At 38.7% G+C, this 72,089-nt stretch overlaps 3 protein-coding genes across 5 annotated transcripts; 2 read left to right on the top strand and 1 right to left on the bottom strand.

Annotated features, from left to right (window-relative positions):
* Window positions 1-13,737: 13,737 nt before the first annotated feature.
* On the top strand, window positions 13,738-25,123 carry C5H2orf69 (chromosome 5 C2orf69 homolog). Its single transcript, XM_066232807.1, has 2 exons — window positions 13,738-15,166; window positions 23,671-25,123. Exons 1-2 carry the CDS (start codon window positions 14,837-14,839, stop codon window positions 24,496-24,498), a joined length of 1,158 nt encoding a protein of 385 aa, XP_066088904.1. The 5' UTR covers window positions 13,738-14,836; the 3' UTR covers window positions 24,499-25,123.
* Window positions 25,124-28,713: 3,590 nt separating this feature from the next.
* On the bottom strand, window positions 28,714-52,333 carry TYW5 (tRNA-yW synthesizing protein 5). Of its 2 annotated transcripts, XM_066233225.1 has the most exons (8): window positions 52,177-52,333; window positions 46,929-47,083; window positions 42,039-42,108; window positions 40,885-40,929; window positions 39,107-39,244; window positions 35,298-35,385; window positions 34,792-34,908; window positions 28,714-31,622 (listed from the first exon to the last, which is right to left on the bottom strand). In XM_066233225.1, exons 1-8 carry the CDS (start codon window positions 52,252-52,254, stop codon window positions 31,366-31,368), a joined length of 948 nt encoding a protein of 315 aa, XP_066089322.1. In that variant the 5' UTR covers window positions 52,255-52,333; the 3' UTR covers window positions 28,714-31,365. The 2 variants fall into 2 exon arrangements, with proteins under 2 accessions (XP_066089322.1, XP_066089323.1); XM_066233226.1 differs by lacking the exon at window positions 39,107-39,244.
* A 145-nt stretch (window positions 52,334-52,478) lies between these two features.
* MAIP1 (matrix AAA peptidase interacting protein 1) lies at window positions 52,479-66,261 on the top strand. 2 transcript variants are annotated; one of them, XR_010725669.1, is made up of 5 exons: window positions 52,479-53,029; window positions 58,662-58,733; window positions 62,081-62,207; window positions 63,820-63,963; window positions 65,992-66,261. XR_010725669.1 is itself a non-coding variant. In XM_066233227.1 (5 exons), exons 1-5 carry the CDS (start codon window positions 52,580-52,582, stop codon window positions 66,068-66,070), a joined length of 876 nt encoding a protein of 291 aa, XP_066089324.1. In that variant the 5' UTR covers window positions 52,483-52,579; the 3' UTR covers window positions 66,071-66,261. The 2 variants fall into 2 exon arrangements, 1 of the variants encoding a protein (XP_066089324.1); XM_066233227.1 differs by having other exon boundaries at window positions 52,483-53,029; window positions 63,816-63,963.
* Window positions 66,262-72,089: the final 5,828 nt, after the last annotated feature.

Below are 72,089 nucleotides of genomic sequence, written 5' to 3'. Positions count from 1 at the left end.
CAGAATAGAGAGCTCCAAAATAGAAACACTAATATAGTCAAATGATCTTAGTCTTTTCAGCAAATGGTGCTGGAACAAGTGTACATCTATATGCAAAAAATAAATCTAGACAGATTTTATACCCCATAAAAAGTTAACTCAAACTTTATCATAGGCATAATATAAAATGCAAAACTATAAAATGCCTAGAGGATGGCATATGAGAAAATCTAGGTAACCTTGGGTTTGGTGATGACTTTTAAAACAACATGCAAAACATAACCCATAAAGGAAAAAATTCTTAAGTTGGACTTCATTAAAATTAAAAACTGCTTTGTGAAAGACACTGTTAAAAGAAGAAAAAGACAATCCACAGACTGAGAGAAAATTCTGGTAAAGGACTAGTATTCAAAATCTATATAGAACTCTTAAAATTCAGCAATAAGACAAACAACCTAATTTAAAAATGAGCAAAAACAAAACAAGTCTCAATAAATTAAGAAGACTGAAATCATATTAAGCATCTTCTCTGATGATAATGGTATAAAACTAGAAAACAATCACAAGAAAAAAAACACACAAAGACATGAAAGCTAAATAAATGTTAACTAGACAATGAAAGGATTAACAATGAGATCAAGAAACAAATCAAAGGACAGCTTTAAGCAAATGAAAATGAGAACACTCCAACCCAAAATCTATGGGACACAGCAAAAGCAGTCCTAAGAGGGAAATTCATTGCATTATATATAGGCCTACCTCAAGAAACAATAAAAATTTCAAATGCACAATCTAACTTTACACTTAAAAGACCTTGAAAAAGAACAACAAACAAAGCCCAAAGTGAGTAGAAGGAAGGAAATAATAAAGACCAGAGTAGAAAGAAACAAAATAGAGTCTAAAAAAATTACAAAAGAGCAATAAAACCAAGAGCTTGTTCTTTGAAAAGATAAACAAGATTGACAAACCTTTAACCAAACTCATCAAGAAAAAGAGACAGGACCCAAATAAATAATATTAGAGATGAAAGAGGAGAAGTAACAACTGACAAAATAGAAATACAAAGAATTATAAAAAAATATTATGAACAACTATATGCCAACAAATTGGACAATCTGGATGAAATGGATAAATTCCTATAAATGTACAATCTTCCAAAACTAATTCAGGAAAAATCCAAATGGAAAGATTATAGCTAGTGGAATTGAAATAGTAATAAAAAGAATTCCCCCCAAAAAAAGTTCTGGACTGGGTGGCTTCACTGGTAAATTTTACCAAATATTCAAAGAAGAATTAACAGCTATCCTTCTCAAACTATTCCAAAAATTCAAGAGGAGTAAATCCCAAGCTCATTTTATAAAGCCAGCATTATTCTAATTCCAAAACCAGATAAAGACACTACAAAGAAAGAAAATTATAGGCCAATATCCCTGATGAACATAGAGGCTGAAATCCTCAACAAAATATTAGCAAACCAGGCCCTGGCCGGCTGGTTCAGTGGTAGAGCATCGGCCTGGCATGTAGAAGTCCAAGGTTTGATTCCCAGCCAGGGCACACGGGAGAAGTGCCCATCTGCTTCTCCACCCCTCCCCCTCTCTTTCCTCTCTCTCTCTTCCCCTCCCGCAGCCAAGGCTCTGTTGGAGCAAAGTTGGCCTGGGCACTGAGGATGGCTCTGTGGCCTCTGCCTCAGGCACTAGAATGGCTCTGGTCACAACAGAGCAATGCCCCAGATGGGCAGAGCATCGCCCCCTGGTGGGCATGCTGGGTGGATCCTGGTCGGGCGCATGCGGGAGTCTGTCTGACTGCCTCCCCGTTTCCAACTTCAGAAAAATACAATATATATACAATTTTATATATATATTAGCAAACCAGATCCAGCCATACATTACAAAGGTCATACACCATGATGAAGTGGGATTTATTCTGGGGATGCATGGTTGGCATAACAACCATAAATCAATACACATGATACACCACATAAACAAAATGAAGGATAAAATCACATGATCATATCAATAGATGCAGAAAAGGCATTTGATAAAATCCAGCGCCCATTTATATTAAAAACTCTCAACAAAGTATGACAACATAATAAAGGCTATGTACAACAAATCCAAAGCCCATATCATACTCAATGGGCAAAAACTACAAGCATTTCCTTTAATATCAGGAGCAAGACAAGGATTATCCACTATTACCACTCCTTAAATATAGTACTAGAAGTCCTACCCACAACAATCAGACAAGAAGAAAAAACAAAAGCCATCCAAATTGGGGAAAAAAGAAATAAAATTGTCATTATTTGCAGATTACATGGTACTGTATATAGAGACTCTTAAAGATTCCATCAAGAAACTACTAGAACTGATCAATGAATTCAATAAAGTAGCAGGATACAAAATAAATATATAGAAATCAGTTGCATTTTTATACAACAATGTTGATCTAGCAGAAAGAGAAACTAAGAAAACAATATCATTCACAATTGCTTCCAAAAACTAAAATAAAATACTTAGGAATAAATTTAACCAAGGATATAAAAGACCTGTACTCAGAAAACTATAAGACACTGAAGAAAGAAACTGAAGAAGATGCAAATAACTGGAAGCACATACTATGTTCACAGACAGGAAGAATTAACATAATTAAAATGTCCATATTAATAAAAGCAATCTATAGATGCAACACAATTTCTATCAAGATACCAATGATGTATTTCACAGAACTAGAACAAATATTCCAGAAATGTATACAAAACCACAAAAGACATTGAATATCTCCAGCAATCTTGAGAAAGAACAAAGTTGGTTTAATCAAGCAACCTGATATCAAACTATACTACAAAGCCACAGTAGTCAAAACAGCATGTACTGGCATAAAAACAGACCTACAGATTAATGGAACAGAATAGAAAGCCCAGAAATTAATCCATGCCTATACCTGTATGGTCAATTAATATTTGACAATTGAGGCAAGAACATACAATGAGGTAAAGATGGTATCAGCAAAATTGGACAGATACAATAAAAAAATGAAACTAGATAACCTTCTTACAATATACTCAATATACTTTTTACTTCTTTTAAAAACTCAAAATGTATTTAAAAACTTAAATACTAGAGTTAAAATCATAAAAATCCTAGAAGAAAACATAAGCATTAAAATCTCAGACATTTCTTGAAGCAATATTTTATCTTATATATCTCTCCAGCAAGGGAAACAAAAGAAAAATAAATAAATGGGACTATATCAAACTAAGAAGTTTTTGCACAGCAAAGGAAACCATCAACAAAATGAAAAGACAACCTACTGAATGGGAGAACATATTTGCCAATATGTTTGGTAAGGGCTTACTATCCAAAATGTATAAGAATCTTATAAAACTCAACACCACACACACACACACACACACACACACACACACACACACACACACACACAATCCAATTTAAAAACCCACAAAGAACCTGAATAGACACTTCTGCAAAGAGGACATACAGATGGCCAATAAAGATGCTCTACTTCACTAATCATCAGAGAAATGCAAATTAAAACAACAATTAGATATCACCTTATACCTGTCAGAATGGCTATCATCAATAAATCAACAAACAAGTGTTGGTGAAGGTGTGGAGAAAAGGGAATCCTTTTGTGCTATCGGTGGGAATACAGATTGGTACAGCCACTGTGGAAAGCAGTATGGAGTTACCTCAAAAATGGAACCACCTTTTGAACCTAGCAATCAAGTATGATATATATTATACTTTGGGGAATATATCCTATGAATTCCAAAACACTAATTCAAAAGATGATATGCACCCTTATGCTCTTTGCAGCATTATCTACAATAGCCAAGATATGGAAACAGCCCAAATGCCCATCAGTAGATGAGTGAATAAAAAAGCTGTGGTACATTCACACAACAAATACTACACAGCCATAAAAAAGGAAGAAAATATTACTTTTTGCAACAGTGTAGATGGATCTGGACAGCATTAAGCTAAGTGAATTAAACTAGTCAGAGAAAGACAAGTACCATATGATTTCACTCATGTGTGGAATCTAACGAACAAAATGAACTAACAAGCAAAATAGAGAAAAGATTCATACATAGAAATCATGCCGACAGCTGTCAGGAGAAGATCTAGGTAAGGGGGTGGAAGGAGTCAGCAAAAAAAAGAACATGACCAAAATAACTAATGGACATGGTCAAGTGTGGTGACTGCTGGGGCAGGGCTAACAGGGGAGGTGGAAGGGCTATAAGGGGATAAATGGTGATGAATGAAGATCTGACTTGGGGGGTAAATACACAATATGGTGTACAGAGATGTGCTGTAAAATTGGGCATCTAAAGCCTGTGTAATTGTGTTAACCTGTGTCACCCCAATAAATTCAATTAAAAAATTAAAGTTAAAAATTAAAAAAATAAAAATGACGCTATTCTAAATGAGGGGAGATTGTTCATTGCTAGTATATACAAACATAATTGGTTGTCATATATTGCTGAGCTCATTTATTATTTCTAATAGCTTTTAGTGTAATTCCTTAAGATTTTCTATATACAAAATTATGTCATCTGCATGATTAACCTTCTTCCTTTCCAATCTAGATGTCTTTTATTTCTTTTTCTTGACCAATTGCCCTAGCTAGACCCTGCAGTAAAATGTTGATTGGAAGTGTCAAGAGTAGACATCTTCATATCTTTTTCTTTTTCCTGTTCTTAGGGAACATACAGTTTTTCACCATTTTATATGATGTTAGTTGTTATTTTTTTAATGTTTATTTTCTCGATATTCTAAGAGGGAAGGAGAGTGAGACAAAAACAGGAACTTTGATCTGTTCTTGTATGTGCCCTGACCAAGGATTGAACCAGCAACCTCTGTGCTTCTGGACAATACTCGACCAACTAAGCTATCCAGCAAGGGCAATTGTCAATTGTTATAGATGCCCTTTATTAAGTTGAGGAATTCCCTTCTATTCTCAGTTTGTTGATTTTTTTTTTATCATGAAACAGTATTGAATATTGTCAAATGCCTTTTCTATATCTATTAAGATTACCACATTATTTTTGCTTTTTATTCTATTGATATGGTGTTTAATGTTAATTGATCCTCAGATATGAAACAACTTTGTATTCCTAGGATAAATTCTATTTGTCATGGTGTATAATTCTTTTTGTATGTTGCTTGATTTGGCTTCCTACTGTTTTGTTGAACATTTATTAAGATTTTAATCCACTTTTTCCTACCCTTTTAATAACAGGTAAAGTACAATGTATAAAATTACATTGACTGACATCATTGCATTTGAGGATTCATTAAGTGTTAAAGATAACTTACAAGGTTTTGATATACAGTGATTTTTATTTTTCTGAATTATGGATTTTGCTGAAGCATATCTTCTTTATTATATGCAGCTTAAGTGTCTGTTTGTCGCCGATAGCTTATTGGTAGCTTGCGTAACTGTACTAGCCAATGGGGTGAAGTTGCCACGGCTGAACGCAAATTGAGCGGGTCAGGGGGAAGGTGAACATTTGTTTGCATTGGCAATCATCTGCTTTTGAAACAATTTAAGGCTGAACGCAAATTGAGCGTGTCAGGGAGAAGGTGAACATTTGTTTGCATTGTCAATCATCTGTTTTACATAAAAACTACGTCTCACTTATTTCACTTCGTATAATGTTATCAAGATCCCACCATTTTGCTGTAAATGATCCGATGTCATCATTTCTTATGGCTGAGTAGTATATGTGCCACATCTTCTTTATCCAGTCATCTATTGATGGGCTTTTTGGTTGTTTCCATGACCTGGCCACTGTGAACAATGCTGCAATGAACATGGGGCTGCATGTGTCTTTACGTATCAATGTTTCTGAGTTTTGGGGGTATATACCCAGTAGAGGGATTGCTGGGTCATAAGGTAGTTCTATTTTCAGTTTTTTGAGGAACCACCATACTTTCTTCCATAATGGTTGTACTACTTTACATTCCCACCAATAGTGTATGAGGGTTCCTTTTTCTCCACAGCCTCTCCAACATTTGCTATTACCTGTCTTGTTAAGGGGGAGAGGAAAAGGGAAAGGGGGAGGGGAAGGGGCACAAAGAAAACTAGATAGAAGGTGACAGAGGACAATCTGACTTTGGGTGATGGGTATGCAACATAATTGAATGACAAGATAACCTGGACATGTTATCTTTGAATATATGTATCCTGATTTATTGATGTCACCCCATTAAAAAAATAAAATTATTAAAAAAAAACTACGTCTTAATGTAATTTCTTTTAAGAATGCCTCCTAGAAAATACAGCACTGAAGAGGAGAGAAAAGGAGCTAAAGCTGCACAAAAACGGCTTTCTCGACAAAAAGAAACCACTGAGCAGAGAAAGACAAGGCTAGCTTCAGTCACCGAGCAAATGCGTCTTTCTCGGCAAAATGAGACTGACGAGCATAGAGAAACAAGGCTTGCCTCAGATGCAAGACAAAAAAGCCTGTCTTGACAAAATGAGTCCCTTGAACAAAGGCAGGAGAGAAATGCAAAAAAAACGACCGAGTAATGCTGACAGAAACGCAAAAAGGATTAAAACAGTTTCAAATGGAGAAACTTTAATTTTTGAGCATTCCTCTGGTGACATGAATATTAAATGTGAACACTGTCAGTCCTTAAACTTCATTTGGGAGAAGTTTAGAAACTAATCGATTTGACCGTGGCAAGAAAGGATTTTCTCAATGTTGCAAGTACGGAAACATTGTAGTACAACTAATTGAGAATTATCCACCACTCTTGAATAAATTATTGATTAATCAGCATCCAAATAGCAAACAGTACATGGATAGCATTTGATCCATTAATAGTTCGTTTACTTTTGCGTCCATGGGAAACAAACCAATTGACTTGCCTGGACCAGGACTTTATTGCTTTCGACTTCATGGTCAAGGTTACCATCAAACTGGAACTTTGCATCCTTCTGATGGGAGAAGAAAGTTTGCTCAATTATATATACTTGATCCCTCAGAAGCCAGTTTGGCACGTTTAGAATGGAATAAAAGAGTTCCTGAGACCTTACTTAATGGAATGGGGGAATTATTTCAAGACATTAACACATTTGCTACTGCATATAAAATGATGCACAAAGTTGAAAAAAAGTTGGCCTCTAATGCTATAGCAAGCAATGAGCCAGCAATCAGCATTGCCATGGCCATTGTCTGTGATCATAACTTAGATCAAAGGCAGTATAATGTCCAGCAAGCCAAAGGGGCATCCTTGCCGCCTGCCCTGGGTAATTCAATTTGAATTAGCAGACATCTTTGCACAAATCATTTTAATTGCAATTTATAATATCTAGAACAGCGGTCATTTCGTATGACCGCCGGGCTTTCTAGTTTGAATCATATGCTACCTGAGCATTTTAAAAGGTGTCAGTTAGTGAAAGTAGTTAAAAAATAAGTTTTATAATTCCTAAATGTCTTTACACTCTAGTCTTATTTTATCAGGTATTGTGAGGGCAAAATTATGTGCTACCGTTGGAAACCTTATATAAAGCATGCTCTTCTCAATATACAGTTTTAGTATACAGGCTTAATAAAACAGAAAAAAAACTTATCCAAAATCAAGAAAAATGGAAAAGAATTAAAATATTTATTGGCATCTCTCAAAGAATGTAAAATGGAATCCAATTCAAATTCCATGAAAAAGCTTCTTAAAATTATTTCCCCCCATTCCTTTACCATTCAATTGTCAATAGAAACCTACAGTTAAGGTCTTCTTTTTCCCCATTTTCTTCCCTTCTGTATCCATTCATTTTATCTTTTAGGAGAGAAATAGTACCTTTGTGGCTCATAAGCCAAATTTGATCTATGCATGAATTTAATTTAATATATTTTTTTAACATTCATCATTACCTCAGTTTATATTATATGTTCATTTGATATTTGTTAGTTTTTTTTTCTGTTCCTTTCCTCCCACCTCCATCCTCATCACATGCTTTAATTATAAACACATTGCTTGTTTAATTGTAATTTTTAATTTATTATGTTAATATGGTTTCAAGAATCCCACTCAATATAATACCATCTACACAAATTATATATACCGGTAATTTGATATAATATTTTTAAAGCAAATTTCATTAGTTCTCAACACTTGGGTAATGACACATAAATATCTGTGTATCTGATTTTCCTTGAAAAATTTGAAAGTTTGACAAAATGTTGCCTTCATTTTACAACTGGCTTATAGTAAATATGACTGCCTCCTGCAAATATGACATCTTCTACTGGTTTGCTACAGTTTTACCACTTCCTATTGATTACATATGACCAATTTTACTATTTATGATATAGGCCTAGTTTCTATAGATATTGGAGTCTATGAACTTTTTTATGTTGTCCTTTTTAATGCAAACTAGCCTTCTTAGACTCCTAATTTTTCAAGTTTTCCTATTTATTACTCTGAGTAGTATAACAAGAGTTCTGAGAGCCCCCCGGTACCACTTTAGAATTGTCAAGAGTCCAGAGATGAGCTGTAGCCTTAGGGAACTAGAGCTTAGTAAAACCCCAGTGGGGACCTCTATCTGTTAGAAAGGAAGGGTAAACTCAAACAATTGGTTACAGTAACTTTGTATATGTAAGACCTCTGGTGAGGAAGGGAAGTCCAGCTGTCAGAGAGAATAAAGTGCTGGGCAGTCAATGCATGGTTATCAGAAATGTAATAATTTACAAAATTGTTCTTCCTAGAAAAAGGAAGAGGAGATGGAAAGAGAAAAATAGATATCACCATAGTATCAACAGGACCTTTAAGAAGGAATTATAATTTCTCATTTACCATAAGTCAGCTAGATAAATTGAGAGCTGTTAACTTCCCTGGAAGTGGCTCCTGTAGGGTTCCATAAATCCTTGCCTATGGGAAAAACAAAAAATGAGCTTACTTCAGTTTGTTTCTTAACTCTGCCCTTTAAATCTTTATTTGTATTTCTCAAGGACCTCAATATTATTAGAGATACTGAGACAGTTTTGTAGTATTTATCTTTACTACAAGTAATTTTCTTTCTAAAACATAAGAACCCCCCCATCTGTTTCAATAGTGATAGATTCACTTAAAAGGTCATCCTAAAAACAAGACTGTGATAGGGTACCAAAGCATTACAAAAGTTAATATTAATATTTTAGAAGTAAAAGTCAGGCTTCTTGCCCATCCTTTGTCTAAAGACAGGAGGGAGAAGAATGCAGAAGCTTTCTGGCTTGCAAGGATGACTGGGTCATTTAGTTTTAACTATAGAATAAAGGTTATCTGAAGAACTTCCTTTTCTTTTCAGTAAGAGACAAAATTTACATACCCTACACTGATTTGAACTCTTCCTCCCTTCCTGGAATCCTGAGAATAACATATACCTCTAGACCAGTGGTCCCCAACCTTTTTTGGGCCATGGACCAGTTTAATGTCAGAAAATATTTCCACGGACCGGCCTTTAGGGTGGGACAGATAAATGCACAAAATAAAATTATGCAACCGGCATAAAAATTGTGGTATTTTTAAATATAATTGTCAAACTTATGATATTTATTGGGCTAAGTTAAAGGAGGAACGAGCATGTCCTCATTATTCAGGCTATATTTAAATTTGTTATTCTGACGTTTCATGTCTGACATCAATATGTAATATGATAGGTTCAGGCTTGCTACCAATCATGAACCTACAACAATAAAAATAAACATGAATCCACTGTGTACTCGTATGCAACTTTATTAGAAGCGACCTCTTAACATCGCACCAACACATAACATGAGTAACATCCTCTCTGCCTCCAAACACTTTCCAGTTGCTATGATAACATTTAAACATGCCTTAAAAATAAGATACAACACAAAAACAAATATAAAGTGCATAAAAAATACAACTCACCATTGTTATGAATATTATGTTAAGAGTTATTATAATGTTTACATAGAATGAGAGATAGTAGCCTATCTCTCAACAACCATAACACTAAATCAGTGGGAGCCCTGAGCTTGTTTCTCTGCAAGGAGATGGTCCCATCTAGGGGTATTGGGAGACAATGACACTCGAAGTGTGTTGCTTATGTCCAGTCTATTCCATAATTTTGTTTTGGTGCTGTCACTACAGAAAATCCCGCTTCACACAAATAGGATGTCAGAAATGGCAACAGGGTTTTTAGTGCTTTTGTGGTGATCTCGGGTATTCTGCCATGACTTTAATCCAGAACACCGGCAGAGTTGTAGTCTCGAACATATTTTTAAGGCCGCCATCATTTGTGATCACCAGTAGTTGATCCTCTTCTTGCATAGACATGCTGGATTCACCTGGTTTGTTGACAAATGGATCGCAGATCCATTCCTTGGCAATTCGTGGGTCTTTTGTGGTTGAGAAGTAGCGTTCAAACTCTTTTAAAAGCAAATACAGGTGATCATGCACCAGCTGGGACAATGAAGGCTTCGGCTTAGTCTCTTCCCAAATTCCCGTGAATGTTTGAAACATGTCAAATATACCTCTGTTCATGCGTCGTCCCCACAAATTCAGTTTGGCTTTAAATGCAGCTACTTTATCTGCCAACTTGAAGACAGTTGTCATTTTCTCCTGAAGTGACCGATTGAGTTTATTGAGGCGGTTAAATATGTCACACAAGTAAGCAAGTTTTGTGACCCATTCCTCGTCACTGAAATGTGCTGCTAACGGTGACTTTTTTCTGAGAGAAATCTCTACAGCGGCTCTCGTAATTCAAACACTCTGGCCAGGGATCTTCCTCAGGATAACCATCTTATTTCCGTGTATAAGAGAAGGTGTCTGTGCTTCGCATTCATTTCCTCACAAAGCTGCTCGAACAGGCATGAGTGAAGGGCATGTGCTTTGATGTGGTTAATAACTTTAACGACATCATTCAATATGCTGTTAAGTTCCAGTGGTATATTTTGGCTAGCCAGCATTTCCCTGCGAATGACACAATGTGTAGACTCACATTCAGTTGCAACCTCCTTAATCCAAGTAGTTAAACCAGACATCCTTCCTTCCGGTCATGGCAGCAGCTCAATCTGTGCATATGCCAACACAAAAAGACCATTTCAGTTTTCCTGATATATAGTCATCCAGTGATTTAAATAGTTCTGCAGCTGTGGTTTTGGTTGGTAATGATAGTGCACATAACATATCCTCATGCACATCCTCTTGATAAAGATAATGCACATAAACAAGTAGCATTGCCTTGTTGTCAATATCTGTAGATTTGTCAACCTGAAGAGTGTACCACGGTGATTTATTAATCCTTTCCAACAATTGTGATTCAATGTCCTCTGCTATTTCCTCAATACACCATGTGATGGTGCTATCTTTTTAACCACAGCCTCTCCTAGAAGTTCACGACAAATGTCTTTAGTGGCTGGAAGGATTAATTCTTCACCAATGGTGAATGGCTTCTTAGCCTTAGCAATACGATTAGCCACCAAGTATTAAGCTCTCAGTGCACTCGCATTTATTGATGTAGTGGCCACCAGTAATTGTTTCTGTCCTTCTTGTTCATGCTTTTTTCTTTTGAAATACTCAGAAGGTTTGTCTTTTAAAGTAGGGTGCTTGGTCTCCAAGTGGTGAAGCACTTTTGAAGGCTTCATTGTCTCATTACTTAGCCGGTCACCACATATTATGCAGAGCAGTCTTGGTGAGCGAGAATCACCAGTTGCGATAAATCCATACTTCAAGTAGGACTCCTGGTATTGTCTGTTAAATGAAGCCTTCTTTTTCTTCGAGGTCGTAGGTTCTTCTGTCTCCTCACTGGTCTTTTTCCACTTCGCAAAAAAACTTTCGATGGAATTTTGTTTTTCACTCATTTTGCTAGTTTATGGGTTTAATTTTAGCAGCAACGTATCACATGACTGAGACAAGCGTCAAGAGTGAGTCTTAGACAGATGTAACAGAGGGAATCTGATCTTTTTTTTTTTTTTCTGAAGCTGGAAACGGGGAGAGACAGTCAGACAGACTCCCGCATGCGCCCGACCGGGATCCACCCGGCACGCCCACCAGGGGCGACACTCTGCCCACCAGGGGGTGATGCTCTGCCCCTCCAGGGCGTCGCTCTGCTGACCAGAGCCACTCTAGCGCCGGGGGCAGAGGCCAAGGAGCCATCCCCAGCGCCCGGGCCATCCCTGCTCCAATGGAGCCTTGGCTGCAGGAGGGGAAGAGAGAGACAGAGAGGAAGGAGGGGGGGTGGAGAAGCAAATGGGCGCTTCTCCTGTGTGCCCTGGCCAGGAATCGAACCTGGGTCCCCCGCACGCCAGGCTGACGCTCTACCACTGAGCCAACCGGCCAGGGCCGGGAATCTGATCATTTTTAAAAAATAAAACATCGTTCAGACTTAAATATAAATAAAACAGAAATAATGTAAGTTATTTATTCTATCTCTGCGGACCGGTACCAAATGGCCCATGGACTGGTACCGGTTGGTCTGCGGCCCAGGGTTTGGGGACCACTGCTCTAGACAAAGGAATGGGAAGTAGACACTAGATTTGTGAATGTCTTTGATATGTAAAGCAACATCACTATTGTTACCTTATAGGTTTTAATATGTAAGAATTTTTTATAAATCCTATAGACAAATGTGATAAGCTTATTAATGAATTGATTATTATGTCATGCTCCCCTTTGTTTTCCCTTCCCCCAAAACAATACGTGATCAAGTTTATATAACAAGCTGCAAGGCTATTTCATGACATGCACGATTTGGGTCAACTATACCCCATGTTAGTCATATGCAGCCAGCTTAATCAATAAAACCCCTCAAAAATTCATTTGAACTTAGTGTCTCTACATAAACCTGTGAAAATAAGGAACGCTACTTTACAACAAAGACCACAAAAATCAAAAGCTGTGTTTGAAGTACATGTACATGTATGGGCTTTTGGATTACATTTCAGTAATCCTCTACGTAATGAGAGAAGGTAAAATGTATGTGACTGGCAAAATAGAATGAAGGCTGGTTGCCTGAATGTGGTTCTTTATTTGTTAACATATAATTAAATTTAATTATATAATTAAATTTTATCATTTGCTCATTTGTGTTCTTACTTCAAAAGCTACTATTAATATTTGGTATGTGGAGCTAAGAAAACAGTATGTGTGCTTAAACACATATACATACATACAGAATGTAAAGCCAGTAGCCACAGCCACCATCACAGCCGCTTGGCCCATGCAGGTTTGCATTCAATACGGACAGACAGTAATGAAACAACTGAGCCAAGAACTGATGGGCCATTAGCTTTAATCCTAGCTTGAAACCGGCAGGCAAGTAAAAACACACACTGGGCTCCAAAACCCACTCATTCAGTGCTTACAAAGCTACTGACATCTAAGTTTCCTAGAATCAAAGGTGTCTACCTCACCAGCCTTATTCACTTCTGTTCCCCATCTCCTTCTCTCTGCACAAACTGCACAAACTGGCTTCTCCTTCAGCACTCTGCCATCTTGGCTGCCTCTCCTCTCCTTCACGTGGCCTTTCTCTGCTCTCCTCTCTAATGCTAATCTCAGGAACCAAGAGAGAGCAAGCTCCCGATCTGCCCCTATTTTATAGTGTAGAAATCAAAACCTTTAATCCAATATACAAATAAGGAAGTTTCTGATACAAAGTCACTTATCTGAGGCATAATAGGATTCCTCGTGAGAATGCACCACCGCATATCATGCAATCAGTCAAGGGTGTGGGGAAAAGCTTAGTCTTAAAACTAAGCCTTAGGCTACAACGACCTGGCCTGCTTACAGTCTGTCCCCCTCACCCAATACAAACTATAAGTAAACAAACATATATATCATATTTAAAAACTTATTTGACCAATATAGACTCAGGACAGTTAATATATAAAATGCTTAGTTTGATTCCTGGTCTATAGTAAGGCCTCAATAAATGGTGGCTGCAGTTTTTATAATTCTCACTAATATTCTCTCCCACAAGTTTCCACACATTGCCCTGCCTCCCAAGCACTTGAGTTTAGACTATTGGGTCCTCCCCCTCTCTTCTCTGTCTTCAGCATACATTTGGCTGAATCATATTCCTACAGACTGGCTGTTGGACACCTATGATTTTCCCACTGTTCAAACTGGTTTTTGAAAACCCTAAAATACCAAACAACAGCAAATGTATAACAAGTAAAGCCTTGTCCCCATTTTTCCTGTCCCAAACCCACTCACAATCAGAGACGCATTAGACTTCATGCCTAACCACAAATTCTTATAAACCTAGAAATGTTGGTATTCTACAAAGAAAACTCCAAGCTATGAGGGAGATAGATTCCCTTTTTCCAAGGCCTGTAGACGACTTTCCACAGATTTCTGTACAGAGAATATTTATTACACATATATTTGGGGCTGTGTCCCTTTTAAGGATTAAAGGCCTAGAAAACCCTCACCTGAAAGGTGAGCCTACTGGAATGGTAATCTTGATAACTCAAAACCCTTCCACAACACTGGACTGTGCCTTATAGCCGCTCCAGCTGCTGCGCATGCGCCACAAATCCAGGCTTTGGGTACGCGTCCGTGGTTCTTTTCTCCTTGCAGTCATTCAGGCTTTTTCCCAGACTTCCGTTTGAACTTCCCGGCTGTGACAGAACCCACCAATCACAAACGTCCTTCCTCAGGCCCGCCACTCCATTGGTCCCCCCGGCAACCGAGTCGGATTTTGCGCACACCCCTTCTCCCTAACGCACTCTGCGACAGGACGTCTGCCTCTGACGCCGTCATCGCTCCGGCGCCGTGTCTGGCCGGGGCCGCTAGAGCAAACCGTTGGGCGGCCTATCGAGGTCCCTCCCTCAGGACCTTCCCCTCCTCCACCCGTCGGCCAACCGTTCTTGCGGCGGCGACTCATGTGGGGGTTCGGGCTCCTGCGGTCGCCGCCGCTGCTGCTCCTTTTACCGCAGCTCGGACTCGGGATGGCCGCCTCACTCTCTCAGGCCAGAACCGTGAACTTGGGCGGCGGCAGCTCTGCGCGATGCTCGCCGGCGGCCGAGGGGCGTCGGCAGCAGTTCCTGCAGCTGTCTACCGTGCCGGGAGCCGACCCGCAGCGCAGCAACGACTTGCTCCTGCTGGCGGCGGCGGAGGGAACGGAACGGCGGGATCCCACTGGGGGCCGGGCGGAGGAGGAGCTGCAGCCGCCGCCCCAGCATCACGTTGTCTATTTCCCCGGGGATGTGCAGGTAACCTGGGCCGGCCTGGGCACCTGTGCCTTCCTCTTGTGCATGTGTGCGAATTTCCTCGATTCTCCCCTCGTAGCTGGTGCCCGGTTCCTTGCCTCGCCCCGACACAACCACGCTTGCGCTCGCGGGGGGATGGCTCCTCCGTTACTGCACGAAATCCAAAACCGCCCCTTCCACACCCCTGACCCCCTCCTCTAGTAGCCGCGGGGGGGAGGCGTCCTTGCGGAGTTACGACGTCCTAAGAGTCCGTTGTCAGTCCAGGCTTCAAGGGAGTAGAATTTGAAACATAGGAATGAGACACGTATATTCATTCCTTGACGTGGTTTCTCGGAGGGAGCGAGGGAGGGAGACAGAGGCAGAGAGAGAGAGAGCGCGCGTGCGCGTGTGTGTGTGTGTGTGTGAGTGAGTGAGTGTGTGTGTGTGTGTGTGTGTTGGGCAGGAGACAGAGATGGCTTTTAAATTAACTTAGCGCATAGTGTTCCACTGGCAGCAATTAAAAAGCCAACAAGTAAACAAATATACCACGTCAGGGGTACGACAGTCAGTAAGCAGGCACATTAATTGCTAAACATGTCAACATTTTCATGCTTATTTAATTTGTACTTTTTTTTCCCTGTGTGTGATTTTATTATCTTCATTATTAATTTTATAGCTTCAGACAAATATCCGTAGATGTGTTGTCCTGGAAAGCTGGGTGTCAGTGTAGATCTTCATCTAGAACTATGTTGTCTAATACCGTGGCCATTAATTAAATGTGGCAATTAAAAATAATTTAAATAGAATTAAAAATCCAGTTCCTCAGTCGCAGGAGCTGCATTTCAGGTGCTCAGTAGGTTTGTGAGTTCTAATGAGTAAGGCAAATATATACAGAAGGTTTCCACAGAACATTTCCATTATCACAGAAAGTTCTGTTGAATAGTATTGGTGTAGATACCTGTCTTATATCATGTTTCTTATATCATGAAACTATTATTGGTTTTGAAATTGATGCTTAAAATTATATACTTAAAAATTCAGTGCCATGGGTCAAATGATGAAGATATCTGTAGTTTTTTTCTCTTGTCCTCAAAATAATTGACCTAGTTGACTGCTAATAAACACTCTGAAAAAAACTACTATTTAGATTTAAGAAAAGAAGCTCAATTTACTCAATCAATGGCCTATTGCTCAGTTTGGGAAAACAGCATGACATTGCTGACAGTGACTTCCAGATTGTGGACCAGCTATTGTGTGCAGCTATTATAATGGTGTTGATAGTATGATAACCAACCTTTATTGAGCACCTACTAAGTGTTTTTAAACTGTACCAGCCAGAATACAGTGCAAGTCTTCAGGTGAGGTCTAAAAAATGCTAAATACAGTTAGAGTAATACCTGCTTTTGTTTTGACATCATCCATTTCTTTATGTAGCCTGAGATTCCATTATCTTTTTAGATGATATACTGTTGACTTATGTAGTGTATGATGTGCTCTAAAAATCCAGTCTTTTAAAGAAGAAATAGAAGATAATTCATCAAAAGGCATTTAGGTCAGATTGCCTAGGTTTGAACCCTGATTCTGCACTTTTTAGCTATTAAATCTCTCTGTGACCAATTGCAGCTACTTCAACTATAAAATGGGAATAATAATTGATGGGGTATCAATGAAGATTCAAAATGTGAATACCATTGAATTACACTTCCTTCACATCTTTCTGATGACATTTTTTAGTATGGGCAGGGTACGCTTGTGTTCAGTTCTTGGGCTTTTTTCTCTGTCTACCTTTACTCCTTAGTCATCTCTTTTGGTCCTGTGTAGTTTATAAACTACCTGTAACTCGTGACAACTTTCAACATTTGTGTATCTAGCCTGGACATATACCACAAACTTTAGACTTACCATTTGCATGTACAGTATTTCATTTTAAATATTTAATATTTCAAACCTAAAATGGTCAGATCTGTGCCCTAAACCTGTCCTTCCTGCAGTCTCCTCCCTCATCTCAGTTAATGGAAACTTTCTTTTCGGTTGCTCAGGTGAGATATTTTGAAGTTTTCTTTTAGTCCTCTCTTTCACATTGCATATCTTAACCCATCAACAAAGTGGCTTCACCTTTTTGATATATCTAAAAGTGACCAGAATAATTATTTTAAAATGTGTAAGTCCAATCATGACACACCTGTCTGCTCAAGACTCCAATCGCTTCCCATGCCACTCGATAGAAGCCAGAGACTTCTTGATGGCCAGCAAGGCCCTTCACTATCTTCACTTTTTTCCATCTCTTTGCTTTTCTATCTCCTTTTTCTCTTTTACTCTGCTCCAGCCACACCAGCCTTCTTCAAATTGCTCATGGTAGGCACACTTCACCTCAAAAGTTTTAAAGATACTGCCTGGAAGAACAGTCTTCATGAAGATATATGTAGGAATCATTACCTCACCAGTTTCAAGTCTTTGCTCAAAAGTTGCCTTCACTGTGAAGCCTTTTCTGGCCATCTGGTTTAATAACCAAATGTATTAGTTATTCATTTTGGTTTGTCTGTCTTCAACCACTGCAATGTAAGCTTCATGTCTGTTTCCACTGATATATGCAGTGACTGGCATGTAGTAGGTGTTCAATAGATAACTTGTTGAATGAATGAATGAATGTATGTAAGTTACTTTGATCAATGCATGAAGTGTTTGATAAGTCTTGGCTATTAATATATAAAATGTATTTAGGCTCAGATTTTCTCATCCATATCTTTGTACTTGATTCTTTTGAGCTTAATGCTTATCCATATGAAATTTACCATTACACATCTTACCTTTCCAGTTGTATTGATCCTTTTAGAGCCATTATTTTGGTTTGTATTACATATACATTAAATAAGCATTCTTTCTAGATCTTTATTTGTAATTTGGGTAAGTACTGAATAGAATAGGCCAAACAGAACTTTGTCAGATATCATTGGAAGCTTTGCCTCATCTTAACACAGATTCATTGTTATTAATTGTATCTGGTTGTCCCTGTAATTTTAAATCCTAATTACCATTACTTTCTTAATGTTCCTGTTGTATCTTTTGTTGTTGGTCTTTTTTATTCTATACTTGTCCTTTTATCACTTAAATTCCAGGAAGGCTGAGGACATAGTAATTCATATTTCTTTAGATATCTTTTGATGTTTTTCTTACCCATTAGTGATGATTTGGGAGGGTGGTCAGGATTCTAATAAGTAGGTGGTTTCTAATTTTCTTGAGTTATCTTTTTTTATAAAGCCTCAGGATATAGAATTACACTTATTTCTGTCTTTTTAAAAGGTAAGTTTACAATTTGATGAATTTTGACAAATACTACAATTATGTAACCAACACCACAATCATGTTGTACAACATCACCATCACCCTGAAAAGTACCCTTGTGCCTACTTCAGTCAGTCTCTTTTCTCAGCCCCATACAATCACTGATCTGCTTTCTTTCACTATAGTTTTTGCCTCTTCTGGATTTTCATTAGCTAGGAGCATCCACCTAGAATTCATGCACAGAGTAAGATATGTAGGAAGGGGTGCACTTTCCTTGTTTTCTCTGAGTGCATCACTTTCCTAGCACTGCCATGTTCACCAACCTGAAAGATACGCAGACCTGTACTTTGGGATTTTAGGGAGGCTTCATCGCATAGTCATGATCTATTATTAACTCCGTTTCCAGCCCCCCCACTGGAGAATGGGTAGTGGGGCTGAAAGTTCCAAACTTCTGATCATCTGTGGATCTTTCTGGTGACTAGCCCATATCCAGGAGCCCACCAAAAGTCCCCTCATTAGAACAAGAGACATTCCTGTTACGGAGGAAATTCCAGGGCTTTTGGGAGCTCTGTGCCAGGAACCAGGGGCAGAGCCCTGTATGTATATGTATCATAAATATGGTTGGGCAAAAGTAGGATTGCAATTTTCTTTCTTTATTTTTTTTGTGTGTGTGTGTGGCAGAGATAGTCAGAGAGAGGGACAGACAGACAGGAAGGGAGATAGATGAGAAGCATCAATTCTTCGTTGCAGTTCCTTAGTTGTTCATTGATTGATTTCTCATATGTGCCTTGACCAGGGGGAGGGGGCACAGCAGACCGAGTGACCCCTTGCTCGAGCCAGCGACTTTGGGCTCAAGCTGGTGAGCCTTGCTCAAACCAGATGAGCCCACGCTCAAGCTGTCAACCTCGGGGTCTCAAACCTGGGTCCTCCACATTCCAGTCCGATGCTCTATTCACTGTGCCACCGCCTGGTCAGGCGGATTACAATTTTCATGTACTCAAAATTGTGAACCTATTTTTGCCCCGGTGTATATATTTTTTTATTTCACACCTGGTGATGTACCCCTGTGGCTCTGTCAGGCAGCCTTCTTAGGCTGGATCCTGTTTTCATCAAACTTCCTTACTTAGGATATCTACTTTATGCTCAGCAAATATATTGCATCCCCCCTCCTTCCCTTTTTTGATTGATTTTTGTCAGAGAGGAAGGGAGAGAAAGAGAGAGAAACAGGAACATTGATTTATTACTGTATGTGCTGACTGTGGGATCGAATTGGCAACCTCTGCACTTCAGGATGATGCTCCAACTAACCAAGCTGTCTGGTAAGGGCATGCCTTTGCTCCATTTTTGATGAAAGTATAGCTTGTACCTAATATAGGTCTCCTCACTCTCCTGTAAGGCTAGTCCACTGAGCTTAAATCTTTATCATGAATCTCTACAAATTCTTAGAGACGTTCATCAAGTTTTCCTAAAAATCCTTAGTACCTTTATTTCAGTAGCAGTATGGGGTGGGCCTATAAATATTTGCAGATTAGTAAACATCCCGTCATCTCTCTAGTAGATTCTCTTGCCTTTTGCCTTACTGGGAATGAGGAGAAGCGTGCTCCCACACTTTACCCCTACAGGGAGAATAAGTGCATTGCATTCCCAACTGGAATGAAAACTCTCAAAGAGAAAACCCTCTCGGCTATGGCTAGGTTGCTCAGTGGATAGAGTGTTGTCCCAGCTTGCTTGCCGTGGTCGCAGGTTCAATCCTCAGTCGGGAACATGCAGGAGGCAGCCAGTGAGTGCACAACTAAATGGAACAACTAGATCGAGCAGTGAGTTGATGCTTTTCTCTCTCCCTCTCCCCCTCTCACTTTGCCCCCCTCCCCCTCTCTCTGCCTACTCCCTTTCTTCCCCACTTCCTCTTTCAAATCAGTGGAAAATTAAAAAAAAACAAACACAAAACTCTTTCCAGAGTCTTAGTTTTTTTTGTAGATTGTCTTGGTCATTATCTGGGTTGTAGAACCAGTTTTGGCTACTTCATTAGCAAGTCCTATGAGAAGTGTGATGTCTTTTGAAAATGGGAGTACCTATCCATTGTTCTCAGATCTGGGCTTGGACACAACAGTAAAAATCCCATTTTACATTTTAGTATACATAGTTCCTTAGTATAAACATTTACCCTTCCGATCATGGAGGAAATCAAAGAAAATACCAAGTTTTTAGATTTATCAACTATGTGATAAAAAAATCATAAAATCTTGAGTTAATTTTGGCTCATTAACTAAATAAATAACTACATAGTTTTTATGACCTCAGTTTCCTTAGCTATAAAAAATTTAGATGAGCCCTTTCAGATATATACTCCTATGATAATTTTACCATACTTTTTATCACAAATCTGATATGCAGAAGGTAAATAGCATAATCTAAAAAAAATTAAATGATAGCCTTTTAACATATATGACACTATTAATGAGATACATAATGTTATGAAGGACTTTGAGCATCCTGTTGGGAAAAATCAAAGGACATGAAAGAGAATTAACAAAAGAGAAAAATGAAAGTTGCCAATAGAAAAATATTCAACCCAATTAGGAATCAGAACATTTTTTGCTACTTTACAACCCATGAGTACTCGTAAAACTGCTCCAATATTTTGAAGCCAAAATAATCATACATATTTTCGCATGTAGACAAGTAGATCGCTAAGGTAAATTTTTAGAAGTAGAATTACTAAATCAAAAGGGAGGTGCATTTAAAACTGATATATATATAGTATATGACTGTTGGAAATAAGGAAAAGTTACAACTCTCTCTTTCTTTCTGTCATCCAATCCATCAGCAAGTGCTGCTGACTACCTTTAAAATATATGCAGAACCTGGCCACTTCTTACCACCTTCAGCTCTACCACCACTCTGGTTCAAGCCACCTTGTCGTTGGGATTATACTTCAGTAGCCTCTGCTTCATCAGCTGTTGCCCCTTCACATACAGTAATCCTTTAAAATATAGACTGTATCACCCCTCTGCTCCAAACCCTGTCAGAGCAGAAGCCAAGTCTTCATGATGTCTCAGAAGGCATGATCAGCATGTCCCTCCTCCCCAGAAATCTTTTCTTGGCAATGACTTTTGCTCCTTTTCACTCCACTGGTGCTCTGGCCTCTTGGGTCTGCCAAGCATACTTCCACTTCAGGGCCCTTTGCAGCTGCAGTTTTCCTATGCCTGAAATACCACGATTCACTCCCTCAGTTCTTGAGGTACTACTTCTCAACCATTGCCTCATTGGAAACCACTGTCTTTAAATTAATAATCTCCCACCCGGCCCTGGCCGGTTGGCTCAGTGGTAGAGCGTTGGCCTGGCGTGCGGAAGTCCGGGGTTCAATTCCCGGCCAGGGCACACAGGAGAGGCGCCCATCTGCTTCTCCACCCCTCCCCTTCTCCTTCCTCTCTGTCTCTCTCTTCCCCTCCTGCAGCGAGGCTCCATTGGAGCAAAAAGATGGCCTGGGCGCTGGGGATGGCTCCTTGGCCTCTGCCCCAGGCGCTAGAGTGGCTCTGGTCGGAACAGAGCGACACCCCAGAGGGGCAGAGCATCACCCCCTGGTGGGCGTGCTGGGTGGATCCCCGTCAGGCGCATACGGGAGTCTGTCTGACTGCCTCCCCGTTTCCAGCTTCAGAAAAATACAAAAAAATAAATAAAATAAAAAAAATAATAATATAATAATCTCCCACCCTCTTCAAAATCTTGTGCTCCTTTCCCTGCTTTCTCATACTCCACTGCGCTTACTGCCGTCTAATGTTCCGTGCTGTCTACCCGCCAGCCACTGGCTATTGACTACTGGAAATGTTGTCTAATCAAGGAATAAATTTTTAATTGTATTTAACTTTAAAAACTGATGCTCAAGTCAGTTCCTGGAAAAGTTTTAAGTATATTTGAACAACTTGGTATGTGAATCTACTTTTTCACCTATAAATTTTATGAAATCTAAATTCCAATTATTTCCAGTGAAAATTTAGCATCCAAATTGAGATGTGCTGTAAGTGTAAAATATAGCTGGATTGGAAAGAGAAAGCAATAGAATAATATTTTATATGGGTTATATGTTGAAACTGTAATATTTTGGATATTTGGGCTCAAAATGTATTATTAAAAATAATTTTCATCTGCTTTTTGAATATAGTTACTAGAAAATTTTATGTGTAGCTCATGTTATATTTCTGTTGGACAGTGTTGCTCTATTTACTAATAGTTGTTTGTGGTATATCTCTACTTAGAATGTAAACTCTATGTGGAGAGGAGTTTAGTTTTTTCTAATCCATACCCAATCAGTAGGTATCCAATAAACTTTTTAGAGTAAATAAGTTTAAATGAATCTCCCATTTTAAAAAATGTTATGAATAAAAATTAACAGAAAAACAAACTTTACATGCATGTCCCAGAACTGAAACAAAAAAGTTACAGACTGAATTTTAAAAGGACAAAAGATATGTACTTATACAAGTAGAAATCCAGGTGGCTAATATATGAACAAAATTTCAACTTCATTCAAATTTTCAATAAATCCAAATTAGAATATCACTCCTGTGCCTATGAAATTTAACAAACATAAAAGGAAAGTTAAACATACCTCTTTGGAAGACAGTATTGTAGTCTATATAAATACCTAACCTTAAATTATGAATATTCTTTGGCCTACTTTTTCTTATCTAGGAATTTATTTTTAAGGATGTAATCATAGATACATAAAAAGAATTTTCCTGTAATGTTCATTGCAGCTTTGTCTGTAAAACAAAAATTGAAATCAAACATAGTATTCAGGTTGCTAGAGTAATCCAAATAGGGTCAGGTTCATGATAGCATCTTTAATGGACAAATATTTTTAAGTTGTGTGTTGGTCAAAAATTCTAATATACCAAATTTTTATTTTCAACTAATGTTTTATGAATAGATCATATGTATACTAAATAAAATTTATGAAAAATATCTATAATCTTTCTGAAGTGTTTTATTATTTAAATTTCTACTATGCTATTTAGCTATTATGTCTTATAACCCTTTCTTTTGGATTTGAGGCTTAAACAGAAGAAATGATTTGGTCAAAATTTTATAACCAGAAAGTAATGACAGATTTATAGTTTTCATTTATAGTGTATTAACTATAGGTTGTAACATCTCAACTTCCAATAAAAATGGGAAACTATTTTGTGGAAATAATTTTATATTAATATGTATTTAATGCTTGTTTCATCTTTCTTACCTTTCAGAATTATCATGAAATTATGACTCACCATCCTGAGAATTATCAGTGGGAAAACTGGAGTCTAGAAAATGTTGCCACCATTTTAGCCCACCGGTTCCCCAATAGTTATATTTGGGTGATAAAGTGTTCCCGAATGCATTTGCACAAATTCAGCTGCTATGACAATTTTGTGAAAAGTAATATGTTTGGTGCTCCAGAACACAATACTGACTTTGGAGCTTTTAAGCACCTTTATACACTATTAGTTAATGCTTTTAACTTAAGTCAGAACAGTTTACTACCAAAGAAGAATGTGAAAGATTTGAATAAAGACTCCAAAGCATCTAATTGTAGTTCCAGTTCTTCTCATACTACTAATGGTTGCCAGGGAGAAAAAGAGAGCCCCTGTGAAAACTATGATGAGTCTGCCATGAGTTTTTATCCACCATCACTAAATAGTGCTTCTTTTACTTTGATTGGATTCAGTAAAGGTTGTGTTGTTTTGAATCAGTTGCTTTTTGAATTGAAAGAAGCTAAGAAAGACAAGACCATAGATGCTTTTATCAACAGCATAAAAACCATGTACTGGCTGGATGGCGGTCATTCTGGAGGAAGCAATACTTGGATCACTCATCCAGAAATCTTGAAAGAACTTGCACAAACAGGGATCATTGTTCATACCCATGTAACACCTTACCAAGTATGTGATCCAATGAGATCTTGGATTGGAAAGGAGCACAAGAAATTTGTTGAGATTCTTGGAGATTTTGGTATGCAGGTGACTAGCCAAATTCATTTTGCAAAGGAAGCTCCTTCCATAGAGAATCACTTCAGGGTTCATGAAGTATTTTGAGACTACAAGAATATTAATGTATTTTATTTGTTCAGTAGAAGAGAAGCAGCACTTTTGAGTTTTATAAATTCAGATGAGGTGTAATTTATAGATAATGAACCCATTTGAGGGGGAGAAAATACATTCCTAATATATGAGTGTAATGTGCAATACTAGTACTCTGAATGTGAACAGTTTTTAACTTGGACTGGATTAGAACTAGTTCATTCGAAATCTAAAAGGTGGTTTGTGATAATCCTATGAGGAGCTATATAAGACTCTTAATAATGAAAGTTACATTGTAGTCCTTATAAAAGGTAATTAAAATTGTTATTGGAAATAGTTTAGTTTATGAGTAATATTTAATTTTGGTGGCATTTTAACAGTAATTATTGATTTGGGCACTGAAAACTTTTGAGTAGATAAACTCCATTTCTCTTCAAACAAAGCAAAGGCACACAGATATTTTCTATCATTTTGGAATAACTACCCTGCCTCTATGATTTGTTAAGTCATGGACTCCTTCCTTAGTGTGCCACCAAGTGTTTTCTCTCAAGAGTCAAAATATATGTTTCCAAATATCCAAGAATGAAAAGTAGAGACAAGTTGGTTTTTTGAAAACATTACATTTAATCACTGTGGCTAAATTTTTTTTTTTTTTAAATTTACCTCTTTTCACCTTTTTTTTTTTTTTTTTTTTTTTTATTTATTCATTATAGAGAGGGGAGAGAGAGAGAGAGAGAAGGGGGGAGGAGCAGGAAGCATCAACTCCCATATGTGCCTTGACCAGGCAAGCCCAGGGTTTTGAACCGGCAACCTCAGCATTTCCAGGTTGACGCTTTATCCACTGCGCCACCACAGGTCAGGCTCTGTGGCTAAATTTTTAATTGACAACTTTTGGCTAAGCCATTTTGGAGTTTCTTAAATCTTGGCCAAAAACCAGTTCTTCTGGGGAAAGTTTTAAAATGAACATAAACATATTGGGTAAAAATATATTACAGATTGAAAATTTTTTCATATCAATCTTTTGAAAGCGTTTAAGTTAGGTAAAATAAATATATAATACTGTATTTGTTAGAGCTCTGTTGACAAGGGGACAAATTCTATATATCTAAGTCAGTGTTTCTCCAGAAGCATGATTTTATTTGCCAAAAGAAAGCAGCTCTCCTTGGCCAGAATGCAAAAATTGCCTTGCTGTAAGAAAAGTTACAAGAAAGTTTAAAGATACATGATTTAATTTTGGCTCAGGAACAATGTGCTTAACATTTAGGGGAGGTTTCCTTCTGCGTTTTTCTTGACTTAGATGAACACATTTTGAGAAACCAAGATCTAATTAATGTCAACCAACATTGAAACATAGTTGTGTGATTAAAATAAAAGGTGAGTGGTCACGTTTTTATTATAATTAGCTTTTGCAGGGCATGAAATAAAGCAGGGAAGTAACATGCTGCTTTCAGACTAAACAAACAAAAAGGCTGAAGCTTAGTATCTTAATAATCCACAGGACCTAAATTTATAGAATATAGAATGAAAATGTTAACTTCTTGTTTTTTCCCTAGAACTACATTTTAATGACTCACAAACACATTCCAAATATTCAGACATGTGAAAGGATTCTTACCAAATGCTTAAAAATGACAGACACCCTTTAATTCTATAAATTACAGAATAGTTATCTCTCAATAGTCTTTTTTTTAAAGAACAAAGTAGTTTTATATTGCTTCTGTTTCTTTTGAGACCAAAAATTTGCAACAAGGAAATGAGTCAGCCTGATTCCAGCATTTTATTACCTAAAGCACCATAATTGATTGGTTTCTTTCAGTATTTCATAATCCTTGGTTACTGAATGCTGTAATGAGGAGGGAAGGAAAGGCATTTATTTTTATATGTTTAAAATAGAAAAAGGACTTTCAGCAGGGTTCATTACAAAAAACCTGAGATATTTCAAAATCTGGGTTCTTTAGCTATCCAGTCATGTGAATGCTTAATTATTGTTATATGTTCAATGGATAGTAAGTCACTGGACAACTGGAACTACCTTCACATTGAAATGAGTGTTGAAAAGTAGAGTATTTCTTGAATTAAAATATATTCAGGTTGATCTACATTCAAATATTTTAATACTTCAAATTTGTTCTTTACATTTGTTTAAAACTATTGTAAATGTTAGTGTATTCTTTTGAATTGTGCCTTTGTGTTTGTCTTCAGTCAACTGAGAAAAGTCACACAGATAATGTGAAAGTTACTGCCACAGCATGAATGTACATTGTATTAAATTGAATCCACTGAAGTCTGTTTGGATGTGCTTTATGTTGTTGAAACTTCACATCATTATTTGGAAGGAAGCTATTTCTCTTCACTTTGCCAGTTTGGTTTTGTATGTGTTAATGGATTAACCTCCATGTTTTTCAAATGTGTAACTTTGAAATTTTCCTATAAATACATCTCTTCTCTGCTTTATATTGCTCCACAAAAAATTGCAATATTTCCATTTCTTCTGTTGGATTTCCTAGAAAACAAAATCTCTCAAAAATAAGTTCTTCCTTTTCTATGTTAATTACCTCAGGTATCTGTATTCCTTTCACTGTCCTTAAGAGACTTGGTTAGAATATAGTGGGGTTTTTTTTTCATTTCATGTAATATCTAAGCACCCATCAAGGACAAGGAAAGTCTAAGCACTAAGGAAGTAATAGTATAGACAAACAGTTCCAACACATAAGTATATGAATGTGTAAGGCTTAAGAGGTAAATTATGAAACAAAAGGTAGTGTTCTTAAAAGAGCTACTGTGTTGTATTTTAGGGGCCTTGAAGAGAAACATGCTAGAGGATAAGATACACCTGTAGACAGACCTCATCTGTAAGTTCAGATAGCTTTTTACAAAGAGATAGGACAAATAGCTGTAAGTTAATGGTAGAGACAGGCAGAATAATTTAGATGTTCGTTTTAGTATCTCTAATGGACCTTTAAAAAGAATACAATTTAGGTGTATTTAAGACATTCAAACACTTTATGGCCTGTATGCTTGAAATTAAGGTAACACCAGAGATACGTGGGTGACTGCCAATCTATGTTACTTCCTCCTGACTATATCTGTTTTTCAGCACTGGGAGAAGGAGTCACAGCAGTAAGTTCCAACTCCACCCAGACCTGCATTCCAGCTTCCTGCATTTTTTTTGTCAATTTCTTAAATTCTGCTTAGATATCTTCTGGCAACTTTAGATAGGTGAGAAAAAAGCCTTGTTCCTGAAGTTATTTCCAAATGTTCACATAGCTGGTATTCAGAAGAACAGAAAGATACAAAATAAGCCTGGTTGATTTTGTTTCCCTTGTTTTGATCCATGGAAGTGACAGTTTGAACTTAATTAGTGAATAAATAGAATTCCAGTGTAATTATGTACCACAATACTGTTAATTTTCATGAAAAGCTAATACAATCTACACATATATTTTAAAAGTCTATAATAGATAAGCGGTAAAGAAATTTCAAGTAATTCACAATTGCAGATTCGTCTGCTCATCTACTTGTCTAACTTAGACATAGCCACTATCACTGGTTCCTTGAGTATCCCTGCAGTGTTAATTCTATGTATGTACAAATATACAGGGATAGGTTCACAAATGAATGTACACGAAAGTTTATTCTTATATTATTTATTAATTGTATTATTTATTTGTATTATAACCGTAAACCTACTTTTGCGCACCCCTGTATGTTTACTTACAGCATCTCTTTGTTTTACATAAATGGCAGCATACCATACCCATAATTTCAAATTTGTTACTTATTATTTAATTACCTTGGAAAAATTCCTTACTGGTACATATACATATACATATCTGCCTCATTCTTTGTGTAGTATTCCACTTTTATATTATACTCTGTTGTCTACCTGTTCATCATTAGTCTTACTTTGTATCCCTTGTCTAGCAAGGAGTACAAAGTACTCCTTGTAGCAAGCAAGCAACTTCTCTTGTACAAAGAGAAGTTATACTGGCAGAGAAAAACTGTCCTTTGGGGGTCAGGTCAAGCCCTGAAACTGTACTCAAAGAATAACTATATAATGTACTCAGAAGTATTTGAGATGAGCTGCACTTAATGGAGAATTATTAATCTGGTCACAACAACTATCATATAATTCCAGTTTCTATCACACAGCTGTGTGAGCCTGGACAGTCACTTAAACGATCTGGATTTGATTTTTTTTTTTTTTTTCACTTTAGAGAAGAGAGACAGAGAGAGAGAGAGAGAGAAGGAGGGAGGATCAGGAAGGGTCAACTCCCACGTGCCTTGACCCAGGGTTTTGAACCAGCAACCTCAGTGTTCTAGGTCAACACTTGATCCACTGCACCACTACAGGTCAGGCTTATTAGAAGATTTCTAAGATCGCTTTCAACAATAAAATTAAAATTTGGAATTCCTGAGAAGTTACAGTTCACAAATATTGTGTAATATTTTGAACATTAAATCACATGTTATTTGGTCTCAACCAGGTAGGCAAAAAAGATTAAACACCAATATTAAAAATTATGACCAGGGAAATAACTTTGAAACTTGCCAAAGTGTTCATCTCAAGCTTTCTAGATACCATAATTTTCCTAAAATCTCTCAGCAAAGGAATATAATTAAATGGGAACTAGCACTAGCCACCAAATATGAGCCTGCCCTTAAACAATCTCCTTGTATTTCTGTAGCAACCCTTAGTTCTTTTAAAATATGAGCAAAATAATCTCCATAAAGATTATTTAACTTGCCTTAACTCATTCACTTTGCTTCCCAAATAAAACTGAATTGAAATGAACATTCACTGAGCAAATTATAATCTGTTTTACTTCTGAATTTTCTATGTGGCTCTGGATATATACTTTGCACTGATTACTGGTTAGGAAAAAAAAGGCAAAACCAAGGAGGCTTCATTAAAAAGCTGACTATAAATCCTGCTCAAATTAACCGGTTTTGTCCTTTTATCCCTCCAAAAGGAAAATGAGTATTTTTAAAAGTTCTTTGCTTAACGTAAGTCACCAAATATCAAAATCTAAGTTAGATCTGGCTAATACAACAATCTTCTGACAGGCTGTCTTCACTTTTGTTGAGCTGAATAACTTCAACATCTCAGAGATGCCTAGGAAAGTTCAGGATAATTTTTTATATACTTTTCCTTTCCTATTTACTGTCATTTGCTTTTTAGACTTGAAATTAATCCAACTCTAAACATTAGATATAAGCAGATATCATTTTCAATGGAGGAAACTATTTTCTCCTTAATTAAAACGTACCAAACTTATATACTCAGATTGCTTTAGACGGGCAGATTTGTGTTCAAGTGAATATATTTCATCTTCAATGACAGTGCAAATAATTACTAGGTTCAAAACAAAGAATGACACAGATCTATGTACAATGGCTCATTGTCTTTGATGACATTATTGGGATCTATTGTGTATTTGTAATTAAAAAATTTTTTCTTTAAGATAAGGGAAAGGTGGGGAAGCATTTGGTGGGGAAAACTTTAATTAGGTGAAAGCTGATTAGCCTTAGGTATAAATTAAAACAGATCTGAATATTTTCCGACATTTAAAAACAAAAAGGGGGCAGGCCTGACTTAATACTGGGTGCCAAGAAAAACTAATAGGATCAGATAAAACATTTGTTTTGGGTGAATCACAAAAGTAGTAACCCAGATTAGTATCATCCAATCCAGTTTTTTTCAATACTGATTATGCATCAAAACAACCTGTAAGATCTATTAAATATAGATAGCAGTACCAAGCCCCCCAAAACAATTCAATTCTATAAAACTGGGACCTAGGCATCTGTTTTCTAAAGCTCAAAAGTTTCATGCAGTAGACGTTGGTTGCCCACCTTTTTTCCTATCTCAAAAGAACCTGATTTAAACAATCTAGTCTTGCCCACACGTGCCTTAGAGAAGAGAATTCTACTTCCAGCTCCAGTAGACCAAACTGGCTTAGGGACATTTTATAACCTTTGCGAATGACTGGCTCAGAGATGGACAGGCCTAAACCACTTTAGATCAAAGAGACCAAAGGATTTGGTGGCAAATTTTGGGAAAGCTTCCTTATATTGAGAGGGCCCCTGGAATCCAGCCTGACTCCTCCACTGCATGTAAATAAAGGTGCACACAGCCTGAACTGCTACTGCAACCATTCCGCGCAAGTAGCCAGCCTTAGGATGATGCCAATGCTGCAGCTGAAAACAGGAATAAAACCCGAGGTTCTTGAAGACACTTGAATCACTGGCTCAAATACTAGAGCCCAACACCAGCAGACTTTATCTATAATGATTTAATACATTTTCTTGTCATTTTAAGTTAAAGTTTTAGTTATTTACATCTGAAAGCTAAAGAAGGGTGCTAGTACAGCATTCTTTGAACCATAACAATCTGTATTAAGTAGAAACCACTTAAATACCCCTTTGTACTTATTTAATCTGTACATCCTTTTTTTTTTTTCCAAGCAAGAAGAGGGAGACAGACTCCCACATGTACCCTGACTGGGATCCACCTGGCAACCCCATCCGGGGCCATGCTCACTACCAAGCTATTTTTAGCGCCCCAGGTGGAGGCTCCATAGAGTCATCCTCCTGGCTCAGGGTTATAGGCTCAAACCAATCCAGCCATGGGGAAGGGAGTGGGAGGGGGGGGGGTGGAGAAGCAAATGGTGGCTTCTGTGTGCCCTGACCAGGAATTGAATCCAGGACATCCACATGCCAGCCGAGGCTCTACCACTGAGCCAACTAGCCAGGGCCTATACATCTTAAATTGATTTATCTTTCCTCTTTCAACAGAATCTTAATTTGTATCTTGTTATATTCTAATATTTGAGCTGAACTGTATTTAAAAGTTTATATTATTTGCATTCCCTTCGTTATTTACTCAAAGTTTCTGCTATAGGCTTTGTCTTGAATGTGTAAGACCATTCGCCGTGCATAGAAGTCCCTGTATTCCTCTGGTAATTCAGCCAGTGTTTTTAAGGCTCTGTCCAAAATTTGTGCAGCTCTTGATGCTGCTGTAGGATCTTTGTTTCCATAGGTATCGGTTTTATCATAGCATTCAGACGGAAGGTGCTTCCAAAAGACATTCACTCCCACTCCAAACTCTTCAGAAATTACATTATGGAACCATAATGCTAAAGAAAAATTTTTAAGAAGTTAAAAATAAAATCTACAGTTAAAAAAAAATCCCAAAATGTCAGTGAAATATCACGTATTGCATATAACCAATGTAAGAAATAATTCTTGTAACTAGATCCCTTCGTTAGCACACTCCCAGCTTTTAACAGAATCATTTTAACTTTTATGAATTGCCAACCAATTTAAAGTGTCAGTAGCACAACCCTACATTTAAAACCTTTGGAAATAGCAATTTTTTAACTTGAAAGACATAATTAAGTTATATTTGTTTTGTACTTCTATAATTTGGGACTGTGTTTTGTGTTACTTGTTTACACTTCCTGAGTCACACAACCACATCAAAAGTATTTATTTTCTGTACACAGAACATTTCAATTATTTGAGGAGTATATTTGACCTTTTCTGACTCAGTACAATACTTTTGTTCTCTAAAACATCCTGTTTGAGCTGCATCTGCTTTTCTAACTTGCTTAAATTTGTATTCATTGTAGCCTCCTCAGTTTTATATATCTAATGCAATCATACTCTTATTTCTCTCAGCTCTTCTTCAGTAAGTATATAAAACTAAAGCAAATATAAGAGTGGGCAAAAAATAGGTTTACGATTATGAGTTTATTCTATTATTTATTAATTATTGTATTATTTATTTGTATTACAACTATAAACCTACTTTGACTCACTCCTGAATTTTAGTGGAGAGAATGAGTAACCTTTATCATATTTTATAGCTAATTAATTTTTTACTTCCACTACAAAGTTTACTTCTTTGTTTTTAAATGAGTCTAAACATTTTTTCAAAATGTAGGCGCTACCAGAATACTAAAGCAATAGCACAGTATGACAAAGAGGAAATACTAATCACATCAAAAAAGTGGGTAAGCTAGTGAAAGGGTGAAAAGAAGACTTATGTTAAATTTATAAAAAACCTCAAAGCCATAGGAAAAACAAAAAGTTTTGATTTGCAAAACCAGTTTTCAAACATGGTTTTAATCTTAACCACTCTTTCTTTCAGAATCTTTTTTTCCTTATTCAGTATAACAAGAAAAATGCTAACCATTCTGTTCAATTTAAATCCAGAGATGGGGTTTTTGCTTGTATTTCAAAATAAATGCAGATGTTCAGTTTTTCTGGCTTTTTTTGTTTTTTTATAAGTTTGTGAATAAAGGAAAACTACATAGCCCTTAACCATGCTCTAAAGATAAAAATGAATGAATAAATAAATAATGGCAATAGATTTAAAGACTAGTGTGCTGGTGTTTTCAATGAATATAATAAGAAGTCAATGTGTCAAAGTTTTATAGACAATTATGCAAAGGACATTGTATCAAGCCCCTTGGGGAATATGAAGATTAACAAAATATGGTTCCTGTTCTCAAGGAATTTATTATACTCTACCTCCAAATGAGATCAGCAGATTTTATTTCTTTTTTATTTCATTCTATCACTAAAAAGATGGATTACTGATTATAAATACATTAACTTAGATATGGGAAAATACAGAATTTGTTAAGGCAACCATTTAATCTTAATTATGATTTTTATAATTTTCAGGTATTTACTTCAAAATAATAATTACAGATGTTAATTATATCACTGGTTAGTAACAACTAATACCTATTTATTGTACAAAGAAATTAAGTAACACTAATTCAGACTAGAAAAATAATGCATGCAAAGGTATCACAGGTGTTGAAGATTATAACATTTTGATACTAGTTATAATATCTCTAATCTATTTTGGCTTTGAAGTATATTTACCATTTCCTGATAAATACTTAACTGACATAGTTAAAATAAAATGATTATAAAGAACAACCAGGTATAATCTATTCCCAGATAGAAAGCATCTTGCTTGATGTCATTTAATAATTTAGAGCAGGGGTCGGGAACCTATGGCTCACAAGCCAGATGCGGCTCTTTTGATGGCTGCATCTGGCTCACAGACAAATCTTTAATAAAAAAATAATAACTTGAAAAATATAAAACATTCTCATGTATTACAATCCATTCATTTCCTACCGCTCATGTTCATGGTTGTGGGTGGCTGGAGCCAATCACAGCTGTCCTCTGGGATAACACCAAATTTTTATAGGATAATGCATAACATACACGGGTTGTTGTATGGCTCTCATGGAATTACATTTTAAAATATGTGGCATTCATGGCTCTCTTACAGCCAAAAAGGTTCCCAACCCCTGATTTAGAGTATAAATATATATTTTAGGTTGCCTTTGAAAAGCAAGACTTAATTTTATAAAAATTTGTCTAAGCATACTTTATTTATTTTTTTATTTTTTATTTTTTTCTGAATCTGGAAACGGGGAGAGACAGACAGACTCCCGCATGCGCCCGACCGGGATCCACCCGGCACGCCCACCAGGGGCGAAGCTCTGCCCACCAGGGGGCGATGCTCTGCCCCTCTGGGGGTTCGCTTTGCCGCGACCAGAGCCACTCTAGCGCCTGGGGCAGAGGCCAAGGAGCCATCCCCAGCGCCTGGGCCATCTTTGCTCCAATGGAGCCTTGGCTGCGGGAGGGGAAGAGAGAGACAGAGAGGAAGGGGGGGGGGAGAAGCAAATGGGCGCTTCTATGTGCCCTGGCTGGGAATCGAACCCGGGTCCCCCGCACGCCAGGCCGATGCTCTACCGCTGAGCCAACCGGCCAGGGCCTTTAACTTTTTTTTTTTTTTTTTTTATGTCTAAGCATACTTTAAACACACGCTCTTTTTTTTTTCTTTTTTAAGTGAGAAGAGGGGAGATAGTGAGACAGACTCCTGCACACACCCTGACCAGGATCCACCCAGCAACTCCATCATGGGCCAGTGCTCGAGTACCAGGCTATTTTTAGCACCTGAGGCTGACGCTGAGACCAATGAGTTATCCTTAGTGCCTGGGGCAAGGCTCAAACCAATCAGAGCCACTGGCTGCAGGATGGGAATAGGGCGAGAAGAGGAAGAAGAGGAAGCGAGTAACAGATGGTAGCTTCTCCTGTGTTCCCCGACCAGGAACTGAACTCAGGGAATCCATATGCCAGGCCAATGCTCTATCCACTGAGTAAGCTGGCCAGCCAGAGCCAAAAATATACCTTTGTACTAAAATATCATATAATAGATGAGTGATAGAGTACATATTTTGTAAACAGCAAATTACAGAGGTCTAGAAATCTTACCAGGAATGAATAAGACATCTCCAGCTTTAAGGGAACATTCATATCTTCTAGCTTTGGAAAACAGTGGATATTTAACTAAGTCTGGGTTATCTATATCCAGTACTTCTGATTTAGTACCTGAAAAGTTCCAAAAAGAATAATATATATTGAGTAAGGTTAGCATTTTTTAAATTACAAATATAAATTTGAAAATCTGTTCTTTTTTATACATGACTTACTGTACCCAAACTGTGAAAACAATTACTATTCTCCTGAAACCTAACACATTTTTCAATGACCCATCCTTTATTTGTGACCATTGACATTCATGTAATACAATTAAGAAAATCTGTAAATCTCATTCTTCACAGAGCCTAACATTACATGTATATACATACACAATGGATAACACAATCCATTTTTAGGAAGAAGCCCTAAAAATTTTTTCTATGAGAATAAAGAGATTCCTCAAAAAGAGTACTTGAAAAAACCAGACTTCAAAAACAATAACTTTTTTGAAAAAGTACCTGATAAATATAAATACTGTGCATCTCGAGGACTGAACAGTACAACACGTTTTTTTCCTGTCACTTGTATTAAGATGTTATCCATTACCTGAAGACAAATAAGAATTTATGAATAAACAATATCTAAAACTCACAAAAAGAACCAATGGTATTCCAAACAGTGAACTGTAAACCTTATCCTGTAATAAGCCTTGATTCACATTATCTATCACTCTTATAGTCATGGTCTAATGTAACAATGAAAACATTTGTATTACAAACACAACTGTTCCTTTAATTAAAGATATTTCCAGCCCTGGGCAATGGCTCAGTGGTAGAGCAATGACCCAGCATGTGGAAGTCCCCGGTTTGATTCCCAGTCAGGGCACACAGGAGAGGTGACCATCTGATTCTTCCCACCTTCCTCTCCTCCCTCTCTCTCTCCCTCTCCCACAGCCAATGGCTCCCCTGATTCGAGCACATGGGCCCCAGGCACTGAGGATGGCTCCATGGAAACTCCACCTCATGTGCTGCGAATAGCTCTGTCGCCACTGGCCCTGGGTGGTCAGAGCATCAACTCCAGACAGGGCTGCCAGGTGGATCCCAGTTGGGGCGCATGAGGGAGTCTATCTATCTCCCCTCCTCTCACTTAAAAATAAATAAATAAATAAATATATATTTTATATATATAATTTTTTCCCCCTGTGGCACTGCTTTAAAATGGAAAGGGTTGGCAAGCCATTAGGAAGTCTGAATTCAAACATATTTGCCCTTGCCCAAACATTACGATAGTGAGGGTAGTTACACCTATTTAAGGCTCCTTTTATTAGTTTATATTACTTGTCTGTCAAGGAATACTATAAGGCCAACATTCCACAACAGATTAAAAGCACTTAGAAATATTAGATGTTGGGAAAATATAAGGTACTGCGGCAACCAGTGCTCTTATAATAACTTATAATATGTGGCCAACCATAATTTTATACACATTTTAATTTCTAAATAGAGTAATCTTGACTATTGTGTATGCAAGGGTGCGCTTTGTTGGTAGAAATTGTGAAAAATGTTAAAATTCAGAGCTACGTACTTCTCAACTAAAGAATTAAAATAAATACTACGCAATAGATATATTCATGATTATGTACAGAACACAACTACTTAAGCATTCCTCCTTTTACCACTAACCCTTTATATATAAAACCTTGTAATAACTATAACCAGCATTCCTTTGACCTATTTTTAATTTAAGAAACACTTTATATTTCATTGTAATTCAATATAAAAGGAGTACTTAAAATTTAAAATGTAGTCATGGAATGCAATTAAAAATGTATCTAAGTTTTCACATCACTTTCTCACTGTATCACTTACATAAAACCTCCAAAAATAACAATACTCTAAGATGTCTACCTCACTTAATTATAGAGGTGCTATGTTAAAATCCTCCCAAGGTCCTCAGCTGAATTATAAAACACATTTTTAAAAATTAAAATAGTTGGATTTAGAACTTTTAAAAAAATTCCTTTATAAATGTAATATGTATTATTTTTAGCTTCCTAAATTTCTTCACCCAACACCAAACCATACACAATACTAGATTCAAGTTTTAAAACATTTATCTACAGATATTTAAGCAAATACAATTAAAACACCATTAAATAAATTATCAAGTTCAATAATCTACACATCTTTCTACTCAACAAATAAAGTAGACATTTGATATTCTCAGGGAATATCAGGTCTACCGGAAAGTTCTGTCCATTTCTATCACAACAAATTTTGACACATACGCACATGTTTATTTGGCACATGTGTGCCTCTCTATTTTTATCACTTAATGTATACATACTGACGTAGCAAATTAACTAACACAAAGTTGATTCACGTTAGTCTTATGTGTGAAGCGATAGTGTACCCATGGCTACTGATAAAGTTCATTTACGCCACTGTAATTTTTACGAATTTCAACAAGAAAGAAATGCTACAGAAGCATGTAGAAATTTATTGAAAGTGTTTGGTGAAGGTACAGTTTCTGATAGACATGCAGAAGATGGTTCGAAAAATTTGAAATAGGTGATTTCGACCTTTCTGATAAGCCACGTTCTGGGCGACCATCTTTGATCGATGACGATGTTAAGACCATGTTGGAGCAAGATCCTTTTCTGACAACATCGGAGATCCCAGAAAAGCTTAATTCAGCTCAGCAAACCATTTCTGACCATATTTGGAAGATAGGATTGGTGTGGAAATATTCAAGATGGGTGCCACATGAATTAAGTCAGAAGAATTTGGATGATCGAGTCGTCATATGCACACCTCTGCTTGCTCGGAACAAAATCGAGCCCTTCTTGAACTGGATGATAACTGGGGATGAAAAGTGGATTACCTACGAAAACATCGTAAGGAAAAGGGCATATTGTGAACCTGGAAAACCTAGCCCTTCCACCTCTAAACCAAATTTGACTCTGAATAAGAGAATGTTGTGTATATGGCGGGACATTCGAAGACCAATACATTATGAGCTTTTAAAACCGAACGAAAAGCTCAATTCGGAGTATTGTCAGCAACTGGATAATTTAAAGACAGCAGTCCAAGAAAAGAGGCCGGCGATGTTCAATAGGAAGATCATACTGCATCATGATAATGCCAGGCCACATGCTGCTTTGGGGACGCGTCAAAAAATTGCAGAACTAGGCTGGAAAGTTCTGTCGCATCCACCATATTCCCTGGATTTAGCAACCTCTGACTATCACTTGTTTTTGTCCTTACAAAATTTTTTGAAGGGCAAAAAATTCAAAAATGAAGAAGATATCAAACAAGCACTGGTTCAATTTTTCGCATCAAAAGATAAAACATTTTTCAAAAATGGGATATACAAAAAAAAAATGGGATATACAAATTGCCCTCACGCTGGCAAGAAATCATTAATAATAATGGCAATTATATTATTTAATAAAGTTTATTGATGGTAAGAAAAATTTATATTTGTTTTATTCCAAAAACGGACAGAACTTTCCGGTAGACCGTATATATATATCCTAAGACCTTCAGACAGCCCCATATTCTTCTAATTGGAAGTGGATCTCCGTAAGCTTCTTCTGCCTTTCTCCTGAATAACAATTCCATCTACTCGTGGATTACTTCAACATCCTCATACCACAACCTTATTACTTTTATGAGTTTCACAATTTCCCCCCTCATCTGATGGTAATTTTTCTCATGTTAAAAAAAAAAATCATAAAACCTGTGTGTGTATCTATATATCCTTTATATATATGATGACAAATCAAGAACAAGACCACAGAGCAATGAACATGTGAGAAATTAGGCTTCGGCATTAGCTAGTAATCCACTCCATATCACTGCTGAAACCTCATGTTTCAGCAAATTACATGTCAAATTTCTTTTTTGTGTGTGTTTGACAGAGACAGAGAGAGGGACAGATAGGGACAGACATACAGGAAGGAAGAGAGATGAGAAGCATCAATTCTTCGTTGCAGTTCCTCAGTTGTTCATTGATTGAGTTCTCATATGAGCCTTGACCAGGAGGCTACAGCAGACCGAGTGATCCCTTGTTTGAGCCAGTGACCTTGGGGTCAAGCTAGTGAGCCTTGCTCAAACCAGATGAGCCTGCACTCAAGCTGGCGAATTTGGGGTTTCAAACCTGGGTCCTCTGTGTCCCAGTCCAACGCTCTATCCACTGTGCCACCACCTGGTCAGGCACATGTCAAATATCTTTAGGATAGCCTAGAGAGGTGAAACTGTGACTGTTAAATCTATAACTGTTTAAGATCTACTGTAGCTTTAGATTTCTCATTTATGTAGCTTACATCATAGTGGGTCCAAAGTTGTAATCCTGGTGAGCTAATTCGAAAAACACTGGAAAAAAACTGCTCCTCTTTGAAAAACTTTGGAAATTTAATATCTCCTTCCAATAAAGGAAACTGCTTTCTGATATCTGCAACATCCTGCATTGAGAAACAATAAGAATTTTAATAAACACAACATTGACAATGCTTATTTTATCTAAGGCAGCCATCAGAGCCCATGATATAAAGGAGGAATGGAGTAAACCTCTGTTCACTGCTTTAAAGTACGAGGATAGCCAACAAATGAAGGAATACAGACTGTAACAAGACTGCAGATTCAATAGTATCACTATTGTTATGCTTAATATGCTTCATTTATAGAAAGGTTCTTTCCACTTTTTAAGCAAGATTTATATAACTATCACCTAATAAGTTTTGTGTTTTTTTTTTAAGCAAGAGAGAGACAGATAGGAAGGGAGAGAGATGAGAAGCATTAACTTGTTGCAGCATCTTATTTCACTGACTGCTTTCTCATGTGCCTTGATTCCGGGTGGCACCAGCTGAGCCAGCGACTGCCTGCTCAAGCCAGTGACCATGGATTCATGTCTATAATACCACGCTCAAGCCAGTGACCCTGCACTCAAGCTGGTGAGCCCACACTCAAGCTAGCAACCTCGGGGTTTTGAACCTGGGTCCTCAATGTCCCAGGTCGATGCTCTATCTAATGCATCACTGCCTGGTCAGGCAAGTATTTTTTAAGTTTAGGCATAAACAACTTGAATGTTATCAACTATGTAAAACCTGTGGTACTATTGGAGGAGTAGAATAAAAGAAAGAATTAAATGGTGACATAAAGGGAAAAAAATTTAATCATTTTAGGGACTACTCCTTAACATTGCAGCTATATTAATTAGACTGAAGGCATGTCAAAGCTTATATAATGAGTGATTCAGAATTTTTGTAATTACTTAAGGTTATATTAATTAGCTGAATTGCAATCTGTAAAATACACAGTAGAAAGAATTTCTTTATTTTGTAGATTACAGTAGATCAGTGTTTTTCAACCTCCAGTCCATGGATTAGTGTGCCAGAAATTTCATGCCGGTCCGTGAAACAAAAATGATGTATGACCCAATGTTCTTAGTTTAATTCACTTATGCTCAGAGTATTTCTGCCTAACTGATCCCCAAAATAATTCTCTTATTTTCATTGGCCCCAAGGTAAAAGGTTGAAAACCACTGCACAGATGATTTTTAAACATTATGATTCTATAATCCTATTTAAAAAACTAAGTTACCAACTTTTCTTTTCTTTATTTTTGTGATAGAGACAGAGCATCAGAGAGAGAGGGACAGATAGGCACAGACAGGAAGGGGGAGAGAGAGATGAGAAGCATCAATTCTTCATTGCGGCTCCTTAGTTGTTCACTGATTGCTTTCTCATATGTGCCTTGACCCAGGGGCTACAGCAGAGTGAGTGACTCCTTGCTCAAGCCAGTGACCTTGGGTTCAAGCTGGTGAGCCTTGTTCAAACCAGATGAATCTGCACTCAAGCTGGGGACCTCAAGATGTCAAACCTAGGTCCTCCATGTCCCAGTCTGACTGTATACACAGCGCCACTGCCTGGTCTGGCCCAACTTTTAAAAACTGTACTTACTTATGGGAACAAATCACTGAGAAAAGAATGGAAAAAGATAAAACAGGTTGTATGTCAAGCAATAAGTATAAAAATTATACTGCCAGTTAAAATATATACATCCATTTAAGCTTGAACAATTGTTTCACATTCAGAATTCTTACCTTTCTAGGGTCTTCTCCAAGTGACCGTAAGTAGTATTTCTCATCCTTAAACATCCCAAAGAAAAATAGCATCAATATTCACTTAAAAAATTAGAAAGTAAAGACAAAAGGAAATGAGTCTTAAAATCAAACCCACTTAAGTTGTTTCCAAAAAAGTTTCATTTTCTTACCCTTTCTACTAATGCTCTCTGGTGGCCATCTGAAGAAATACAAATTTCAAAATATATCTTATTTACCCTAACAACATATTCTAAATCTATGATCATAAATTTAACTGAACTTTCCAAGTCATTATTTTTATATTTTTAATCGCACCGTATCAGGTAAATTCTATAAATTTATTACAGGCTAAATACACTTCAAAATACATTCTTCAAAATTCTAAGAGTTTTCTACTGGTTCTAATATTTCAAGATTTAAAAAACAAACGCAGGTGGCAAATACAGAGATGTACCTCTCAGACTCCTCCTAAGGAAAGGCCCCACTGCTCAGCTGCAAGAAATAACTCAGAGCTGCCAGCTGTTAACTCCTTCAGGTCCACCTGTGACCCAAGGTCATGCTCTTTTTGGGGTGGCCCCAACTAATGAGACTGTACAAAATAACAAAAGGCCTTGACATTGCTACCCAACCCATGACTCCTCTAACAGTGCTTAGGAATTCCATGATATTAAATTGAATTATTTAAAGGTTGATTATAATAAATTCTTCTGAAAAAATTACAGCAAATACCAAAAAAATCACACTGACAATAATAAAATATAGAAATAGATCTTCATTAGCATTTGAACTTGGTATGTCAAACCAAAGCATTTTCAAAGGAAGTAATACTAATAGCAAACATTTAGTGAGTAGTTTCTATTCAGGCGCTGTGCTAATACTCTACAGATTACATTTAGTTAATCATCAAAATACCCTATAAAATAGGTACTGGTATTTTTCATATTCTATAGACAAGTATACTGAGGCACAGAAAAATAACTTGGCCAAGGTTTGAGATCTAGTAAATAGAACTAATATCTATGGCATACACAACCAAAACTAAGAGTGGCTATCAGAGAAGAATATAGCCTTGTATATATAATATTCTCCTATTAGAAAATCCATTTAGTTTATAAATGTGAATGCTTTCTAAAGAAAATGTTAAAACCAGTTACCTCTGAAATAAAGAATTCTTTATGCTTTTCTTCAGCTGCCCTTTGAACGAACTTGTCAAAAGGTAAAGTTCTGAAATAAACATAAAAGAATCCTTGGACTTAATAATAATAATACTCTGATCACTATATATATAGGGGCTTGCTCAAGTTGGATATGACCTTCTGTTTTACAATATCCATAATTCTATAACCTATTATGTAGAATTCTAAATTTTTAAAATTCATTTAGCAGTGTGCTTATTTGACCTAGGTCCTCTGAAATTTTGATTTCAAAAATGAAAGATTTTTAAATCTATGGTACAGATGGATCTTTCTCATATGTCAAGATCCTCCTATTCCACATTACTGTCAGAGAAATGTTTCTATGGTGTCTGGTTACATTTAGAAATATATGCTTTCAAGCTCCTATTGCTCTCTCTTTTCAAGTGTCATGGCAAAACACATCTTGTGATGATGGAGCAACTCCCAGTGCTGTTTGGAAAAGAGAGTAGGCAAATGTTCCATGAAGATGAAGCCCCCCTCCTCACTGATTTCCTGCCTTCGGCACCCACCACAGAACACAGAAGCCTAGAACAGTGCTCTCAACTCCTGAACCATCCTCTGTCATTTTAACGCTTCTGAGGAATATCTCAAGGAGAATTCCAGTGAACTGACAGCTTTACTCTTCAATATTTGTGCCTAAAGGCCTGGCTCCTTCCACTGGGTGAACAGAGCAAAACATCACAGAAGCAAGTGTGTTTCCTTTACCTCACATTCTCAGGCCTCGAGGGTTATTTTTTCTCCAGGTCCCATCCTATCCCTTCAACCTTCTACCAGTGGTCAGCGAACTCATTAGTCAATAGAGCCAAATATCAACAGTATGATTGAGATTTCTTTTGAGAGCCAAATTTTTTAAACTTAAACTATATAGGTAGGTACATTCCTTATAGAGGTAGTGCCTGCATGTGGTATTTTGTGGAAGAGCCACACTCAAGGGGCCAAAGAGCCGCAGTTTGCCAACCAGGGTTAGACTCAACAGTACTGCCCACCACCTAAGGATGACCCCTTATCAGTAATATCAAGACAATCAAGTCCTCAAAAGCACCCAGGTCAAAAGTCTCTCCCCTCCTCCAGCACTTCTCTCCAGCCTCCAGACCTCAGGTAACGAGTCATCTTTTCACTCTTACATTGCGCTTGAAATCTGTACTGGGGAGATGGGGAGAAAGGGTTATTAACAAAACCCTTTCTTCTCTATAAGACGACCTTGGACTTACTTTCTCCTAGCAATGTTTTTCCAGAAACAAACTGGATTAAGATAAATGTGGAATGTCAACTCTGATATCGGGTAATATTGTTTATTGTAAAAATAACTCTTGATTGGTGAACTAAGTCTGACTAGAAAGCTGGTGGCGGACTATACGTACTTGTTAGGAAACAGGGGATTTGATCTCCCTGTGTGCAGTATAACTCTTGCAACTGAGTATGTCCCTTGGAGGAATCAAGACTAGGTCATGGGTTATTTTGTGCAACTGGGTGTCTAAGCTAAAGTGTTTCTGCACTTACTTCTATAGTTTTGTTCCCCTGTAACAAAGCTGTCACAGCTGGTGAGCCAGAAAAATGGCTCCTGGATTGGTATAAGGACTCCAAAAGATACTATCCTGCTAGAATGCGCTTTTCTGCAAAGCCAAATGAATTTGATGCAAGATTCTGGACTAGGAGGTCCTGTGAGCATGAATGTCAATCTGAAATTGAGGACACTGCTTGTAATGTAGAGTGAGCATTGCAAGAGAGACAAAGGAGTCTCCATCTGCTCAGACCAATCTCCTTCTAGAGTTTCTATTATATCAACAAATTTACCTGGCATCTTCCTATTCAATGTGTTCCATCTTCAACCTCACCATATACCCTTCATTCCTACCAAAGCATCTCCAAAGAGATGGAGATGTGGAACAATGTGGAAGCCTCTCTAGCACAGAGCTCCCTCTGTAATTGGTGCAGTTGCTCAGCCTTAGCTTTTTTACTAAGGAGAACCCACAAGTATTTAAAGACCTTTACAAGTGCATGGCAGATAGAGTGGTTCAGTCCAAAGAAGTAGAACGGGGTGCCCCTCAGCACCTTTCCCCTTAGGTAGTGGTACCTGTCAGAGGTTCTGCAGAAGCAAAGGTGAGAGAGGGGGAAATTAAGTCTATGCATTGGGAAGTTCCTTGGCCTTAAGCACTTATCTATCCCCCCCGCCCCCCAAAAAGAGTACCTAGTATTGAAGTTCCATGTGTCAGGACTGGCAAACAGACTAGTAAGGGAGGTAGTATCAAAGGGGAGTTAAAATCATGGGCTCTGTGCAGTCAGGCACATTGGGTATAAGTCCTGGTTCCATCATTTTAAGCTATACGATTTTTTTTAAGGTAGGGGGGTAGATAGTGAGGCAGACTCCCACATGCACAGTGACCAGGATCCATCCTATCGACTGAGCTATTTTTAGCGCCTGAGGCCGCTGTGCTCCAGTGGAGCTACCCTCAGCACCCCGGTCACACTCAGACCAACTGAGCCACTGGTTGCAGGAGGGGAAGAGGGAGAGAAGCGGGTGGGGAAGAAGCAGATGGTCGCTTCTCCTTTGTGCCCTGACCAGGAATCATGTCAGGATGTCCATATGCCTGGCCAACACTCTAGCCACTGAACCACTGGCCAGGGCCTAAGCTATATGATCTTAGGTAAGTTACTTAATGTTTTTAAGCCTCTGTTTGCTCATCTGTATAAGTATTACTAAACTGAAGTGGTAACACTGATAAATGCGTGTAGGATTTCTTACTTTCTAGTCTGTCTGTGGTCTAGATGCCTCCTTTCTTTCCTATTCCTCATTACCTGCCAAAAATAACTAAATCTCTTTTTTTCTTGCACTAAGAAAATAATCTTGCAACTCTTCAGTAGCACTGGTGAAGAGTCTGGAGGAAGCGGGGATTAGAATGATTACATAATATCTGTGCTTCAAAACAAGTTTTGAAAAGTTTATAGGACATCACAAAACATCAAGGCAATTCCAGAGGAAGTTTCAATAACTATTTTCGATGGCACGGAACTCTCTGGAAAATAAACATCATTAACTGCAGGGTGAAAAATGCTTATCATCCAGCACATCCTTCTCCTTTCTTGATTTAATAAAAAATGAAAAATTCTTACACTTGGAAAAATTTATGGCAATTAAATTCAATTCAAGGTCTATTAAAAACCAAAGCTGGTGAATATTCAAAGGATCAAAAACTGAGAAATTCTTTAGCAAGCTGCTACATGAGTTTGGAAAACTAATGAGGAAGAAATGCCCCGGACATTAGAAGCTCTGTTTAACTCATCTCTGAACTCTGGAAGAACAGTGAGAGCTAACTTTCTTTAATAATCAGGCTATTGTGAACTACAGGGTTTGTTAATAGACTGAGTTTGCTGGGAACTGCACATGCTCAGATTGTGAAAGATGTTTTTAAATTGAAAATTTTTAATGAAACTCATGGTAATAAATAGTATAATAAAGCTATAAGATTATAGCATTTAAAGCTTTCAAATTTAGACATCCAGCAGCTTTTAACAATCTCTTATTTACTTTTAAGACATGCTAAAGCATAAAATGACAACCAGAGGAAAATTAACAGTATTTTATTTTGTCAAAAGAGAAAATTAAGTATAATTTTTTTTTAAGTTATCTGAGCTGATGAAAGATTACACCAAACATAGCAGCTACCTGCCCTACATTTTTAGAGGGCAGGAAAACAGAACATGGGCTTATACTTATTAAAAACAATCTGGATTTAGAAAACTTTCCAAAAATAGGGCCATTAAAAATAAAAATTGGCTGGACCAGGCGGTGGCGCAGTGGATAGAGCGTCAGACTAGGATGAGGAAGGACCCAGGTTCAAGACCCCGGGGTTGCCAGCTTGAGCGCGGGCTCATCTGGTTTGAGCAAAAAGCTCACTAGCATGGACCCAAGGTCACTGGCTCGAGCCGGCAGTTACTCAGTCTGCTGAAGGCCCGCGGTCATGGCACATATGAGAAAGCAATCAATGAACAACTTCAGTGTCGCAACGAAAAACTAATGATTGATGCTTCTCATCTCTCTCCGTTCCTGTCTATCCCTCTATCTGACTCACTCTCTGTCCCTGTAAAAAAATAAAAAATAAAATAAAAATTGGCCAGACCAGGCAGTGGCGCAGTGGATAGAGCGTCAGATACAGAGGACCCAGGTTCGAGACCCTGAGGTCACCAGTTTGAGCGCGGGCTCATCTGGTTTGAGCAAAGCTCACCAGCTTGGACCCAAGGTTGCTGGCTTGAGCAAGGGGTTACTCGGTCTGCTGAAGGTCCATGGTCAAGGCACATGTGAGAAAGCAATCAATGAACAACTAAGGTGTCGCAACAAAAAACTAATGATTGATGCTTCTCATATCTCTCTGTTCCTGCCTGTCTGTCCCTATCTATCCCTGTCTCTGACTCTGTCTCTGTAAAAAAAAAAAAAAAAAAAAAAAATTGGTTATAAAGAAAAACTTTAGAATTTATTACTCTAGGTAATCATTTACTAATGTTGTAGGATCAATTAATTAATGAAGCACTGAATGAATACAGCACTCTCAACTACAGATGTAATCTAACTCTAGTTATGACAATTCTGTTCTTTCTATGATTCCAGGTTTCAGGGATACGTACACCCAGGGGAAAAAAAAATGTTTGAGATGTCTGTGTATAATTACATAAACTCAGAATTCTTGTCCTTTAAAAGCCATTCTTTAAAAATTAGTTAGCTAGTCCATGAGTATATCAAGCCAGCCAAAAGATGAAGTGCCATATGGTCGTTGTATAACAATGCAAAAATATTTTAAAAGTTTAAGATAAATTATTTGTGTCCAAAGAGTAAACCTCAGAAAAAAATAATACCTATATACAAAGTTCTTACTAATGAAGTCCATCTGGGCAACGGCAGCAACATGAATCTTCACTTCCTTCCTCCCTCCAGCTTGACGTAGGTAATCCACTGTCCATTTGCTCGTACATGTCCCCAAATCAATTCCTTCCAACACTAGAGGTTTTCTCTATAAGTGGGCAAAAAAATACAAACAAATTAGGAAAAACCAACAATATATCAGGAGTTGTATTTGGCAATAGAGGGACAAAAATAAAAAGAAATGATTCTTGATTCCAAGATGCTCAAATGCAAACCTTTTGATAATTTATGCTGTAAAAAACAGGAAAACAACCATCCAATATACACAGAACAAAATTTTAACATTAGGAAAACAAAAACCAAGCAAACTAGTGACACCATCAATAGCTAAGAGATAAGAAAAATCTGAATATTATTTAAAGCCTTTTCATGAGTGTAAATTGGCTAATAATTTATTATTATAACTGTAAATTAATATTTGTACTTTATAGTCAAATATTGTTAGTAGTTTTTTATTTTGATACCATTTCAAACTTATGGAAAAGTTGTGAAATATCACAAAGAACTCCCACATGCCCTCTACTCTGATTCACCAACTGTTTACCTAACATTTCACCTCATTTCCTTTACCATCTGCCCTCATTTTCACTATGTGTGTTAGAGAAGAATATATTATTAAAAAGATTTCAATTTTTTCTGAATTATTTCAGGGTAAGTTGCTGATATCATGCTCCTGCTCCTTTATCTCTAAAAACCTGAGTGTATGTCCTGAGGAAAAAAGACATTATCTTACATATCTTGTATCAAAATTATAGTTAACACTGATTTACTATTATCTAATCCAAATATTGGAACAGTCCCTATCCAAATTTTGCTAATTGTCCTAATCACGTCCTTTATAGTTATTTTCGCCCTATTTCTGAGATGTCACATTGCATTAGTTGCCCTTTTACTCTGGAACAGTTTTTCAGCCTTTTCCATGACCTTGAGTTCTGAAGAGTACGGACCAGTTATTTTGTAGAATGTCCTTCAGTTTCAGTTCCTCTGATGCTTCTTCATAATTAGATTCAGGTTATGCATTTTTGGAAGGAATGTATCACAGAAGCAGTATTGTGTCCTTCTCAGAATAACATATCAGGTGGCACATGATATTCTAAACTATTATTTGTGATGTTAATTTTCATCAAATGGTAATTCCTGTCTGAGTCAAGTATTCCTATGAATGTAAAATCGGGTTTTTAAAAAATTCCATCATCTTCTACATGTAGTAGTTGGCATCCTAGTGTCAAAATGAGATCAAACTTCCCATTTATTTTAATCACTAGGTTATGATCTATTGATACAATTTTGATGCTCAAATGATTCCAGATTTAGCCAGTAGGAGCCCCTTAAAGCTGGCTCTTGTTACTTCTTATACAAGCACTTCCGTATTTCATGGCAAAATAACACAAAGCAGCATCCTTTTATATACTTTATCTCAGTTCTATAGTCATTTATTCAAGCAGCTCTGGTTTCTTTATTGGTTAATGCTCTTTAGAAACCATAATCTGGGTGGTGTTTTTATTATTATTTAAGTAACATTATTTCTCAGTGCACAGGGCTAGGATATAGATGAAAGTGTGTATATATTCACCCTCCAAAATATAAATACACACACAACATAGATGCATATACTTGTATCTATTTATCTTTCTCAATAGATACTATATATATAAACATGCACACTTAATGGATGTGAATGTATGAACCTCCAATCCTTTACTTCCAATTCTGATCTTTTTGTTGTAGTAATATAAGGTTATAGTTATTAAATATATAGAAATATAAAAATATGGAAGATATATATAAAAGTAATTAAAATAATTATTAAAATTAAAGTTATGCCATTTGGATAGGAATTAATATAGTAACTTGGTGCCATAACTCTGTAACGTGATAAACAAGACTCTGACTTACAAGCAGGGCCCAGTTAGTATGTGTGTGAAGTTATACCTAGATAAGAAGTGGCTTGGTGTTATTTACATTAACTTTAAGTTAAAAACATCTTAAAAAGTGGTTTGATGTAAACATTTCAGTAGACTGACATAGAGGGGATTCCCTGCAAGGAACTCCCAAAAAGGTGGTTTGAGGTGATAATCCTCTAGTTGACACCTGTTAGAAGGCACTGGCCAGAAAAGGTACTAAAGCTGAGTGGCCCCCTGCTGAGGTAATCGCCCAGACTCCAATGTTGATGTGGACTGTCTCCACTCCCTTCTGAGCTCTGACCAAGGACAGCCAAGAGGAGCACGCTGACCGAGGGGGGGGGGGGCCTTAAGCTGTACCCAGGCACGCCAAAAGGATTTGTGAGTAATAAATTGCCTGTGTGATTATTGCAACTAAATTGTGTGTCGGTCGTGTCTTTCCTCTGGTGGAATTTAATAGTAGCATCCTCATAGCCACCTCAAGAGTAGTCTCGAAGAGGCTGTCAGCCCTGCTGATAAGCAGGAGTGTCCCACTACACGGGGAAGTCGAATCAGGGACGCCTGAATGACACAGAGCTTGGGCTCTATGGGACACTTTTATCACAAGATTAATTCTAATCTTTATTGTTTATATATTTGTAACTTCACTTTCACAACTGCTAAGTCATATAACTATCAAAATGTTAACCAGAGTTCAGTATTTGTTTACAGTTCTTGTTTTTAGACTGAGAACATATAATCAAAGTATTATATTCAAAAGTGATGTGGGTTACTTCTAGTCTTCCCTATTACTCGGATACACTTGTTATTTTTTAAAATTCTATGTTAGAGTTTCGTCTTTTAAATCATTCTTCATCCTTAATTATACTATTACTTTAGAATGTAAAACATTAGTGACCCCCAAAGTCCAAACTATACAAAAAATCACCCTTTTCAAATCCTTCCACCTTGTACTCACTCATCCTCTATAACCAGTCTCATTAATTGCTGGTTTATGGTTCCTGTATATTTTTTTTGCAACATGATCATAAATATATACTTCTTTATTTCCTCTTATTTAAGTGGCATACCATGTATTTCTTTTGTAGCTTGCTTTATCTTATTTTTTTTTTTAGCAAGAGATTAAGAGAGACAGGAAGGGAAGGAGAGAGATGAGCATTCACTTGTAGTTGCGGCACTTCAGTTGTTCGTTGATTGCTTTCTCATATGTGCCTTGTCCTGGGGGCTCAGGCTGAGCCAGTGATCCCTTGTTCAAGCCTGTAGCCTTGGGCTCAAGCCAGCAACCTTGGACTTCAAGCCAGTGACCATGAGGTCATGTCAATGATCCCATGCTCAAGCCATTGACCACATACTGAAGATGGTGAGCCGACACTCAGGCCGGTGACCTTGGGGTTTTAAACCTGGGTCCTCAGCATCCCAGGTCAATGCTCTGTCCACTGTGCCACCACCTGGTCAGGTTATAGTGTCTTTTTTTTTCTTTTTTTTTTAGTGACAGGAAGGGGGGAGTGAGGGAGGGCAAAAAGATGGGGGGGGACATTGATTTGTTGTTCCACTTATTTATGCATTCACTGGTTGATTCTTGTATGTACCCTGACTGGGACTGAACACCCAACTTTGGCATGTCAGGACACTCTAACCAACTGAGCCACTGGGTCAGGGCTATAGTGTCTCTTTTAGACAATTTGTTAACCTCCCACTAGACAGTACTCTTAAAGGGCAGGAACCCTTTACTTTTACACTTGAACTTCTACCAGAGTACTTGATAAATGGAAGACAGTCAATAAATGCCTAATGAGTGGATAGTCCACGTGCCAATTATGGCAGATTTTATTTTCCAGCAAGGGCCATTAATCACATCTCCTATCCAAGGGGCTCTTCTGCAACGTGACCTTGCTATTACCCCGTAAAGAGATGGAGTCTCTCCAGGCCCTTTTACCTGTGCAGGTCCTGAGACTGCTTTGACAAGTGGGCTGTGTTGTTGTTCCAATCCTGGGCATAGCTCTTTACTAGTCTAGCATCTTCTGTCTTCTGCCTCTTGAAAGCCAATCCCCATAAAACATGTGTCTAGGCTGAGACTATACCTGCTCACAGCTTTTCTTTAGTTTCCAAGCAGAAAGTTCTTGTTTTCCAATTTTATCCTAAATTTCTAGTTTTATTACATCCTGACCAGAGTGTTGTTTATAATTTTCCATTTTATGAAACAATTTATGACATATTTATATGTCTTGTCTGGGAAGATTAAATTACAAAATATGTTTTGCTATATATATTTTACATAGCACTTACAAACTTTCCACCTTCACAATACTGCCCTGAAGGCATCTTACACTAACACATCCTTAGGCAGGGCAGACAACAAACCATACAGTACTAGTCCCTCAAATAAATGAGGGCTTGAATCTTCTGTAGCTTACTAACTGCTAAAAGAAGAAGAAAAAGAACCTTCATCTCTGAATTTTATAATACTCAGAACTGAAGCTCTATGACCACCTTTATAGACGTAAATATCAAGTAAAATTGCTGGGGTATTTTCTACCATATGCACACTAACTACAACTTTATGGATTTCTTTCCTTTAAATATCTGAACTCCTTATTATGTTTTTCGGGAGCTAGAACTGCCTTACAAAGCACTGCAAGTAAAAACACATTTTTCCCATAATATTTTTTCTCTTAAGTACTCCGTTTCGAATTACACATATAAGAGAGTCTAACGTTTGAACTAGAACCCAGATTAGTCAAAATCCAAGACCAAGACCAGCGGAAGTTTCCTGGGGGAATTACCATTGCTTCCCTTTGTCAGTACAGTGAAAAACTCCTTTAAATTCAGTAACTCAAGTGCACTGACAGGCGCCATTCCCGCCAACAGGTAAGCACCAAAACCTCTAAACTTGAAGAAACTTAAAGGACGATAGGAAGGTGGAAGGATATGGTAATGACCCAGAAATCTCCCTTCATTGCCAAGGTAACGGCTGAAGGCTTGGTAATAAGACTCCTGCAAGGCAAGCAGTGCTTATTATTAGGCAAGCCGATTCTCGCACCCAGCTCTCCGCTGTTATCCTGCTCCCCAGAAACGTGGAGCGTTCTCTCCGGGAAATGTAATGGGTAACACCGTTGACATCCCCATGCGCTCTCTCCTTTAGAAATGTTAACCAGCCATGTGAAGACGCCCTCCGCCTTCTCCCACACCCTGGGCCGCCAGAAACGAGTTCGGAGCCGCCTGGGTGGTAGGGACAGGTATCCCTGGCTTTCCGCGGTTCGGCCCAGCGCGAGGGCCTCACCTGTGGGTAGAGGTCCTGCATGAAGTGCTCCTGCGAAACGCCCTCGAGCCGGGGTACCGGGAGGCGCTGCCCGACCATGGCAGCTCACGCTCGTCCTCTCCCAGTGCCGGGAACCTAGGCACTATAACACGTTCTTCAACTACCGATCCGCCCGGAAACACGCCCCAGTGAGAAAAGGTCCGCGAAGCCGCCGAACTCGCGAGAGCCGTGGGTTCCACGCGCTGGGCCCGGGGCCGCTGTGGGCTCTACGTTGCGGAGCGGGGAGACGGCGGACTCACCAGAGGTGGCAGCAGCAGGTCAGGTTCACTCTCCACACTGTCTCCGAACCCAGCTGGGGTGGTGGTTTCCCACCGACTGTTTTTCGGTACAGCACAGGCAAGCACAGAGGTTAGAGGTCACAAAAATGGCGCTGGCCACTCGGCTTTTACCCCGCTTGCTTTACTCTTGGCCTCTGCCCGGTGGAGCCGCCCGATCCCGGGTCTCCGGTGCAGGCGAGATGAGACCGCTGTTGGCCGGACTTTGCTGCTTCTGCCGTCGCCACCTCGGCTCGAGAACGGCCCCATTTTCTCGAGTCCCTTGGGCCTCCGCGGCCTTGGCGCTGCCCACTCGGGGCCCCCGGCGTCCCCTGCTCAGTCCCCCGGCGCCGTCCGTATCCCTCCCCGCTGCCCCTGGCTGCCCTCGGCGCGGTTATAGCACTGAGGAGCAGCCCCCGCAGCGCCAGAAAACCAAGATGTTTGTTCTGGGCTTCTCCAACCCCATCAACTGGATTCGGACTCGAATTTACGCCTTCCTTATCTGGGCCTATTTCGACAGAGAGTTTAGCATCGCAGAATTCTCAGAGGGAGCGAAGCAGGTTTGTTCACTTCCCTGGGGTTGACCTGTACGCGTCATGCAACTCAACTATCACACGTAGACGTGCTTAGCGGTGAGGTGTCCCCAAAGGGTCTCAGATGATCAAACGTGGGTAGTGACCCTGGCAGAGAGCCGTCGGGCCACTTCTTCGCCTTTAAACTAAGCTTCTGCTTCTGTTTCCATGGTCGCCGAGGCCCTCCTCGGTTCGATTGAGACACAAGGGTGAAATTCTCCAGTTATCTTTTCCGCTCTCTACAGGTTTTGAATCTGAAATGGATTCAAAGCTCATTTCTGCCACTTAAAAGCCACGAGGCTTTATCTTTTATGAACGTGATTTTCTGCAAAATACAAAAGACAATGTGGCACATCGTAGGTATGTGTACTCCATGAATGTTTGCTGAACAGATGGTTTCATGGGTAAGATTGTTTTGAAGAGTAAATGGGATTACATTTTTAAAGTTCTGTAATGTCATTTTGGGTAGAAACACAAAACTTCCTGCCAGGTATTGCTACACCTCCTTTGTTCTTTATTCCTCTTACCTTCACTCCGACCCCTCCACATTATACTCCTAAAGATGAGCAGTTTTCCTCCTTCAAAGAATTTGCTGAGACAACCTGGACACTTGTGAGAGCACAGCAGCCTGCATAATGAGAAATAGCTTCGGATGATGCGTGGCCCTAACCCTGACAGTTCTGTCCCTCTTTCTGAGTGGCTGATAATGTTCCACCTTACTCTTCCCACACGCTGGTCACTTTGGGTCCTGAGATTGATAGATTGTGTGTATACATTGCATGTTCTAGGATGAAAGTCCGTCAATAACTTTCTTCTGAATTCCCTAGAGAATAGAGAGTTTGTCATTCCCAAACACTCAGAACTATTGATAAACAATAGAAGTCATAGTTTATTTCCCAGTTCATGCCTCCATGTACCTTAAAATTATGCCATCAGTGTAATCATTTTACAGTTGGTTGTATATGAGTCTTGATGTTTACTCCCAATTCATTTCAGATTATTTCTACAAACAGCCATTTACAGCTAGTGCTCGACTTGTGACCACGATTGGTTCCAACAGACCGGTCGTAACATGGTTTGGTCGTAAGTTGAGTAGGCTGTATGTACAGTACTGTGAAATGATGTTATAAAAATCTTTGTCATATTTTATCATAATTTTCTTTCATTATTGTTATATATCTTAATTTTCTTTGTTCATTTTATGCCATTTGTATCATTTCTACACCATTTTGTTTCTTATTTTTACATTCGTCAGGTTTAAGTAAAACATTGAGTTACCAGTACAACTGGTTTAATATTTGCAAAACATACAAAATTACAAAATACAGGTGCATACAAAAATACAAAATACAGGTGTAAAAAATACCATAGGAAACATTTCCCAATTGCAAAACATATCAAAATATATAAACATGTACGAAACATTTTATTGGCCGCTGGTGCTTGGCTGCGGATTGTTGATGTCGTCATCTGAGGCAGCAGTTCCCCTTGGTAGACATCTTAGGAGGGGTTTGTGAAAAATATCCAAGACACAAAACACAAATTGCTGTACCGAGTCTGGGATAACAGTTGAAATGGTACCCGCGGAGATGGTAGTGCTGCCAGAAGCTGGTCCGCACTGTCGTAAGCCCAGCTGGGCAACACTTACGCTGCCAGACGAGGAGCAGTCGTGGCTAGCGATTGTGGTCCTAAAGTCAAATGGTCGGTAAGTTGCATAGGTCTTAGGTTGATCAATACCTGTATATTACCATATTTCCCCATGTATAAGACACACCTTAATTTGGGGGCCTGAAATTTGGAGAAAAAAAAAAAAGTATTACATAAAGTTACTGAATTCAAGTTTTATTCATCATAAAATTCATACAACTCCTCAACAAGTGCAAAAAAGCGAGAAATGCAAGTAAAAAAATCTACAGCCACTGTATAAGATGCACCCAGTCTTTAGATGCCAAATTTTTCCCCCTAAGTGCATCTTATACATAGGGAAATACGGTATGTAACCTGTCAGTTATAAATTAAATGTTATCATCAGTGTCAATATTAACTCCTTCCCTGACTCAACTCTTGACTGATACATGTGTTTATTAAAAAAATTAAAAAGCAAAGAAAACTTGATTAATAGCATTATAAAGGGTAAACTCATGTCAGTTCTCAAAATCTTTTGTCCATGCAGAGGTAAATTTGCATGATCCTATTCTCCACCGTGTCTGTTGATGACATGTGAGCTTGTCTACATCATGACACATGTAGAACTCAGCTCATTTATTTGTTAATAAAGAATGGAAGTCATCTTCCTACGTGGGCGAGAATCACACCATAGTCCCTATTTCCTTTGAACACAGGAGCTTGGGACACTTGTTAGTCACTCTCTGATCTTAGAAGTCCTTCAGTTGTTAGCTATTTTAGCCCCCCTCCACCTTTGCTATTAAGTAGCAGCTCCACCCCTTCATCAGCTAGTCTGTATGCAGTTTTGTCTATTCTAAGTCAGTTTTTGTGTATTTAGCTCTTCTGATATCCAGAAAGAATGTTGGGTCATTTGTAGCAAATGTTTGGCAATTCCCTTAGATTAGTGGTTAGTTAACATATGTTTCAGATCAAGCCAGATCCCTTCTTCAATACCTAAGATTTAAAAGGGCTTGGCTGAAAAACTTTCTCCCTATTAGATCTCGTAATGCAACTGTATCTTCCTTTGTATGAATGTGGATTTGGGAATAATCTGGTACAAAACCATTAGCTAGTGTATCTATTCCACTTGCCCTTTCTCCTTAGGCTAACCTGCCAGCAATACGGTGTTATCTTGGATTGTGAATATCAAGTTCATCAATTATATCGTGTTTATTACCATTTACTTTTTTTAATTATGGAACATGAAAATGAAAAGGCACCTTAGGGCTTATCATTCTAGTCTAATGAATGATGGAACCAAGTTCCAGAAAAGTCAGATGATTGGCTCAAGTTAGTGACTGCTGGGGTCCACTGTCCTGTGACCCACTCCACAAACAGTCTTGGTTCTCAGAGTCACTAAAATTGAGATGGTTAAGTACAATATAGGGAAGCTTTTATTCAGCACCTGAGCCAGGGGAATAGGCGATGCAGTGCTATAAATGGCCTTGTTAGTTCCACAGACCCTGTTCTCCATTTTGTGTATACGTGACATGATGTCTTCTTTATTACTGCCATCACACTACATTAATCATGTTCTTTTTCCCACTTTATCTTGCTTGCACATTTTAGCCTTCTCTATGGAAAAGACGGATATTTCCTAGAAGACTCTTGAGGTTAGATACTCCTTATCAGGCCAGCTTAGTGACACTAACTCCCCCATTTAATGCAGATTCCAAAGTTAAGGCTTGGTCCCACAAAACTGCCTCCATTTCAGATACCAACCCAAGTCCTGGCCTCCCGTACCTTTCATCTGCTAGCTATAAATCGGGGTTTCACACACACCCCAATTATTTGCTAGAATGGCTCACAGAACTCAGGAAAGCACTTTACTTGCTATTTCCAGTTTACTTTAAAAGAACAGGCGAATGGAAGACATGCACGTGGAAAGTATGTGGGGAGGGGGTGGAGTTTCCGTGCCCTCCAGGTTCCTGCATCTCAGAGGACCACCAGCCTGGAAGCTCTCCCAACCTTTTTGTTTAGGGTTTTTATACAGGTTCCATTATGTAGGTGTGATTGATTAACTCACTGGCCACTGGCAGTCAGCTCCATCCCCAGCACCAGTATCCTCCCCTGAGAGTCGAGGTGAGGCTGAACGTCGCGGACCTGTAATCGCATGGTTGGTTCCGCTGGTAGCCCCCATCTTCCAAGAGTCACTTTTGAGCATAAACTCAGCTATAGTTCAAAGGGGTTTTTTTAAGGAGCTCTGTGCCAGGAACTAGAATGAAGACCAAATTTACGTTTTTTGTATCACAGTATCCTACCATTGATATGTGCATATTGCTGTATCTTCCCTATTATTGCCCTCAAACCACATTAATCATATACGTTTTTGTTTTCTTATATTTTGCTTGCACATCTTAGCTTTTGCTATGAAAAAGAGGGCTATTTCCTAGAAAGCTTCTTAGGTTAGACACTACTATATCATCAAAGCCTTTCTTAGCAAGGCAGCCTCCATATGGTTCGTTATAACCATGTAGGATAATTTGCTCAGGTGTAATCTGCCTTTGCCACACAAAATAGAGCCTGGGTTTCAATATTATGGTTATGGTCTTTGTTTCTTTTTACCAAAATACCACCCATCTTCCACACGTGAAAGCTTACTAAAATATATAGGGTCTATATAAAACGGAAGGGTGTTTTCAAAGGGTCCTTGAATCCATCTGCACTTATGCGTTTTCTCAAAATCAGCTTTACTGGACTAGTTTGTTACAACTGCCATAACGAAATATCACACAGTCTGGGTTGTTTAAACCACACAATTTATTTTCTCATAGTTCTGGAGGCTAGAAGTCCCAAGATCAAGGGGTTGGCAAGTTTGGTTTCTTCTGAGGCCCCTTTCCTTTGTTTATATTGATAGATAGCTGCCTTCTTTCTGCGTCTTCACATGGTGGTTTCCTCCATTCACATGTGCCTTTGGTGCCTCCTTGTGTGTCCAAGTTTCCCCTTACGAGAACACCAGTCAGATTGGATTAGGACCCACCCTCATTTACTTAGTTACCTCTTTCAAGGCCCTATCTCCAAATATAATCACCTTCTGAAGTCCGGGGAGTTAGTGTGCTTCAACATAGGAACTTGAAGAGGACACAATTCAGCCCATAATAATTAGTAATGTTGTCTCTCTGACATGCCTGCGAACCTTCTGTCTCCTGCCCGTTCTTCAGATTTTACCTTAGATGTCACTCCCTCTAGGAAGCCCTCTCTGGTCCTCCCAGATGGGCTTGGGTGGCTCTTCTGTATGCTCCCACATCATCCCCTTCTAACCTTGTCATCATTCTTGACCTCGTCAGTTAACTTGCCTTCCTCCTTCCTTGAAGACAGGACAAGTCTTAGGCACGCTTCCATTTCTCACTGCTGGGAATGTGGAGGCTTGCAGTTGGTTCCTCCCACTTTAAAATGGGACCTCATACGTCAAAGCTGAAACCCACTGGGTAAAGGCATGATCTTTTCTGCCATATTCCTACACCTGCCTTATCTAGCTTAATGGTTCAAACTAAAACCCAGCTCTTCAGACTCTCAGTAGAGTCTATATTGTGCTGCTTCCCAACTGCTATCTGTGTTTGATAAAAGTGGTGTGGGGCAGGGAGAGGCATATAACCCTCTGAATGGTTGATTACTTCATCATTATTTTAAAAGAAAACATAGAGGAGGATTTTTATTCAGGCCCTAGTGTGCACACCATGCACTGTCTTTTCCCGGGTCCTGAGAGTGGATATGTAATTAGCCATCTGCCTGCTTACTGCTGTTTATGTGGGAAGGCCATATGAGAAAAGAAGAGCCAACCAACTACAAGAAGTTGTACCCAGCGTTAATATCTTAATGCTTGACATTGTTTGTTGCCTCTATTGTCAAATAGCCTTTGTTACACTTAGCTATTTAAGTTTGAACATTATACAATGTATGGTATTTTGCATGTTTTGAAATAATAATCACTACCCTCCTTCCACTATTTTTTAAGGCTTTTGCTCATGTGTCCAAGTTGCTGTCACAGTGTAAATTTGATCTGTTGGAAGAACTTGTGGTCAAAGAGGTAAAGTATACTTTTAATTTTCCTATAAAAATAAATGTATTATTCCCTTGCAATCAAATGATACACAGTACATTGTGTATATGCTTGTATATCAGTGGTTCTCAACCTTTCTAATGCCGTGACCCCACAATACAGTTCCTCATGTTGCAGTGACCCCAAACCAAAAAATAATTTTGGTGGCTACTTCATAACTGTAATTTTGCTACAGTTATGATTCGGAATGTAAATACCTGATATGCATTATGTATTCTCATTGCTACAAATCAAACATAATTTAAACATAGTGATTAATCACAAAAACAATATTTAATTATATATTGAGAAATATTTATTACTAATTCCAATAAATAACATTTCACCATGGCATAGCATGGGTTTAAATATAACAACAATTCCAAATAAATAACATTTCACCCAGGCATAGTATAGGTTTAAATATAACAGCAGTAATATAATAGTAAACAACAGTGCAATATTTTGCAACAGTATGCTGCCAAATTCAGTGAGATGGTTGTGGTTGCTTCTTGCTTACCAATTCAGAAATTCTTGGGGCAGTCTTTGCAAGGGCACAGCAAAGATCATTTTCCACAACAAGTCTACTTCGGTATTTAGACTTGCTTACCAGCAAGCTGGAAAACCCTGTTTCACAAAGATATGTTGTTGGAAAAGGAAGAAGAAGGCGCAGCACAGTCTCAGAATAGGATATAACTGTAAACACTTAATCCAGAATTTTGTCAGTGGCATCGTAGAGAAATCTGTTCTCGCTGCATCATTGTTAATTAGGTCAATGAACTCTTCTTGCGCTGTCTCCAGAACATCTTCAACTTTCACTGTGAATGGACTTCTGGCAAGTGCAAATGGGGTGTCAGGTAGATTAGGAAAGTATGATGAAATTTCGTCTGCAAGCATGTGCAAATGTTCTTTCACAGAAGTCGAGCGCCTTAAACAGTCGGCTGTTTTGGCAACTGTACAACGAGCTAGATGCGCCAAACAATGCTCTGTTATTTCACACTGAAGTCAGATGGTTGTCAAGAGGAAAAGTTTTAAAACGTGTCTTTGAGCTTCATGATGAACTGTAAACATTTTTTAATCAGAAAGCAAAACCGCAATTCGAAGCACTTTTTAGCGATAAAACTGAGCTGCAGAAAATAGCTTACTTGGTGGACATCTTTGTCATCTTGAATGACTTAAATTTATCACTGCAAGGACCAAATGCAATGTGCCTCGATTTGTCTGAAAAAATTAAATCATTCAAATGAAACTTCAGCTTTGGAAAAATAAATTGGATAAAAACAAAATTTACATGCTTCCTACATTATCTGCCTTCTTTGAGGAATATGACATTGAGCCAGACTTCTATAGGAGGCAGATCTTTTACACTGCAGAATCCGCATAGCAGATTCCTCAGTGTGAGGCCTCTTTCAGTCTATTGGGGGTGGCGGATTCCACCTTGGAATTTTTCTGCTCTCGGAAAAGTTCTAGTGTGAAAAAAATTAAGCAACATGCTCTATATTTGAGCGGAATCTGCTGCGGCCTCCCATTGACTTGAATAGGAGAGGAAGAAATGTGTCAGAAACTGTCATTTCTCTGCCTCTTATTGAAATCAAAAGGAGGCTGCGGAGGATTGTGTGGTAACCCGAGATTCTTGGGAGCTCTCTTCCACAAAATCCGTCGCACTCCCAATGAAATCAATAGGAGGCAGATTCAATGCCGGAAACCGCTGATTTCAGCAGTTTCCTCATTCAGAATATGGGAAAATAGTGGGAGATATGGAAGATAATTATACATTGGGGAACAGTGTGAACTACATCTTATAGTGGTCTCTTACAGTATAAGACCGATGTAGTTCACACTGTGTAAATGTATGGTGCTTTGTGTAAGTGTAAGCTGCTTTGTGTACTGTGTAATGATTACACACAAAGCACCTTACACTTACACAGTATTGTGTGTATGGTGTGTGTACTGTTTTTACAGTATTAACCTTTTTTACACCAGCAGGCTGTCTCGCAGGCTCTCTTGCCTCTCCGCCTCCTAGGCTTCTGTCCTCTGGCGCTTGCTGCACCTGCCCACTGATGACATCAGCAAGCGCCAGATACACGTAATGCGCTGCTATGGACGAGCAGCCATGCTGCTATGGACTGTGGAGCGTTCCCCCCGCTTCCCCCACCCCTTATGCCCCGGACGGATGATGCAATCAAGTCTGCGCATGACCGCAGGCATTCAGTTTGGAACGCACGTCCATAACTGCGTGCATTCAAGCTGAATAGCGCTGCTGCAGATGGTAGCGCGGCTTCTCAGTGGCTAAAGCCATCGGAAATATGTATTTTCCGATGGCTTTAGGCAACCCCTGTGTTTTGGTCATTCGACCCCCGCTGGGGTCACGACCCACAAGTTAAGAACTACTGTTATATATGCTTAAAAATAGTATATGTGCCATCAGCCAAAATACAGTGTGTCTGTAAAGTCATGGTGCACTTTTGACCGGTCAGAGGAAAGCAACAAAAGACGATAGAAATGTGAAATCTGCACCAAATAAAAGGAAAACTCTCCCAGTTTCATACCTATTCAGTGCAGTTTGATGTGGGCTCACGCACAGATTTTTTAGGGCTCCTTAGGTAGCTATCCCTTATAGCCTCTACAGACTCGTCACTGACTGATGGCCTACCAGAACGGGGTTTCTCCACCAAACTGCCAGTTTCCTTCAACTGCTTTATCCCACCGAGTAATGTTATTCCTATGTGGTGGCGCTTCGTTATAAACACGCCGATATTCACATTGCACTTTGGTCACAGGTTCGAATTTAGCGAGCCACAGAACACACTGAACTTTCCTCTGTACCGACCACATCTCGACTGGCATGGCCGTGGGCTGCTTCGCTGTATACACGGTGTTACGTCATCATCTGTGCATGCACACATGCTGGCACATTATCCCACAGAAACTGGGAGGGTTTTCCTTTTATTTGGTGCAGATTTCACATTTCTATCGTCTTTTGTTGCTTTCCTGTGACCAGTCAAAAGTGCACCATGACTTTACGGACACACTGTAGAGTACCTGTATCACTCATTGGGATATTTTGGGTCATACAGAAGCATAGAATGACTTGCTACTAAGGCATAAGTAAGTAAATAATGATGCCTCTCAGTTGTTCTTATATAGACTGTTCTGTGAAAAATTACTTAATTGAGTAACGATACTTTTCGGCCTTGCTTTTGAAGCTGAGTAAATGTGGTGGTAAATTTAAAAATAGGATTAGAAGAATTGATTCCATGAACAACTTACTGAGCTTCTTGAAAAAGTTCCAAAAACTCAAGAGGTGAATTTCAGTTTGCTTTTTCCAAACTTAGGTGCTGCATGTATTGAAAGAAAAGGTCACTTCACTACCTGACAACCATAAAAACGCCCTTGCTGCTGACATAGATGAAATCGTGTACACGTCAACAGGAGACATCTCCATTTACTACGATGATAAAGGTAATGCTGGAGCACGGGAAACTTTAGATGATCTGTAATTCTCCAGAGGAGCTAACCCACTGGGAAACTGTGAAATAGTGTGAGTGGTAAGAGTGGATATTTATGGGACTTCAGAGAAAATAATATATTTATTCTTTAAAGCCCTAGCCTTGGAAGAGTTGAGATAGGCAATAGTTCCTTATACTCTTCTACCTGGAACTTTTCTCTACTACTATTTGAGTCATGGGAGGGAGAATCGTCACTTAAATTGATGAAAATAATCTGTCTAGGACAAGCTGCTCCCGTGTCTCCAATTAAAAATATTTGTGTTTTAGTTTTCCCAACTGGAAGGAAACAATTGAACGTTTTAAATGTCTAGCTGTGTATTAAATAGAAGGAGTAAGAAATAAAAGAAGAAGTATGGTCCTAACCGGTTAGCTCAGTGGATAGAGCAATTACCACAGTGTGTAGACATCCCAGGTTCGATCCTGGTCAGGGCACACATGAGAAACGACCATCTGTTTCTCTTCCCCCTTCTTTCCCTTTCTCTCCCCCCCATCTCTATTCCCCTCCTGTAGCCAATGGCTCGATTGGTTCGAGCCTCTGCCCCAGGTACTGAGGATAGCTTGGTTGGTCTGAGAGTCAGCCTCAGGCACTGAGGATAGCTGGGTTGATTTGAGCATTGGCCCCAGACAGATGTTGGCGGGTGGATCCCTGGATTTCGGTCAGGGCACGTGAAGGAATCTGTCTCATTATCTCCCCTCCTCTCAGTTGAAAAGAAAAAGAAAAAGTATATAATATCAGCTAAAGACTGCTTTGAAAGTAAGATTAACTGTATAACTACCAAGTTAGATTTAGTTGGAGACTGAAAAAAGTCAGAAGGAACTTCATTGGTTATCTGGTTCATCTTTCTTGTCCAATGCATATATTTTCCCTACAGCATCCCTGAAAATTTGTTGACTTATTTATTCCTGCTACAAATATTGGCATATTATTATAGGCCAGGCATATAGGAAATCTAGGCTTTGTTTATACACTTTCCAAGGCGATTCTAATTTGGACTCTTAATAGTTAAAATTTTTTTTCATAATTTGAAACCATTTGTAAAGGTATATGTTTTTCATAAGTACTTTTTCTCTCCTAATATTTCAAACTGCCTCTTAGCATCATAGTCACGACCTGGTTTTTACGCAAGCCATGGTGTAAAACCACTAGACATAGCAAAGTGAATTAGGGTAGAAGTCTTCTTTCTGACGATTGGGGTTAAGTTAATTACTTAGCAGCAGAAAATGTTTTCCCCCATCATTTTTGGTTTGACAACAACTATCTATTATAATTTTAGAAAATGCTACAAATTAAAAATAATCTGTATAATACACTTGCTCAGTAAATAGTAGCTATTATTATTGCAATGCAGAGAAGAGGGTAAATACGTTACTTACCCTAAGAGAATTTTCTAAAAAGAAAAAGGCAACAACAAAAGTATCTTACATTAGACTAGAGCAAGCACAAAATTTGATCTGTAACAACTGTATAAGTATTACCAATTTTTATTTCATTTTGGATATATGGATAATAGATTATTGTGATCTGTATTTGTGTGTGTATGTGTATGTTTTTTTTCCTAAGGAAGGAAGTTTGTTAACATCCTGATGTGCTTTTGGTATCTAACCAGTGCCAACATCCCCAGTGAAACTTTAAGTGGAGCTGGTGTGTTCCAGGTTAAGGTGGGAGATCGAAACGTGGAAACTAAACAACTTCTTACTGCAAGCTATGAGTGAGTCTGATCACATGTCCTTGTTTCCTTTCTTGAGAAAACGGAAGGCGGTAAGAAGGCATGAAAACTAAAGGGAGCTTTAGGAGAAAGGATTGAACTTTTACAAGTTATTTATGAAGAGAAAAATTCATAATGACATACTGGCCATGAAACAATAGAGTTCAGAAATTAGAAGGAGATAATATTTCTGAATGTAATTAAACAGTGTTTCACTTTCTACTGCTGCAATACCAGCCACTCCAAACTCAGGAGCTTCAACCAGCCTGTTTATTTTGCACCTATTCTACTGCTCAGGAATTTTGGAAAGACTCAGCTATGGGGTTCTCTCTGCTTCATCTGGCATCAACTGGGGTGTTGGGGCAGGAGGATTCATCTCCACAATGGCTTCTTCACTGACACATGTGTCCCCTTGTTGCTCACTGGCTTCTCCACATGTCTCATTCTCCAAGGCCTTTCTTTGTGGCTTGGGCTTGTGGTAGTCTCAGGCTAGTCACATGTTTTGTGGGGATTGGCTTTCAAGAGGCAGAAGACAGAAGATGCTAGACTAGTAAAGAGCTATGCCCAGGATTGGAACAACAACACAGTCTACTTGTCAAGGCAGTCACAGGACCTGCACAGGTAAAAGGGCCTGGAGAGACTCCATCTCTTTATGGGGTAATAGCAAGGTCACGTTGCAGAAGAGCCCCTTGGATAGGAGATGTGATTAATGGCCCTTGCTGGAAAATAAAATCTGCCATAATTGGCACATGGACTATCCACTCATTAGGCATTTACTGACTGTCTTCCATTTATCAAGTACTCTGGTAGAAGTTCAAGAATAAAATTAAAGGGTTCCTGCCCTTTAGGAGTACTGTCTAGTAGGAGGTTAACAAATTGTCTAAAAGAGACACTATAGCCCTGACCCAGTGGCTCAGTTGGTTAGAGTGTCCTGACATGCCAAAGTTGGGTGTTCAGTCCCAGTCAGGGTACATACAAGAATCAACCAGTGAATGCATAAATAAGTGGAACCACAAATCAATATTCCCCCCCATCCTTTTGCCCTCCCTCACTCCCCCCCTTCCTGTCTCTCTAAAAATTAATTTAAAAAGAAAAACAACACTATAACCTGTCCAGGTGGTAGCACAGTGGATAGAGCATCAACCTGGATAGAGCTGGGGACCCAGGTTTGAAACCCTAAGGTCTCTGGCTTGAGTGCGGGCTCACCAGCTTGAGCAAGTGGTCACCGGCTTGAGCACGGGATCATAGACTACAGTGGCTGGTTGAGCCCAAAGTTCACTAGCTTGAACAAGAGGTCACTGGCTTAGCTGGAGCACCCCAGTCAAGGCACATATGCGAAAGCAATCAGTGAACAACTAAAGTGCTGTAACTACAATTTGATGCTTCTCATTTCTCTCTCTTCCTGTCTGTCTGTCTCTCTCTCTCTAAAGACACTATAGTATATTTTTGTGCTAATAAAATTTGAAGCAGTGAACAAGTCAAGCAAGTCAATGAAGACATAATTATATATATTTAAATACTTATTTGAGTTTACTGAATTGTCTCTTTTGTGATATCATTTATAATTAAACAACACTATAACCAATACTAACCTTTGGTCCCTCTGATATTTCCTGCTAAGACTATGGGCAGCCTATAAACACTGTTATTTTCAAAACTGATGTAATGTATATGGTAAACCAATAACACTTGAGTGCTGTTTTCATCACTGTGTCCAATTTCTTTCTCCTCTTTTTAGGCACATGTTATAGGCAGTATGACAGAATAATACCCCAGTTTCTCCCAGGAGTGGCAGTTGTTGGAGTGTAGATTAGGCTATTAAAAATACTTGTTTTAGTTGAGAATTAGCTTCTGATTTTATGGGGCTATTTTTTGTGATAGAATTGGTGAACATTTTTATTTTGATTTTTATTTACCACTGACCATTAGCTTATTACTAAAAACTGCCTCTAATGTACACTTGCAAAAATTAGTTAACTAAAAAGTATGGGACTGATGTAGGATTCAAATTATTTGTGATTTTTTTTCTAGATTTCAGAGGGAGTTCACACAAGGAGTAAAGCCTGACTGGACCATTGCACGAATTGACCACTCGAAGTTATTAGAATAATCTTTCTTGGAAAAATCAGCTTATTGGACTGATTTTATTGCTGTAAAAAAACTAAGGAAGAAAATTTTTGGATCAGTTGATCTTCACTTAGCCAAGTGTGTGGATGACTTTTGTATTCTGAAGTACTCCTTGCAGTATATTGGCAGGATATAATAAGCATTTTCCACAGATTGTCATCACCTTCTAGAAAAGAGGTCAAAATAAACTACAGTAGCTCGTTGGTATCATTCACTACCATTTCTGATGTTACATGTACGTGTATGTATACACATACAAATTTTATAGATAATAAAAAGGGTATCGAAAAACTACACATTTCTAAATTAATAGTCCTTAAATATTTTATCTGTGCTTATATTTAAATTAATAATTCAAGTATGTATAGATTTACTTTCAAAAATCAGTGCTATTTGATTACCTCTTGTCACTAGCTAGATGAGAAGGAGGCATGGATGAGATTATAATAGACTAGTAACTGCACAGTGAACTTGAAGCTTTCTAAAGCACAAAGAGAAAAAACAAATAGAATAGTCCATCAGCCTTCTGTGAGATACACGCCTTGTCACATACCTGTATTTGGAGTCCTAGAAATTGGGATAGGGGAGATAACAATGGAAGAAATAATGTCAAAATGGGCTTAATTGAGGAAAATGTAATTCAACAACTACAATAACACAAACAAAACCTCACTGAATGCATCATGAAGTTGAAAACCAGAGAAAACTGGAAAAGCAGCTGGAGGAACGAACAACACACCTCTAACAGAGAAAGACTGCATTTTTGTTGAACTGCAAGTTAGAGACCTTGCATGATACCCTTAAAATGCTGAAAGAAAAGAACTTGTTACCTCTAATTCTATATTTAGCACAAATATCTTTCAGAAACGGTAAGGAAAGACTTTTTCAGACAGGGAAAAGATGAACTTGATTTGTTGCCAGTAGACCTGTTTTATAAGAAATGTTAAGGACCAATGGGCAGAAGAAATTCAGAAATGAACCCATATATATTAGGCAGTTGATTATTACTTGAAGGAATTGGCTCACAAGATTGTGGAGGCTGGTATCCAAAATCTGCAGAATAGGCCAGCAGGCTGGAGACGCAGGGAAGAGTTGATGCTACAGTTCGATCTGAAGCAAGTCAGCTACCAGAATCCCTTTCAGGGGAGAAAGTCTTTGACTAGTGATTAATGTCCACCTACGTCAGGGGTCCCCAAACTTTTTACACAGGGGGCCAGTTCACTGTCCCTCAGACTGTTGGAGGGCCGGACTATAAAAAAAACTATGAACAAATCCCTATGCACATTGCACATATCTTATTTTAAAGTAAAAAAACAAAACGGGAACAAATACAATATTTAAAATAAAGAACAAGTAGATTTAAATCAGCAAACTGACCAGTATTTCAATGGGAACTATGCTCCTCTCACTGACCACCAATGAAAGAGGTGCCCCTTCCAGAAGTGCAGCGGGGCCCGGATAAATGGCCTTGGGGCTGCATGCGGCCCGCGGGCCGTAGTTTGGGGACCCCTGACCTACGTGATGGAAGTCAATCTCCTTCAGAGTCTGCTCACTCAAATGTTAGTGTCACCTAAACAGTATCTTTACAGAAACATGTTTGACCAAATAGCTGAGTACTGTGACCTAGTCAAACGATAAAATTAACTACCACAGGTATATACAACTATATCATCTCCCCCTAGATTCAACAAAGGTTAACATTTCATTATATTGTTTTACCTCTGCACACCTGCAGACCGTTCTGGTACTAGATTCTAGTATATGTGTCAGGGAGGGGTTTCCCCATGTCAGGCAATTGTGAGACACCACAGGAGTGTCCTCCAGTTCGACTCAATTCTGACACTGGAGATAGCATCAGATTCACTGGTTAGTTTCAGTCCTACAGGATACCCACCCCCCTTCAGATGCCAGTCACAAGTCCAGGTTATCACCTGGGCTCCTGACAACTGGCTATAGACTGGAGGTTACAACGACCCCCTCTCTGGGTTCCATTGATTTGCCAGAGCAGCTCCTAGAACTCAGATTTTAGTTACAGAATATCCATTATATAAAAGGATTAGTTACAGAATATCCATTATATAAAAGGATATAACTGGGGAACAGCCAGATGGGATGAATGCAGAGGGCAAGGTATGCTGGAAGGGATGTGGAGCGCATGCCCTCTCTGCGCATGCCACCCCCCACATCTGCAAGTGCTCGTCAACCTGGAAGCTCTCTGAAACATCCTTTTGAGGTTTTATGGAGGAGTTGTTACAGGGCTAATTGATTTCAACATTAGCTATTGACTATTCTTGATTGAACCACCAGCCTCACTCTCCTCTCCAGAAGTCAGGGAAATGGTACTGAAAGTTCCAACCCTCTAATCACACAGTTATTCTGTCAACTAGCCCTCCATCCTCAGGTGGTTTTCAAAAGTCACCTCATAAATATAAACTCAGTTGTGGTTGAAAGGGGTTGTTATGAATATCAAGACACCCTTATTGCTCTTATCACTTAGGAAGTTCCAAGGGTTTTAGGAGTTCTGTGCCAGAAACTGGGATAAAGACCAGACACATATTATAAATCACAATATCGTACACACAGTTCCATCTGAAGGTAACTTTTAGACATGTACTGTTATTTTAAGCCACTAGATTTGTCATTGTTACATCAGCAACAAATTAACATACAGCATGGTCCTTGAATAATAGTTGGCAAATGATGATTCTCTAATTCTATATCTTCTACTAGCATTCTATAAAACTGATATTTATGAATATCATTGCAAATTCACTGCATAAATATTTATCATCCAGCGTAGTAGTAATAATAGTAATTGCCTTTTTTTTTCTTCTTAAATAGCCCCCAGTTTGGCCAGTGGGAGTCCCTGCAACGTGTCTGCTTTAGCATGTTAAGACTAACGTGACCCTGTTGTTAGTCTTCGAGTGAGCGCTTCTGCACATTCTGGCATAACAATACGTCCCAGGATCTTTTGTCCTATTCCTGCCTCAGCTGAAAAATCAGTGGCTTCTCCAAGGAGTCAGGATTTTTTCCTCAGGGCAACAGCTATACACTGAATGTCTGTGCCCCTCCCACAAATTCATATGTTGAAATCCTGACACCACCCCCCCAACACACACACACACACACAAAGTGATGAGAGTTGGGGCCTTTGGGAGGGATTGTCATGAGGGTGGAGTTCGCCTGAGTGAGATTAGTGCCCTATATTAGAAACAAAAAACAATAAAACAGCTTCCTTGCTCCTCTACCATGTGATACACAGTGAGAAGATGGCTAACGGAAGAGTGGGCCCTCACCAGACACTGAACCTGCTGGCACCCCGATCTTAGACTCCCCAGCCTCTAGAACTGTGAGAAACAAAAGTCTGTTGTTTAAGCTGACCTGTCTGTGATATTTTTGTTACAGCAGCCTGTATGATGTAAGGCAGGGATGATGTTTAGAAACCAAGATATGGGCATCTTGAAGCATTTTGACACTTTATGTCTGCAAAAGAATGTTCATATTTATAAATATTTGAGATTTTGGATCTAAAGGAGCTAAATGTGGACTGCTTCCCTTTATTTCTGTCAACCTTATTAAAAGCATCCTTTTGCCATCACTCTCTGTGTCCTAACCAGACTTATTTCAGTTTATAGCACTTATCACACCTGGCATTGTAATATATATTATGATGTTGATTTGTCCCAATATCTGTCTTTCCAACTTTCCAACTAAGGCAGGAATTTTTTCTATGTTGGTTCTGGAACAATATCTGGTACATAGAGTACACCTCTGTAAGTATTAGTTGAATGAATAAATAAATGAGTGAATGTCACTGTTGTTGAGTTTCCTGAATCACATGACAGGAACATTCTCCTTCTTGCTTTTGATTTGATGCCCTTGTAATCTAAATGAGATTTCTTTGATTGGAAACATTCTCCCTCTCAAGAAGTATGTGGTATTATTGGATACTTGACCTTGTTTTCATAGTCCTATAATGTCATTTATCCTAAACACCACAAGGTGGAGCTAATTGTGTATGGGATCTAAATGCTAGAATCCACACAAATAACGAGTGAATGTCACTACAGTTGAGTTTCCTGAATCACATGACAGGAACATTCTCCCTCTTGCTTTTAATTTGATACATTGTTAGCTGAGAATTATTGACTATTCTGCCATAGGAACCGGAAGATGAGGGTCTCTCTCTCTGTGTCCTAATGACTGCAGTTGTCTTAAACCAGTTTTAAATGAAAAAAGGCTATAGAACACCTCAATTCCATTCTTTCATTTAATGAGATCTGCCAAGGTGCATTAAAACACCCCGTTGATTAGCGGGGGGGGGGGCATATGAAATAAAATTTGGTCAGTTAAGACCTCATCTATTGTTAATCTTCTAAATTGCTTATTGTTTCAAAATAATTTTAAGAAACTTAAGTAAGACTCCTTTTTTTAAAAGATTTTATTTATTGATTTCACAGGGAAGAGAGAAAGGGCAGGAGGAACAGGAAGCATCAACTCACAGCAGTCGCTTCTCAGGTGTGCCTTGATAGGGCAAGCCCAGGGTTTAGAACCAGTGATGTCAGCATTCCAGGTGGATGCTTTATCCACTGTGCCACCATGGGTCAGGCAGGAAACTTAGGTAACCCTGACCACCAGGTGGTGGTGCAATAGATAGAGCATCTACCTGGGACACATTCTCTCTCGCATTCTCTCTCTCACTAAAAAATAAAGAAACTTAGGTAAGACTTTATGAGAGTACTTAATCTTAGTCATTCAATCTCACATTGTGGACTAAGGAGAGATTATGCAAATAATTAGTTTGTCACTGAGGGTTAGTTCTGAGTGCACGAAACAAAAACATTTAAAATCCTGACTTAAATAATATAAAAGTAATTCATTTCTCCAGAATTTCTCTAGACAGAAGTCTAGAGTCAGTATGCTTTGGGCTACTATGCCAACACCACAAAGTCCTTGGAGATTTAGGATCCTTTCCCAGAGGTCATACAAAACCCTCCACTTAATTTCATTGGATAGGAATTAGTCAAATGGACACAAATAATATTGATGGGCAGGGAAATATAAATACAGTTCTAGTTGGATACTTTTATTGCCCCAAATATAAGTAGGAGTCCTAAGACTAAGAAGAAGCAGAGGCCACTAGCAAATTGCCCTAATTGGGTTACTTGAATCATGAACCAGCGCGGACTCTGGTAAATAGCTGGCAGGCTTGCTTTGTCAGCTTCATTAGCCCCAGACCTTAGTTTTCAGAGCCCCTAGGGTCAGGTCCTAGGCCTAGACATTGCCCAGCTACTTTTTAAAACCTAAATGTAATAGAACACCTAGAAAAGACCTTTTGACTTCAGAGATGTTTAAACATGCTCCAAATAGTGTGTTCAGACCTCTGAGGGTTCACCACACACACATCTCTGCCTGGAGAACCCTAGCCATAATTTATCCCATCTTCAAAAATAGAAACCTCCTTGGCCCTGGCCGGTTGGCTCAGCGGTAGAGCGTCGGCCTAGCGTGCGGAGGACCCGGGTTCGATTCCCGGCCAGGGCACACAGGAGAAGCGCCCATTTGCTTCTCCACCCCTCCGCCGCGCCTTCCTCTCTGTCTCTCTCTTCCCCTCCCGCAGCCAAGGCTCCATTGGAGCAAAGATGGCCCGGGCGCTGGGGATGGCTCTGTGGCCTCTGCCCCAGGCGCTAGAGTGGCTCTGGTCGCAACATGGCGACACCCAGGAGGGTTGCAACATGGCGACGCCCAGGATGGGCAGAGCATCGCCCCTGGTGGGCGTGCCGGGTGGATCCTGGTCGGGCGCATGCAGGAGTCTGTCTGACTGTCTCTCCCTGTTTCCAGCTTCAGGAAAAAAAAAAAAAAAAAAAAAAAAATAGAAACCTCCTGCCTGCCCCCTCCCCCTTTTATAAACCAATTAGTCTCCTGGACATTCTATCAAAATTTACTTCATTTATTTGCTTACAGCTCTGGCTCTGGCTGCATTTTGTGAGAAGTAGGCAAAGTAT

Source organism: Saccopteryx bilineata, chromosome 5 (assembly GCF_036850765.1).
Source record: "Saccopteryx bilineata isolate mSacBil1 chromosome 5, mSacBil1_pri_phased_curated, whole genome shotgun sequence".
NCBI lineage: Eukaryota > Metazoa > Chordata > Mammalia > Chiroptera > Emballonuridae > Saccopteryx > Saccopteryx bilineata.
This window is presented reverse-complemented; position numbering and strand designations above follow the sequence as displayed.

What these genes read in the sequence shown, in the direction of transcription:
- MAIP1 (XM_066233227.1), top strand. Translation starts at nt 52,580, where the DNA reads ATGGCGCTGGCCACTCGGCTTTTACCCCGCTTGCTTTACTCTTGGCCT. An exon ending in TCTCAGAGGGAGCGAAGCAG is followed by an intron (nt 53,030 to 58,661) that starts GTTTGTTCACTT and finishes CTATTTTTTAAG; the next exon opens with GCTTTTGCTCATGTGTCCAA. An exon ending in CTTCTTACTGCAAGCTATGA is followed by an intron (nt 63,964 to 65,991) that starts GTGAGTCTGATC and finishes TTTTTTTTCTAG; the next exon opens with ATTTCAGAGGGAGTTCACAC.
- TYW5 (XM_066233225.1), bottom strand. Translation starts at nt 52,254, where the DNA reads ATGGTCGGGCAGCGCCTCCCGGTACCCCGGCTCGAGGGCGTTTCGCAG. An exon ending in AAGAATTCTTTATTTCAGAG is followed by an intron (nt 40,930 to 42,038) that starts GTAACTGGTTTT and finishes GGGATGTTTAAG; the next exon opens with GATGAGAAATACTACTTACG. An exon ending in TTGGAGAAGACCCTAGAAAG is followed by an intron (nt 39,245 to 40,884) that starts GTAAGAATTCTG and finishes TTCTCAATGCAG; the next exon opens with GATGTTGCAGATATCAGAAA.
- C5H2orf69 (XM_066232807.1), top strand. Translation starts at nt 14,837, where the DNA reads ATGTGGGGGTTCGGGCTCCTGCGGTCGCCGCCGCTGCTGCTCCTTTTA. An exon ending in ATTTCCCCGGGGATGTGCAG is followed by an intron (nt 15,167 to 23,670) that starts GTAACCTGGGCC and finishes CTTACCTTTCAG; the next exon opens with AATTATCATGAAATTATGAC.